The 72,089-nt window shown below is 38.8% G+C and overlaps 2 protein-coding genes and 1 non-coding gene across 3 annotated transcripts in view; 2 read left to right on the forward strand and 1 right to left on the reverse strand.

The window, feature by feature from the left end:
* The first annotated feature begins 2,518 nt into the window (after positions 1 to 2,518).
* LOC124994456 (broad substrate specificity ATP-binding cassette transporter ABCG2-like) lies at positions 2,519 to 29,444 on the forward strand. Its single transcript, XM_047566378.1, is given in 13 exon segments — positions 2,519 to 2,665; positions 3,491 to 3,627; positions 8,110 to 8,261; positions 9,556 to 9,660; positions 10,248 to 10,455; positions 10,458 to 10,491; positions 15,262 to 15,344; positions 20,289 to 20,378; positions 21,578 to 21,702; positions 23,308 to 23,462; positions 25,642 to 25,731; positions 26,733 to 26,818; positions 28,609 to 29,444. Coding segments are annotated over 13 exon segments (1,551 nt in total). The 5' UTR covers positions 2,519 to 2,527; the 3' UTR covers positions 28,757 to 29,444.
* Positions 29,445 to 47,119: 17,675 nt separating this feature from the next.
* Trnat-cgu (transfer RNA threonine (anticodon CGU)) lies at positions 47,120 to 47,193 on the reverse strand. Its single transcript has one exon. It is a non-coding gene; the product is annotated as a tRNA-Thr (tRNA).
* A 15,111-nt stretch (positions 47,194 to 62,304) lies between these two features.
* Positions 62,305 to 72,089, forward strand: part of LOC124994215 (broad substrate specificity ATP-binding cassette transporter ABCG2-like) — a 42,043-nt gene continuing 32,258 nt past the window's right edge. Inside the window, 1 exon segment of the mRNA XM_047566006.1 lies at positions 62,305 to 62,532. The gene's annotated coding sequence lies outside the window, so the exon portion shown is untranslated.

The following is a 72,089-nucleotide window of genomic DNA, read 5'->3' on the forward strand; positions in this document are numbered from 1 at the left end:
GGTCCTCTTGAATGTTGGCACTGTGGGGCAGCTGAGCTGCACTGGGAAGTTCATCATCGGTGATAGTTGTGAAATTCGAGGATTGACCTCTGTGGGAATCCTTACCTGAGAACGAAGTAACTGTCAGCTTGGATCTTGCACTGATGCTGTTTTTCTGTGTGGAATACATGTTGACCTACTTACAGTTTCTCAATGGCTAAGCCAGGCTCTGTTTTATCATACTGTGTAACCCATGGTGACTCTGCTGTACTTTTTTCCTCTTTCCTGCTGTGTCTGAATATTCACTACCCCACTCATCCGGTTTGTTTGAAACACACCATTCAGGGCCTGGCATCGTTAAAGGATGTTCCCTAATGCAGCAATGGCTCCAAATTCAAAACTGAGCATTTTCTAGTCATTCTTGGTGTGTGTTTCGTTTTCTAATCAGTAAAACATTTTTCTTGAGTTGTAAGCACCTGTCATGCTTTCTTATCCTCTGGAATGCTTTATTCTAGCCTTTGGATTTCCACCTAAGATACCTGGTTCTTTGGTCTGGTTAAATTTTAGTAACAGACCACTACCATTGATATTCTGTGAATTAGTCATTAATTGTGTAGAAGTTGACTACATTGCATTGAAGCTATTGGAAAATACTGGTGTTGAAACATTTCTCAGAAGCTGTTATATACTTTACAGAGTGTTAAAGAGAAGTAAGTGGAACAGTGAGACTTCAAGAGAATATGTTGCTATTTCAAGTAACTTTTGCTACTGCTGCTGCTGGGAATGCAGTCCAGGGCTCCTTCGTGCTGAGCTGTGGGTCTACTGCCGAGCTGTGTCCTCAGGCTAATTTGAAGAAACTTTGATTATCAGATGTACCATTTTCCAAAAAGAATAAGGTTTAGAAAACAAGTGAAAGGCAATGAGAGATGCCTGAGTCATCTTCCTTATAGTGACTTCCTGACTAGTGACTGACATCTTTTGTATACTAGACTTTTATTAATCAATATATTTTTTCTTCTTTGACTTAGTTCTTGTTTTCCCTCTGCAGTTTCATCAACCTTCCTTGAGTGTATTCAGTGCTGACCTCAGTTGAGCTTTGTTTCAGGTGTGACAGTGTATTGACATGTTCTTGTGTTTCCAGTGGGATCATGAAACCTGGCCTCAATGCCATCATGGGACCCTCAGGGGCAGGCAAATCCTCGTGAGTATGATAGACAGTATGAGCAAGCCTTTTTTGTGCAGTTTCAGGAGGCTTTAAAAATCAGTTTCTGAAGCAGGTGTTGATTGAGTCTTTGCTAGCATGTCCACTCTTGTCCTAGGTGCTGGGGATAATATGTGGTTGGGCTACTTTGTAGTTTTATTCCAAGGACCCAGAAGTCTTCTTAGGTAAACTTTATGAACACAGCATGATAATGTAATTGACATTCTGCTGTTGGTCATATTGTGAGCTAATGAGGAGGAAAAGGAAGGGGATGATATAAAAAGCGGGGAGATGGAGCTGAAGGTGTAATTGAAGACATGAGTCTTAGAGAAAGGAGTATATTGTCTGGGTTGGACTCTCCAAGATTTGTCATTTGGGATGTCTGTGGTGGATAAGCCAAATTGGCCTTTCTTTTATATTTTTGGGTGTTCTCATAACTTCTAATGAAATGGAAAGTGAAAATTTAAATATATTCATATGTGTATACATATATATGTGCACATGTGTATATGCAAAATTTTAGTTGAACCCTAGACTTTCTGACTAGCTTGTTTTTCAACTTGCATAAAATTTCAATTCAGAGTAGCTGAGAGATATGGCTTGTGTTCAGGGAAAAAATGATCCACAAAATATTTGTTCTTTTATAGGTTGTTGGATGTCTTAGCTGCAAGGAAGGATCCACGTGGATTATCTGGAAAAGTCTTGATAAATGGGGCACCTCTACCAGCCAGTTTCCCACGTAATTCAGGTTATGTGGCACAAGTAAGTGTTGGTGTGTTTGCCTTTTAGGTTTCCTCTATTTCTGTATGACCAAGAAACTTGGCTTGTAGTTTACCATGCTTCCAGCTGAACACAGGACATGATCCAGGAACCACCTCTCTTTTACCAGCTTTTCATAATCTCTCATAAGATCAAGGATGGAATTAATTGAAAAGAGGGAGAGGACCTGGAATATGACCCTGTAGGGTAGTGGTGTCAATTCTGGCTGTTGTATTATTTCCGAAAGTGTCTGCTCTTCTTCCTTTTTACCCTCGCTGCACCTTTCTCCTTCCCCTACAAGATGCATTTGTTACATCCTCATACAAAATGATCTGGAAGTGTCTAGTTTAGTCAGCATACTTATGCTCCATCTGAGTGTGCGGGTGGAGAACGAAGGGCTTCCTTTAGGCTCTGCAGTTGTCTGTAGGTGGAAGCTTTGCAATTTGTGGAGCTGAAAGTTTACCATGAGCTATAATTTACCTTGGCTCTGTTACTTTCATGGATTAAGTTACATTTATTGGAGGGATGGTTTTAGAAAAACTCAGTATGTCTCATTGAAATATCGTTTGCCTTCAGGGTGATGCTGTGATGGGCACTTTGACGGTGAGAGAAAACTTAGAGTTCTCAGCAGCTCTTCGACTTCCAACTGTGACGGATCATGAAAGAAAGGAACGGATTAACAAGGTCATTCAAGAGTTAGGTCTGAGTACAGTGGCTGATTCCAAGGTAATGTGGAAAAGATCCTACAGAATCAGTCAGGAAAGAGGACCTCCCTGGGTGGACAGTGTAACCTCCGTTAAAAGTTTCCTAGAATGAAGGTGGACATGAAGCTGCATAAACCATCCTGACTGGTCTAATGTCAGTGTAGAGAGAGCCCCTCACACGACCTTGCCCACAGTCCTCCCACCCTCGTTAAGTCAAGGCAAATTTGATGTCTTTGCACCAACTGTTCTTCCCATTTTTCCTCAGCCCTTTTAACTGTTCTTCTCCCTTTCTTCCTCTGGGGAATTTTGTTCCATTGTTTTTTGAGATATATTTCTGGAAATGATAAATGATGGGAACCAGTGATTCTTACTATGTTTCACTCTGGGGTAATGTGGCTTCCATAACTATATTCAGTGTATTTATTAGTATTTACTTCTAATTTGTGTAGCAATCAAGCTAGTTTTCTATAGTTTTTCTTTGGCAGTTTTTTCTCACATCCCTTCCCTCCCTTTCTCCATTCTTCCTTTATTCTACTAATATTTATTTCTCAGTTCTTGTATGTCAGGATATTTTAGGACTGGGAAGCACAGTTGTGGGTAAGTGTAACAAAAAGTGTAGAGAGAAACTCCATGCCAAGTCCAGCCATGTGGCAGCTCTGCCCTGAGCTTCATTTATTCTTTTGGTAAAAGAGAAAACTCCTCTTTCTCCCAGAGTTCCATTTACTTACTGTTCAGAAAAGTGAGGATAACAAGATGAAGTGTCTCTAGTAGGGCTGGCACAGGCTGGTTCACCAAATGGTAATTACCACGACCATTCTTGTTGATAATGTAATGATCTGCGTTTTAGGTTAGCTCTAGTGGAGAAAGAAAAAGGACCAGTATAGCAATGGAGCTAATCACGGATCCTTCCATCCTGTTCCTGGATGAGCCCACAACTGGTTTAGATTCAAGCATAGCAAGTGCTATCATTTTGTTCTTGAAAAGGTAAATGCAATGGGAACAATGTTCTTCATTTACTTAATATCTGATCACTTCTATGTACCAGGTATTTCTGGTGCAGGGGATTCTGAAGTGAACAGTAAAATGTCTTCATTCTTTGTTAGAGGGAAACAGTCAGTTAACAAAGAAGTATTATCAAGAAAGAAGAAACAAAATCTTAGGGAAGGCATGTCTTGGTGGTGGGTGGGGAGCTGTTTTAAAGAGTAGGAGGGTCAGGGTGATCTGCAAATATGTGACATGTGAGTTGGGAGAGAGTGAGCAAGATCTGAGGTATACACACGAGTCCTGATTGGAAGGAGCAGCCAGTGGCCCTGAGGCAGACCATGCCTGATGACTGTGGCCCAGCAGAGAGGTGAGAGGGACAGAAACCAGTGACAAAGGGGAGTGGAGTTGGCTGCTGTACAGCTATAGCAAGACTACAGGCTAGGGACTGAGCAACAGAAATTATCTTTCTTTCAACTCTGGAGGTTGAAAGTTGGGATCAAGGTATCCATTGCATTGATTCCTCTGAGGCCTCTCTCATTGGCTTGTAGGTGACCATCTTCTGTCTGTGTGTCTCTGCCCTAATCTCTTCTTAACTAGACACAGTAAGATAAGGACACTCAGTGACCTCATTTGATCTTAATGACCTCTGAGAAGACTTTATCTCTAAATGTAGCTACCTTCTGAGGTAATGGGGGTTAGAACTTTAACATATGGGTTTTGGGAAGCCACAGTTCAGCCCATCACAGTTAGAATATAATGAGAGGTATAGGTGGGCTGGTGGTAGGTTGTATAGACCTCACTGTTCACTGCGAGACACGTGGCTTTTCCTGTCACTGGAGAACTTAGGAGCATTTCATGAGTGTCGGAGCAGAGCAGTGGCAATGGGAAAGGCTATAAGGTCAGTCCAGGGTGAGTAAAGGACACCAGAGAGGAGCTGAGACAGGATGGGACCAGGATGCTTATGGTAAGATGGTGAGAAGAACGTGGGTTCTGGATCCGTTTTGAAGATAGAACCAACAGGATCAGCTCAGGAAGTAGACCTGGGGTGTGAGGATTGGGAGAATGAATCTGCAATTTTGGCATGAACAAATGGAAGAATGAAGTACAAAGAGATAAATAAAATGACATTTTCTTTAATCCAGAAAGGAGACTGTGGCATTAATGTTTATGGGAAACATTCAAAAGTTAATTTTTAACATCTTTAAAATGAATAAAAAATTAATTGAAAACTGACAAAAAGTTTCAAGAATAGTACAGAGGAATCTCGTCTCCATCACCTAAACTCCCCAGCTGTTACATTTTACTTCATTTCCTGTTTCTTCCTCCATCTCTGCTCTCTCCTTCTATAACTTTTCGGACATCATGTCCTATCACCCTAAGCACCTCCAAGGGCAACTCAAGGTGCAAGCACATGCCACAGTGCCATCTTCCACTGAGGGAGTCAACAGTCATGGCTTTACCACTGTGCAGTTCCTGGACTTCACTCAGATGTCACCAGGTCCCCCTGAAGTCTGTTTCCTTTTTCGCCTCTGGATCCTTTGTAGAAATATGCCTTTCCCCCACCCTTTTCTGTAATCTGGAGAAGTTCCTCAGTCTTTCCCTGTCTTTTGGACCCTTATAATTCTTAGGTCATTGCATGGGGTGATCCTTGCGTGGGTCATGTGTTTCCCCAGACCATGAAGTGCTGCAGTGTCCTCTGCAAAATGTACTTGAGGCTTCACCTACCTCTGGTGGTGAGAATCGCCATCATTTGATCATGATGGTGGCTGCTGGATTTTTCTGCTGGGAAATTATTCCTCCCCTTTGCAATTGATTACGGTTCTGTTGGGAAGGATATTTGGCTATTATGCTGATATTCTGTTTCTTATCAAATCTCTTCCCACCAGTTTTAGCAGACACCAATTATGCCTGCTCTTGTCCCAGTTGCCTAACATGTGAGAGTTGACATTCTGTAGAAGGAAGAGATTTCTCTCCTTCCCTATTCATTTCCCATTGGATACAGTGGGTTAAAATCTGGGATTCACTGTGTTAATGATCAAATTCATCCTGATTTGGCCAGTGGAAGCCACTCAATATGGCTTTGCTTTACTTTTGACATCTTCTGAGTCATTCTAGCAGTTCTTTACTTCATGGTCACTTTGGTGTTCTAGGCTCATCATGTACTTTTCCTGTGTGAACTGGTTTTTCCAGGGTCCCTGGTTCAGCTGTAGTTAATATGTAGAAACTGAGATGTGGTTTCTTAGTGACCTCACTACTACTTATGTGGCATTGCCTCTAGAACCTTAATATACAGACCTAGGAAATACACAATATGAATGTATGAATGTGTGTATGTGTTTGTGTGTGTATAGATATGTATGTATATAGATATAAATATCCTATATTTTATTTGAAAATATAATTATTATAAATATATTTTATGATTTTATGGGTGTTTTTGGTGTATGAGTGTGCGTATGTGTAGATAGACAGGTAGGTAGATAGTTTTTTGTGTGGGGTGCTGGGAAATCCAACCTGTGATTTCACATTCACTAAGCACCTACTCTATCACTGAGCTACTCTTTAGTCCCTAGGTATATATTTCCAATAGAAAAACTTGTAAATATGTATATGTAACTATCGCTGTTTCTGTTAAGAGTAGGTATATTCAAAAGCCAATGAGTTCCTAATAGTATTCTAATCTAGCACCTCTGTGTTATCTTGAGTCTAAGCCATTTCCATTTTGTAAGTGACTTCAGTGAGAGAGTTTGCTGCCATCATCTCAATATATTCACTTACTTGCTCAAACAAGTCATTTTATTGTTTAATGCAAACAGTCTCCCAATGGCTCTGGCCGCTCCTTTTGTCTACCATCTTTGAATCCCCTCTGCCCCATTTTTAAGCTTCCAGACACACCCCCTTCACGGCTTCCCCTCTTTATCTGTACCTTCCCCTTTGTCTGTTGCCCATGCCCCTATAACAAGTTTCTATGCTAGAAGAAAAGAAACAGAAGACTGGAAGTATGTGTAAAGGTTTAAACATCTTAAGTTTAAGACTTCATTTGCACATGCAAGTGGAGATGCCGAGTTATAGTGTGCTGTTCAGGTCCCTTTGAGGAACATGTCCATGATATTTTTATTATCTATGTTAATGACTATGTTAATAGTACTCATTAGAGAATGATGGATTTATACAGAATACTGTAACTATTTTCTTTTAATGAGGGGCTGGGAGAGCACTTCACCACGGAGTCACACCCCAGCCTGTTTTCTTGCTTTGCACTGTGTAGTGCACAGGCTCATTGCTCACACAGAGAGCTGGCTCTACCCAGTCCTTCTCAAGCACACACTGTACTCACACCAGGGTTTCATTAAATATGCAGGTTCTGTTTCTCTAGAAGTGAGGTAAAAATCCAGTTTCTCCCCAGGAGATTCTAAGAGGAGGTACTCATCCTCATGTTGCTGGTCCTCAGATCACCCATTGAGTATCAGGGCTCTCAGGTGATCCCAGATCCTGTTCTGAGTTCTTCACCAGCTCCTGATTACCTAGGAGCAAAGTTCCAGTTTCTGGGTGAGGGCTCTTCATGGGCCTGTTCTACTCTTTTATGGTTACTTTAGTTATCTTCCTTGTCTAATACCAGCTTACATTCACATACACACACACACACACACACACACACACACACACCACACACATAACACTTAGCCCTTAACACTGAGCTTCTTACTATATTTTTTCAATGAGATCTTTTTATTTCACACTTTATTCACCTTGTTCTCCACCAACGAGTGCTTTTCTCTTCTTAGCTCACCATTCCTGTTGGGCCTTTCGATATTCTACTGATATCATCTTTAGGCTGGGTTCTAAGTCTCCTATTTTGATCACAAGAAACATTAGTTAATTCTATTTCACATTGTATTCAGATTATTGATCTTATGTTTTTATTCTCTCTGAAGCAGACAGAACACACTCTGCTAAGCATATGCTAGGTGGTTATCAAATGCATAAAGTGATTCTTCTTATAAAAAATTTACTAACAATTTTGAACAGTGATTTTGGCTTTTGTTTTCTGTGCCCATCAGTAATAACTCCTATGAAAAGGTAGTTTAGCATGGGATTGAACCAGAGATTAAATCCCAACCTTGGTAACTGTGACCTCTTGACCAGTTGCTTAATTTTTAAGCCTTATTTTACAAAAAAAAGTATAAAAATTGAAACAAATTATCTCTAAAGCACTTAACAAATATAAACAGTAAGATTTTAGGAACATTAATTATACTATCAGAGCAGAAGAATGAAAACCTATCTTAAAGAGATAGAAGACAAGCCATCAGTGAGAATTGGGAAACAACCATTGTTTGAATATTTAGTCCAAAATTAGTTCTCAAATGTGGGCGCTTTTAAAAAATATGAGCTCCCTCAACCCATCCCCAGAGATTCCACTTCAGTGTAGTGCAAGGTCCAGATGTGTTATGATTCATTTTCTTCCCTCTTCTAACTTAGGATGTCTCAGCAGGGACGAACAATCATCTTCACCATTCATCAGCCTCGGTATTTCATCTTCAAGCTGTTCGACAGCCTCACCTTATTGGCCTCAGGAAAACTAATGTTCCACGGTCCTGCACAGGAGGCCTTGGGGTACTTTGAATCAGCAGGTGTGATTGACCTTGTCATGCACTAGATCCTTCATTTGTAGCCTCCTGGGGAGAGTAGAGGGGTCAACAGAAGTGCTGCTTGATCTCTGTGCAGGCGCACCTTGGGTTCCCCACTGTAAAACATCTTTGGTCAGTTCGATGCTAATTTTTGCTTCATTTTGCAGCACTTGCTTGTTCTGTAGGTTTCCTTCCTTTTTGTATTTAGAGTGTGCATGTGTGCATGTGAGTGTTTCTACTGGGCCTTTGTTCTGCTTCACAGTTGTGGTGATTTTTCCCTGAAAGTTATATGATTAACTGGTTGAACCAACAGTCAGTTATTCCACCAATTGAATTTTTATGGAAAGGTCTAACATTATCTTCTTCTTCACCATATAGCAGATTGTGGTTTTTCATCTTTCCTTCTGACATGTGATCTTGCTCTGCCTTCTTGAGGGTTCATGGAGAAGATACTGTATTTTCTAGAAAGATTAGATTGCAGATTTAGGCCTTGAATGGATTTGAGTGATCTGTTAGTCATTAGAATGACTAGTTCTAAATCTGAACTAGATGTGCCAAAATTTCTGAGTTACCTGATTCTTTGTATTTTGGGTTGAATTATATGATTTCTTTTAATGGCTTATGTGATCTGCTTTATTTTAGAAATTTGGGTATAATTGTAGATGCTTTTCTGTGATCTCAAATGCAGTTTAAATAGCTATCTTTCTTAATTTTATGTTATGTCGGTTATTTAAAAATGATCAAGCATTTATGGATCTGAGGAATCCAGGGTAGATGAACTTAAGAGTCAGACCTCAGGCCAAATTCAGATGATTGTGCCACAAGAAGTTGAGGTAAGAGCCCAGGTGTGCTGTGCTGGTCACCTTTTCTTGATAATGCTGCTTTGGGGAACTGTTGTCTATTTGGAATTATGGCAGCTTGAGAGGTGATCATTTGGACCTCTGTATTTAAGTGGCAGAGAAGCAATCATTGCTGACATGAATATTGCCATCACAGAATTTTCCAGGTGAACTTAGCACAGTGTACCCAGGCATTTAATACTTTTTTCATTGGACCTAGCTGTAGATTTATGAAGAAGTCCTGATAAACACCAGAGCATTTTAATAGTTCTTTGGGTTTCATGATTTATGATCAGTAATATAAAATGTTCTGAAGAGACAAATTAGGGGAGAAAAGAGCAAGAAGATGAGGGAGAATTTTTATGTTCTTTATCCATTTTCACCTCCATCATCCTTTGGAGGTGATTCGCTTTTTTTGTTGAGACCATCAGGTTGCGTTCTTTGGTTTTCTTTCCCAGGTTACCAGTGTGAGCCCTACAACAACCCTGCATACTTCTTTCTGGACAACATTAAGAGAGACTCCTCTACTGTAGTATTAAATAGAAAGGAAGACGACTGTGAAGGTATGCTAGTCTCTTAGACTCACAGGTTTTTGCCTAATTGATTTGGCTGAAGTTTAGAAATATGCTGGTTCATTAAAACATTGCTTTTGAAATTATCCTAATGTCATATTCTGACACCAGTCAACAGATAGACCTTGTTGTTCATGAGTGCTGTATTTTTATTTAATTTATTAATGTACATTTATATGGTACTGTGAGTTGTAAATTGAGTTTCCATTAAAAATAAATATGCTTATGGTTTATATTACTTTCAAAATAAGAAACTTGGCACTTCATGCATTTGTACATAGTAGAAAGCAAGGACCAGATTTTATATTATGAATTATAATTGTGGTAAGATGCCTATTTTAAGAACAAAAGTCCCCATAGTTAGGAAAATGTCAGTTTTCTGTATTCATAAGATTATGGCAGAAGTCTTGTCAATTAGCTGTGTTTACTAACATGTAAAGCAATGACAACACTCATGATTTTCTATATTGAAGCTTTAGAATTAAGGTGCTATCCAAGAAATGACTCACAGAAAAACAGGTTAAATTCATTGTTATCTATTAACAATGCTTCCCTTCTTTATCCCTTTTATTCCAAAGCCAACAGGGCTGAACAGTTTTCCAAGACAGAGGAGTCGGTCATAGGCACCTTAGCTGAGTTTTATGCCAACTCCTCCTTCTACAGAGACACAGAAGCTAGATTACAGGAGCTCTCAGATGGTCAGAAGAGGAGCTTCGCCTTTGAGGAGGTCGCTGATGTCACCTCCTTCTGCCATCAATTCAGATGGAATCTCTGGCGTGCATTCAAAACTCTCTCGGTTTTCCCTTCATCACTCTTCTTCAGGTAACCTAGCAGACTCTTGTGCTCTTTTATACTGAAGTGGGAGCGATCTGGTTCTGATGTAGTCTCCGTCAGGATTATGGATCTTTAACCCACCCTTCCATTTACTTGTTATCCCCATTCTATTTTGGATATAGAAACAGTCAATAGAACAAGTAAAACAGTTTTTACACATGGAAAGATTTTTTTTGTTGTTTTGTTTGGTTTTGTTTTTGCTGAACTGCGGATTGGACCCATGGGTGCTCTACCACTGAGCTATAGTCCCAGTCCTTTTAAAAATTTTTTTATTTTGATACAAAATCTCACTAAGGTACCAAGTCTGGCCTCAAACTTGGGCTCCTCCAGCCTCAGCTTCCCTAGTTACTGGGACTACAGGTGTGCACCACCAGACCTCACAAGGCCATTTACTGTCTCACTATCTCTCTTAACTAAGATGAGGTAATATTTTACTTTTTTCTATTGGTTGGCTCTGGGGTGGTTGTTGATTATCACTCTTTAAGGTTTTGTTGTTGTTGTTTTTATTCTTACTCCCTGTGTCACACAAAATACTAGTTCTTCCAGACACTAGTCCATCACATATGTAAGGAAATCAGTTTCAATAGTTGTTTGGGGTTACTATTTCTATCATTAGTCACTGAGTCTCTGCTGAGTACTGGAAGATGTCATGTGATTGGTTCTAATGACATACTGCTGGCTACTTGTGCACCATAATATTCACATGTAAGTAATGTCACCTTTCAAATATATCTGAGGGTCTACATGCCTTTGAATTATAATATCAATTTTTTCAAACATTTTGATCTTTGGGATTTGGCATTTGTGTTGGAACATGAACACTTTTCTGTCCTGTCAATCATAGGGTAAAGTTTTCTTCTTTGAGAATAGATTTGATGTCATTTGGAGCATGTTAGTTCTATCAACCCAGGATACCCATTTTCAAACAGTGGTGTGATATAATGAGTGGATTCTTCTTTGTGATTTGGGCTTTACTTTGAATTACTTGACTCTAAATTGGTTTATGAATGTCTTATCCGAAACACAGACACATGTATGGTAGTCAGTTGTGGGCAGACATGATAGTTATTTGCAGTGCACCTGAATTGTGTAAATTGTGTTTTGTTTTGGTTCTAGGTTTCCTTTTTTTTTTTTTTTTGTGACTGAGCCACATCCTCAGCTCTTTTTATTTTTAAAATTTCAAGACAGGGTCTCACTAAGCTGTAGGGCCTTGCTAAGTTGCTGAGGCTGGCTTCGAATTTGTGATCCTCTTGCCTCCGCCTGCTGAGTCACTGGGATCACAGGTGTGCACCACCAGGATGCCCTGGTCCTAGGCTTCCTTAAGGCGCACACAGCAGGCCGAGAGCCTTCAGGTGGCATGTTTAGCCTATTTGCCTCATCAGTGACCTCAGTTCCATAAAAGCCATTTTGGCAATGTTCAGAGAATGGCACTTTCTGGAATAAGGGCAGAACCTGGTAGCTCCCTGAGCTTAGTGGGACAAGTTTTGTTAAGGTTTTTAAATACTGGAGTGTTAGTGTAAGAGTAGGAAAATCCTTTTTGATCAAGAACCAGATGGTAAATATTTTAGGCTTTGCAGGCCAACATGGTCTTTGTCTCAGATAGTCAGCCTGCCATTTTAATGTGAAAGCAGCCATAAGCAAATGAACTGGACTGTGTTCTGATAAAACTTCATTCATGGACACTGAATATGTAGTAAATTTAATATCACAAGAAATATTATTCTTTACCTTTTTTTTTTTTTTCCCAACTCTTTAGCAACCTAAAAACCATTCTAACTTTAGAGCAGAGCAAAAATAGGTGGCAGACCCAATTATGGCTCCTGGCCCCCAGACCACAGTTTACTGACCCCTTCGTCGTCATGAGGTTTTTTTTGGGGGTGGGGGTTCCAGGGATTGAACTCAGGGGCACTCGACCACTGAGCCACATCCCCAGCCCTATTTTGTATTTTATTTAGATACAGGGTCTCACTGAACTGCTTAGTGCCTCGCCAATGCTGAGACTGGCTTTGAACTCTTGATCCTCCTGCCTGAGACTCCTGAGCTGCTGGGATTACAGGCATAGACCACTGTGCCCAGTTGGCCTGGTGTTTTTAACCTTCTATGTTTCTTTTATACTTCTCTAAGTTTCCAACGTGGAGTTGTAAAAATGTTTTCTGACTCTCTGCTAATAATATCTTGTATGTGTTCTCCCAGAGTCCTAGTTTGATTTGAACTAGTTACATACATGATTCAGACTTGGCTTCTAACCAGAGGTTGCATTTATTTGGAACATCTTAGAATGTACTGATATCTGTATAAGAAAATTTAGAGTTCATTAAATGTGTCAAGGATTTTCTAATCTAATCAATTTGGAGGACTTTATCATTAATCTCTGAGAATAAATTTTCTATTAGCATATTAAGTATTTGATTCATTTGTTTTTTAGTGGAAAGCAACAAACATCCCTCAGAACACTCTTTGTGAAAAGTTGGTTAAACATATTTGATCAAAGAGTAACCTTTTGCAATAATTTATTTTTTAATCCTTCTGTTAAAAACAGAGGCCACATGTACAGAGCTCATGGAGTGTCATTTGCCCCATTGTACAATATTTAGTTTGCCTAGCGGTTTTTTTCTTCATGCTAGAAAAATTACACATGTAGACCTCATGAAAGTATGACATGATTTCAGAATTCATGATTTTGTCAGTGTGTTTGAAAACTGACTAAAAATAGTTTAAAAACTTTGAAACTTGTAAGAAACATTCTAATGATAATATTCAGTATAAACTGTCATGTTTGAGTGCACAAGAAACAAAGAATGCAGAGTCTAGTTTGAAAGATTGACTATTCTAACGTACACCATAAGAAAATATAGGCTCGTATACATGTTCGTGCTGCATGTTGGCAGAGACATTGACATTTATTTTGGAAGCTTGATCTGATGACATGAAATAGAGTATATTCTGAGAGTAGTGAGGATATGCAGAATGGAGTTTTCCCCTAAATTTCTCTCTTATTAGCAAAGGTATGTTAAAGGACATGTCTCAAAGAAAACATTTAAATAATACTCTTTCTAGGCTATGGTCTTCACAAACCAGTCTTTTTTAATTATGAGTCCATTTTTCTACTTTGGCTTCTTCTTGCTTAAAATGTCCTTTACAGATTACTTTGTCTTGATACTATTGTATTGAGATTTTCTTTTCAGCTTTGAGGTTTTCAAGATATATAGTAAAAGATTTTGCTTTCTTTAGACTAACATTTCCTATGTTTTTATAATTTTCCCATGAATAATTAGAGTTAGCATTACTTGAATAAATTATATTATAATGTAACTGTATTTGTCAGCTTTTCATCACTGTGACCCAAAATACCAGACAAGAATAACTTAGAGGAGGAAAGGTTATTGTGGGCTTAGTTTCAGAGGTTCAGTATATTTTCAGCCAGTTCTAGTACTTTGGGTCCAAGATGAGGCAGCATATCACGGTGGGAGGGCACGGTGGAAGAAAGCTACTCAGCTGTTGGCCATTGGGAAGCGGGTGGCAGGGGTGGAGCCAGGGATAAGATATAGTCCCAAGGGCAGGTCTCTAGTGACCTACTTCCTCTAGTCACTCCCACTTGCCTTAAGTTATTAATCCATCAAATGGATCAGGCCACTGCTCAAGTTATAGCTTTCATAATTTAATCATTTACCTCTGACCATTGCTGCACTGAGTAATATGTGAGCCTTTGAGAAAACACCACATATCCAAATTTTAACAGTTACCCTTAAGCCTTTGCTAATTGAGGCATCCTTTTGAGACTTTTTATTCTAAAAACAAAAGTGATGTATGTCAGGTCTCCTTGGGAGCCGTTCACACAAACTGAGTAGGTGAAGGTAGGTGAGGATGGGGAATGGGCCACTCAGGTGGGACAGGTTGACTCTAGGCCTCACTGCTGAGGTTGAAGGACAAGCAGTGATGGAGGAGATGGTGATGGAAGCACTTGGGTGCCCCCAGAGAGAGCCAGCTGAGGGTACTGGTGACAGTGACAATGCACTTTCTTATACAAATGGGGTCTTACCAGAGGTGAAGTGGAAGGATCCTGTTCATCCCTACTTCCGTTTTTGTACAAAATTCCGTTGTTAGAAATTGTGAATATATAGTTTTAAATTTTTATTATTTATTAATTTTGTGATACTGGGGATCAAATCCGTTGTCTTACACATGCTAGGCAAGCACCGTACTTGCGAGCTGCATTCCCAGCCCTGACATTTTGTTTATTTGTAATCAGACTAAGACATCCTCTCATCTGAACCTCTTAAAGCATGAAATGATACATGTTCATGGGCACAAAAGTTGAGAGTTCAGTTAAGTCTAAAACTTTGGCCACTCGGACTTTAGTTTTTGCCTAAAAATGACTTCACCTAGCGCATGCTTGACTCCGTTACGCTGTAAGGTGTGGTGGGTCCAGAACCTCAACTGGCCCTATACCAGGAGAACCTTTTGGACCCTGACAGGAATCTTAGTTTGCCTAATCATCTGCTCTGATTTCTCGTCAGTTCCCCAAACAACAGATACCTTAATTTTCAATTTGAAATATAGAAAATATATAGAAAGCAGTCTAATAATGTACGTTGCTTTATATTCTCCCAGGGATTCTGGCCATGCCATTTAAAGTGTTGATCTCAATGGAGAGATTTGATTATGTAGCCATATATCTTGTAAGAATAAACTATATGCAAATATTTTACCTCTAATTGAAATTCTCTCCTTTTTTTTTTCATTTTTCTTTTTGATAAGCTGTTTGCCACAGTCATTCTGGGACTGATTGTAGGTGCCACCTTTCTTGTGCTAAAAAATGATTGTACTGAAATCCAGAATAGGTAAGTAAATTTGGATATCAATTTGAGAAAATGCTCTTACTTTTTTCAAGCTTATGAACATGCTTTAAGTATTTGAATTTATGGTCAGTGAATGTCACTGTTTTATTTTGGGCAGGATGAGTTAGTGCACTGAAGAATGAGTGGAACGATTAATTTTTTTACAGATGTATGTGTGTACATATGTAGTAGTAAGCTGTGCAACTCAAATTTTATCCTTTTTACTGTTCTTAAGTGGACAGTTGGGTGGTATCTAATATATTCACATGCGCAACTACCACCACCACCCAGTTCCAAACCGTTGTTTTCATCTTCCCAAATGGAATCTCCATGAATCAGTAACTCCCTAAACTCACTAACACCATTCTACTCTACATTTGGGAATTTGACTACTCTAGGAACCTTATAAACGTGGACTCCTGCAGTATTTGTCTTTTGGTGATTGACCTATTTCTCTTAGCATACTATCTTCAAGATTCCTCCAAGTTGTAGCATGTATTGGAATTTCTTTCCTTTTTAAGGCTCAGTAATAGCCCATTGTATCTGTCTATATATTCCATTTTATCTATTCAGCAGTCCATGTAAATTTGGGTTGCTTCTACCTTTTAGCTATTATGAATAATGTTGCTATGGGTTTATAAATATCTCTTTGAGTCCCTGCTTTCAGTTCTTTGGAGTAGATACTCAGAAATAGAACAGCTGGGCCATATGGTAATTCTGTTAATTTTTTGAGGATCTGAATCCTGACTTCCACTGCGGTTACTCCATTTTACATTTTTGCCAGTAGCAAACAAGAGTTCCAGTTTCCCCATATCCTTACCAAAAGTTGTTAATTTTTCCTTTTCTAAATAATAGACATCCACTGAATCTTTGGTAAAATGTCCTTTGTCCATTTTAAAATTGAATTAATTCCCTTTTTGGGTATGCAATTTGCAAATATTTTCTCCCACTGTGTAGGCTGTCTTTCACTCTCTTGATAGTGCATTTGGTACATAAACATTTGGAATTTGATATAGTCAAGTTTGTTTATTTTTCTTTTGTTACTTGTGAACCAGTTTCCTTTCTGGTTTTTAATTCATTTGACTTAAGGGTGTAAGTTTGGCTGGTAGCAATCAGTTTTTCCTATTTTATGGATAACACTTATCTTAATGTTGTGGTCATTACCTAGTTTAACAATGTGCCCTTAAAAATCTCATTTCAGGATGAGAGTTTTTAATGACCGTTGTGTTCATAACATAGGTGCTTAGCAACATCATAGACTTCAGGGTTCTCATCATAATTCATGTATGAAAACCACTCCTTGCTAGTCGCTGGACTCCATGCTTGACATCCATGGCCTCAGTACCTCCCAACAGCCAGAGGGGTGGATGGTCATATCCCCATTTTACTACTGAGGACGGTTGAGGAAGGTTATATCAAATCTTTAACTGTCTGTTAGAGGCTGATTATTTTTTAAAGAATAAGTGTCAAAGACAATTTTTTTTCTTTTCTGTTTCCTCTCCCCTCCCCCGTCACCCTCCTCCTCCTCCTCCTCCTCCTCCTCCTCCTCCTCCTTCTTCTTCTTCTTCTTCTTCTTCTTCTTCTCTCTCTCTCTCTCTCTCTCTCTCTCTCTCTCTCTCTCTCTCTTGCTGGCTCTAGTGCTAGGGCCTAAATCCACATGCACTCTACTATTGAGCTACATCCCTGGCACTTTTTCTTTTTTTATTTTGAGAAAGTTTCACTGTGTTACCCAGACTGGCCTTAAACTTGTAATCCTCCAGCCTTGACCTCCTCAGTAGCTGTGATTACAGGTGTGTATCACAGTACCTAGCTAAATATTGATTCCTTGAATAAAACCAACTTTTCTTCTGTGTGGAATCAGATAGTGTTACACTATGATATGGAGATTTTCCTGAGTTATGCCATACTTTTACCATCCCTAAAGGCTTAGATCTCTGGGTTATTTCCAAACATAGTAGTACTTGGTTTGTGCCCTGTGTAGACTCCATTTCTTAATCCAACAGGACCTAAAGACTGTGCTCCTATTATATGCCTGGAAGCATTTGAAAAAAATATTGAGAATCTATCCTTAATAGGAAATTTAAAGACAAACTAAAAAGCCAAGCATTAAAGGTCTTAGTAGAAAACTATAGAGAATATAGGAGAGCTTTAGTAATTTCTTCAGGTTTTTTTGGAGAAATTGGACCTTTTTCTTGTTTTAATTTGTATTTTTGCCTTATATCTACTACCATTTTTTTTTTTATAAAAAGTTGGACTATGTGAAAATGGCCTCTGTGTATAGCTTATATAATCTGTCCTGGGGTGATCATTAGTTGATTCTTTTGGTTTGAAAATAATATTTCAGGGCTGGGGCTGTAGCTCAGTGGTAGAGCGCTTACCTAGCCCTGGGTTCGATCCTCTGTACCATATAAAAATAAACTGATAAAATAAAGATATTGTGTTCATTTATAACACAAAAATTTTTTTAAAAGAAAACAATGTTTCAGTTTCATTTCTGGAAGCAAATTCTTAAAGCTTTCTTCAGGGGTGACTATCAGTGCTTCATCTTTTGAAATTGCTGGGGAGGCCAGTGGTTTAGTTCTTCTGTGGGATGGAGCACTGTCTTTGCATTTTCTCTAACCTGTGTAGCAGAGGAACTGGGTTTCAATCTTGTGTGGAGTGTGAACTCCTCTGACTCCATAGCCTTACAGAACTGTGGTGACAGCTAAATGAATTAGGAAAAAGGTGTTTTAAAATAATTGGATCCAGTGATCCCACTTCTGGGAATTAACGTGAAATATTTAAGATTAGTTCATTGAGGAGCTATCTGCACGCTTATGTTCATTGAAGTACACTTCACAATAACCAAGTTGAGGATTGAATCTAAGTGTCCATCCTCAGATAAATGAATAAGGAAAGTGAGGCAGAGTCCTGCTCAGCTCTAAGAAAGGAATTTTTTCAATAGTGACAACAGGGATGGAAGTGGACAACATTATGCTAAATAGGTTGAACTCTTAGAAGCAAAGAGTAAAATGGAGATTGCCGGGGGCTGAGGGGCAGGAAAAACAAGGGAAAGATGGTCAAGCATACAAAGTCTCAGGAGGAATAAGGGTATTTTTTTCTTTGAGATATATTACAAAATGTGAATATAGTAAATATTAATATATGTATATATTTTAAAATTGCTGAGAATTCATTTCAAATGCTCTTACCATACATATTTAAAGTGGTAGATATTACCTTATCTTGATTTAGTTCATAAACCATAACTTCACTTTGTACTCATAAACATGTAAATATAATTTGTCAACTTATTAAAATAAATCAGATAAATAAGTAGATAATACAGATGTGACTTGCCACATTGGAAAGAATCTGAATGCATTAAATAACCCTAAATATAAAAAATCTTTAATATAAAATAAATTATCCTGTTTTAGAAGGAATTTCATTGTCTCTTTTTTCAGAATCATGAACACCACTGTACTGTTAGATGTAACACAACATATTGAACTGAATCTTTGTCATTTCCCATGTTCCTCAAGTTAGCTTTTGACTTGATGTTAGGTTTATTCCTGGCTCAAAAGTTGTGCAGCTGCTTTTCTATTAGGCCTGACTGATTTCCATTCAGTTTAATCATTGTATAAACATTTATATTTTAAATAGCCTGTACATTTACTTCTTCATTCTGTGGGTACTATTGAAAATTCTTGTATGTGTATTTTGCCCTTAAAGTATCTGGGGTTCTTCACAATTTTTAAATATGTTCTCTGGCTTTTGATATTTCAATGATGTGTCACATCATCTCTGTTTTCAAAAAGTTACAACTAACATCCTCCATATTGATTAAACTGTTTGGTTGTGTGGTGAAGCCCATACAAGTATGAAGTATGTGGGGTTTCTTTCATAACATCTGTGTATCTATCCAAGTGTGGACTAACTAAACATTTTCCTTTTTAAACCTCAATTATTTTGCTAAACAAAGAAGCATTGTCTTCCTTTTCACACAGGTGCACAAATTGTTTTTTTTTTTTTTTTATCAATCAGGATCAGTTTGATTTATTTTCTGAGCACTCTGGGAACCTGGGCAGGGTGGTTGTTCCATGCCAAGGCTAGCTGTCAAGGCTTTGCTGATGGTCAGGTACAGGGTGTCTGTAGTATAGAGCTGAGTGCAGGTTCCTTCCACTGACTGGCATGTTCCTTCCACGTCTCACTTTTTTCTTTACTCCACCTGAAAACCAAATTGGGTAAGTGAATGTTTTAATACTTTGGGACTTTATTTATCTTCCAAATATACATTAGTAGTGATAATGATAATTTTTTTTAAAAATTGAAGTTGGTAGTATTTTTGTGACCCATGAATTAGCTCAGGCTGCCATGACTAAATGCTGTAGACTTGGTGGCTTTAAAAAACAGAAATTCATTTTCTCTCAGTTCTAGAGAGTGGAAATTTGAGTTCAGAGTTCCATTCCAGAGGGTTAGTCTCCTGCGAAGGTCTCTTCCTGGCTAACAGGTAGCAACCTTCACTCTGTACCTCTCATGGCAGAGCAGCCTGGACATTTCTTCTTCTTATAAGGACACTAATCACATCTTGGGGTTTCTACTCTGATGATCTCATCTAACATTATTTACTGAGTTACCTACTTCTAAATACCCTCATATTTGGGGTTATTGCCTCCACATTTCATTTTTTGGTAACAGAAGTCATTTCACCTGTGCTAAGACCATGAATTTCAAATAGGGCTATAATATGGAATTACAGGGGCACCATTGTGGAGAAACAGAGAGAGGGAGAGACCTCATGGGTTCTTGCTTCCCTCTCAGTTTTAACAAGAACAGTTCTGCACCTTTTAAAGGAAAAAAAATCTATTCATGTTATGTCATTTGTGGAAAGAGTTTGTGGGTAGAAAACTGAGCTAATGGCAATGACTTGACTGTAATACTTTTGTTCCTGTTCTGTCCTGGCAGAGCCTGGGCACTGTATGTGCTGATTGCCTTCCAGTGTTTCAGCAGTGTGACAGCTGGGGAGATCTTTGAGCTCCAGAAGAAACTGTTTAAGTGAGTAGGTCTCTGTTTCAAAGTAGGCATTGGTAGCTTTTGGTCAAACAGGTCACCTCCAGAATTGGGACAAGGATGTCATCTTGAAGAGTGCCACAAACTGTGTATACTCACCATGCACAGTGTGAACTTCTGAGGTATAGCTTGGGATTACCAATATTAACTGAGAAAACACGGTCACGGGAGGATAAAAAAATCAAGAGTATGTGGAACCTACCACTAAGGGAAAAGAGAGTTTTGTAGTTAGATATGACCAGCCAATTCCAATGCTGCAGGGAAGCCAGCAGTAATAGTGTGGAAAGTATCTTTGTGATTTTAGGAAATGACAGGTCATTGTGACCCTTGCAAGAAAAGTTTGAGGTGCTTGGTAGAAAGTAAATGTTGGCATCAGCAGCAAATTGGAGACGGGTAATAAAATTGACAAAGGATATGATTTAGTTGCTTAGCCCTCAGTGGATAGAGGATTGGAAAGAGCCAGAGGGCAGCCTTACAGTAAAGAGCAAGCTGGTTTTGTTTCTTCTGCTTTTCAAAACTGGAAGAGATTAACCGATAAGTACATGCCAAGGTTAGGAATACTCAGAGAGCAAAGGAGTAAGGACACTGGTGGAAGAATTTGAAATTATGGAAGGGATGTCAGGAAGAGGGAAGATGAGGATTTGGTATCTGAAAGGATGTATTGTTGAAAGACATGATCATTGAAGGAAGAAGTCTTTTTTTTTTTTTAACATGAGAGCAGCAGAAATAAAAAGAGTTTATGAAACTGCACCTGCATTTGGGGGCCTTGGAGAATAACAAGTTTACCTTTTTCACAATCAGGAGTGGGGAGAAGAAAATCCTGTTACCACTGAGATTAGCCCTTGAAGTGCTGCTTTTCAGACAGAGCCAGCCTCAGAGGAGGAGCAGAGTCTCTGAGGAGAGTAAGGAGATGCAGACTGTGTGTCTCTGGAGGGGTGAGGTAGGCTAGAGTGGGCAGCAGCAGGATGGATGCTGTCATGAGAGAGGGTCACAGTATGAGCCTCTTGGGGCAGATCCCTAGGGAGGCTGCCCTGAGATAAAGAAGGACTTTGGGGTCAGCCTGAAGCCTGTAGGCAGCTGCGGTGTCAGACCTGGTGTCTGCAGGAGTCTGCGCAGCAGCATCTCACCCGCGCTGTGCCTTCTTGGACTCATCTGGATGTGTGATTTGTGTTTTTGTTCTGTAGACACGAGTACGTCAGTGGATACTACAGAGTGTTGCCTTATTTCTTTGGAGAACTCTTATCTGAATTACTACCCAGGAGGTTTTTGCCAAGTGTCCTATTTAATTTTATACTATACTTCATGTTAAGTAAGTAGCAAGAGGAAGAAGATGTGTCTTTAGTTTGAATGTGAGGTGATGCCAATTTCTGTGAGCACTTTTATGGTTATTAAAACTACAAACCAAGTTGTATGTAAGCTATGGAAGTACATATACCCATTGTGCACTCTCTGAAATAACTGTTCACTGTTGTTGTCAAGACTTTTTCCAGCTGAACATTTTTTTTTTTTAACTGGTATTAGGAACTCAACCAAGTGTGAGCATGATAGGCAATTTTATTTTTATTTTGTCTTGAGATGGAGTCTTGATAAGTTACACAGACCTGCTTTGAATTTGGGATCCTTCTGCCTCAGCTTCCCAGATACCTGGAATTGCCAGTGTGCACCCCTGTAATTGGGCCAATCAAACTTTAAAACAATTTATAAACTGCATTTACCAAGAGATGCTGTGTGTCATATACAAACATGGAAGAAATTATAAAACTACTTGATATTTATGGCTTATCTCTCTATCTACTCTCTATATCTACATATGTTTCTATGTAGAGATAAAATACAGATAGGTAATTCCTGTACTATGTATAGGGATGTATTGTGAGGGATAAGAAAGTCGATATACACATATATTCTTTCCGTCTAATCAGAGAAAGAAAGATGATAAATTTGGTGTTTATTTATTTAATAAAATACCTATTTGATGGCTGTAGATGAATTCCTTTGTGCATTAGACTCAGGCTTCACTTCAGGTACTACATCAGGATTTCCACATCTTCCCCCACCCTCTCATTAACACACACACAAGAAATATCTGTTTTTGACAACATACTGCAAAATAAGAACCACTGATAGAGCTTAAACTTTCTGTTTTACAAATCAGATATATCATAAAGAATTATGAAATTTAGACCCCCAGGCTGCTGATCAGTGTTCTTCAAATGTTCCAAAACCCTTAGATAGTATGACTCAGAGCATTAGCTTGTTATGGTTTACAGAGTACTTAATTTAACCCATTTTCAATCACAGCCATGTGGTGGTTTGTTCATGGGGACCTAGGTTATGGGGATACCTTTCCTTCCCCCAGGTATTTTTAAAAATATTGTATTAGTGCATTATAGTTATACATAATAATGGGGTTCTTGTTGACATAATTATACAAGCATGGAATTTAATTTGCTCCAGTTCAGTCCCTAGTACTTCCCCCCTTTCCTCCCACTGTGGGACCTTAAAATTTGAATCCCAATTTCTTCACTAATACATTCACAGAAAACCTTGAACAATGTGGAGCTGTCTGGATACGTGAATGTGTTGTTGAGAAGTTTCCTGTGACAGTAGAATTTTGGCTGTTTGTGTTGCCCCTGTCTCTCCATCTCAGCAACTTAGAAGTTGTTCATCTTTACACATAAAGGAGCATAGATGTTACGTGGAAAGTACTTTTGCAGCAAATGTAAAAAAGAAAACCGTGTGATAACTTTATGTGGCTACATGGAAGGAAACAATAATGACAGTTGGATAGCGGGTGACTTTTTTTCATGCTGATATTAGTTGATGAGAATGTTGTAGTGTTATTTGCAAAATAAACAATCTCAAATACGAGGTGACCTGGGCAGCTGGACTGACTCTTTCTTTTCCCTCCAAGGGTTGAAACTAGATGTGGAGGCTTTCTTCATGCTGATGTTTATTGTCTTACTGGTGGCTTATGCCACCAGTTCCATGGCCCTGGTGCTGGGAGCAGGGGAGAAGGCAATGGACATGAAGACATTTCTTGTGAACCTCTATTTTGTGTTTATGATGGTGAGTGTGAACTGTATTGCTTTGGGGGGAATCTGTCCCCTTGTTCTTCCTGCTCCTTCGCCTGTCCTATAAAACCTGCTTTTAGGATTCTGTATGGGACGCTAATGCTTTCAGGAGGCCATACAGTTGATATTACAGAATGTACCTCGTTCCTCCTGGCCCGTTTCCAGTCTTTTCTGCTAATGTCCTAATTTTGTCACTGTAACTTAACCATATCCTCACTAATGAGCTTTTAAAAATACTTCTGGGTGACATATTATGAAACCTTGATAAAGTGGAAACTCAAAACCCAGAATTATTTTGATTGGCTAATTGCCTCATGAAAACAACAGGTTCTCTGTCTGACCTTCGTGCTGGTGTTAGAGAATTGCCAGCTCTTTAACCAGCAGAGATGGTTTGGTTGGATTGTGTAACTTCAAGGTAAAAGTGAAGATCCATTGGAAGTTCAACAGTTGTGGCATGGAAAGTCTAACTGGCATGCCTCTTATATTTTGAAAAGAAGTATTAAAAGCACTGGAAAATCCAAAGTCCACAGTACTAGGTTTCCTCCCTTGTGGATTCCTGATGTTCTCTTATATCAATATATTTCTACACATCTTTTGATTGTTTTTAATGTTTACTTAGTTTAATCTTATATGCTTTAAATTTTGTACTCAAAATGATGAATCAGCAGATAACTAGTTACCAGTCTTCCCCCTGGGACATGAATTAAACAGGAGTGCTTCTCCTATTAATCCACACATCCATTCTGCCACAGTAGGAGATGTCTTTCAATGATACAGATTTATTATAAGTTCTTGCCAAAGTTTAATTCTTCTGTTGGTGAACTTGGCAACTACAATGTGTATCGTGAAGGGATAAATCTTGTTATAGTTCCTACGCTGTCGTACAACAAATAAAATGCAGTTTCAATAAATGCAGTTTTGTTTGATTTGATGCTTTGCCTAATTCTTATGTAAAGAATTCCAAATGGAATTTTAAAAACCAATTATGAAACCACATTTCACCCAGAGTTGCTGTTATATACTAAGCACTTGGTTAGGTCCAGTCTAAACATATGCACACACACCCCAACACTGTCGTTGTTCTGCATATCCTAGTGCATCTCACACCACTTAGGACAAGTGTTATATGAACCTTGTAGCTATCTCTCGTTCGTCTCTAGCAGTCCTTCCTGGCATCTCTACTGCGATACTGCTTTCTGGTAGCTTAAAATGGAGGTATTGACTATGTGTTCTGCTACACTTCACTATGTTATTCTTTTTTGAGTTTTAGAGCTTTTGGGCATTGAAGCCAGCATTCAGAATCCCAAATTATTCCTAGACATGGGTACAAAAAGTAAACTCGTATAAATAACAAATCTTATTATTGTGTAGAAGAGAGAAGCATGTGATGCTCAGGATTCTTCTGGTGTATGTTCTAGATGTCCAGGTTCATGAGGGGGACAGATAGTGGTGGTATAATTCAAGTAGTCAGCCATGACTACTTGAAGGAACATGAACATCAGTCCTTCATGTTCCACATCCAAAGAGTCAACCAACCATGGAAAAAAAAAAAAAAAACTTCTCAAAACAAAACTTGCATCTGTACTGAAAATGTACACTTTTTTTTTTCTTGTCATTAGTCCCAAAACTATACAGCATAATTTTTTTTACTTGGTGGTTACTTGTGGTATGTTTCAAAAGAAATATGGAATTGATTTAAAACATACAGTATATGTATATTTAAAGTATACAGGATATATAGGGTCATATGCAAATATTATTTCATTTTAGAAATAAGGGATATAAGCATTGTCAGATTTTGGTATCTATGAGTGCGAGTTGCTGAAGGCTCCCTAACTAATCCCTGTCAGATACTAAGGGATGACCTTACTTCTTAATCTTCCATTGTGTACAGTTACAGACCAATTTAAACACAGAATCTTAATAATAAAGAATCTTCCTAAATAAGTAGAATATATAATGTAGATTACAGGTATATTGCTCTTCTTTTAGTACCATAAACTGCCTTAGCCATACAGAGGTATATACATGAATAGGACCAAAATTAGTATTTAGAAGTAAGTGGAAGAAATTTTAAGGAAGAGTGGTGCTAGTAGAAATGTTTAGAAGGCTGTAGAGTTCCTGTAGAGGGTCTTGTTTAGAGTCCTCATGACACTTGGTCTTGCTTTTTGTAGGTTTTCTTGGGTATGTCACTGAATTTTGGAACCACAATACCGTGGCTCTCATGGTTTGAGTACTTCAGTATTCCTCATTATGGCTACATGGTAAGATGTCCTTATTTGCCATTGTGACAGAGTTCTCAAAGTGGGAACAACCAAAATAAATCCTAATTGTCTAATTTCCATGGGCATGAACTATGAACTTCTTCCTTCCAGGAATTGTCTTTCAGGAAGGTATGTGGGGTTTTTCAGTCGCATCATCATTTGAGGAAGAGGAAGTCTGGGGAGAAATCTAGAAAACAGGAAAAGTTAGCTTGGCTAATTAATAAAAAACATATTTTGTGTTTTAGTTTAATCAGGGAATCAATGGGAGGAAGGGAGACTGGAACACATTGTTTATATTGAAAGTGAATTTAAGAGAGCGTCAGAAGACCATCTAATACCCAGAGCCATGTTGGCAAGTGAATCAACTCCAAATAAAGCTGTGTCTTAGCATAGTGTAACCAAATTTCTAACTCCCAGAATTATAACTGCTTTTTGATGAAAACAAGCAAGAAAACATTGTTATTATACATTGACAATGTTCACTGAGCACTGTTGTATCATTTTAATTATAGTTTTTATGGGATTATAAGATTGAGTGAGAAGAAGGACATTTGGGTTACCTAGCCAGAGGTCTCCCTTTTTTGCCAATGAGAGGCAACATCTCAAACCTACGCCTCTTGATTATTAGGGAAAATATACCAGCTGCTGTGCTGTGACAAAGGCTATGAATGTGAGACTTGGTATATTTTTAGAAGCAACAATGAAGATTAAACAAGGACATAATTGTGATAATTCTTTGGCAACTGTAAAATTTTCAGTAATGGGGAGTTAATCTAGGGACCTGTGCATGCTAGTCAAGCACTCTATCCTTGAACTACTTCCCCAGCCCTTTTCATTTTTTAAAACAGGGTCTCCTTATCTTGAGTTGCCCAGGCTGGCCTTGAACTTGCCGTCCTCCTGCCTGAGTCTCCCCATCAGCTGGATTACCAGTGTGTACTTCTGTACCTGGCATCTGGAAACTTTTTGAAATTTAAAACTATTTATCTTCCCTTATGATATAGGCTTTGCAGCATAATGAATTTTTGGGACGAAACTTCTGTCCAGGACTCAGTACAACAGAAAGCAGTGGCTGTACCAGCTATGTGATGTAAGTTTCCATTCAATGTCAAAATGAGATTCCTCACCACTGTGGTGAGATATAGAAAGTCCCCTGGGTTTAGAGCCCAAGCACAATGAATCTTTCTGAACATGAGTTTTCTCACTCATAAAGTGACTTGTTATACGCAGATGCATGTGAACATGCTGTACTTGTATTCCACTATAGTCAATATTGTATTAAATGTGGAGAAATGTTTGTTTTCTCCCTTTGGAAAAATTATTTTGATGTTTTGATTGTGAGTTCAAGTTCTTATTTTTCAGAACGTTTGAATTTGAAATGGATGCTTTGATAGTTTAGCACGGGTTTATGGTCTCTGAACTGAACAGATTATATGGTGCCTGTGAGCCCAGCCCACAGACAGTAATAAGAACTAAGAGGGCAGTGATTGCCTCAGGGAAGTGAACGCTGGCCCCAAGGTCCTGGGATGGGAGACATCGTGAAGTCAAAGGCTGCTCAGTTGTGTGTATGTGTGTGGAAACTGACTTGGAATACTTCCTGTCATAGAATGACCTTTAGAGAAAAAAAAATATGTATTTCAGTAAATTTAAAAGACATCTTATTTTCATATAATATCATTAAAACACAAATGCAGATTTTAATAAAATTAGAAGATCTTGCTTTAAAATTTTGATAATGCTTTTTACCTTTTCAATGATTGTTGTCAATGGTTTGACTTCGATGCTTATATTAATAAGAAAAAAGAGAATGCTGGAATATCCTGCATTTTTCATATAGTAGAGAAATAATTCTATACCAATCAGAAAATCTGTGAAGAGATGTTTTCTTCACTTTCCCACTCTTTTTGATCTGAGTGTGGCACAAAATCAGTGCCAAGTTGCTGTCAGAATAAAGTAGATGGAAAAAATGGGACCAGATAAAGAGGAGCAGCCACAGGCTTCATGCTCACAGGGGTTAACCTCAGAAAAGGAAGGACAAAGCTCTTATTACAGCAGAGAGAGGCCACAGATGTTTTTATTACACTAAATTCCAAGAGATGGAACAATAGGCACAAGAATGGCAGCTGTCAGTTATTGTGGCTGCATCAGGTGTTTCTAGTATGAGGTGCTTTTCCACCTGTGGCAGGAATGCTCTATCGTGTTGTGCTGCAGCTGGTACTTCGGTTCTGGTTCTGATTCCTGGGCCGCAGGTGAAATCCTGTGGCTCAGTATCTGTGATGCTCTTCACTGTCTTGGTGCAAGAGCTGATAGACAGCACTCTGGCTGGAAGCCTGCTCCCTTTTGGTCCTATTTCAGATTCTTAGCCTGAGTTTTTAGGACGGCTGTCTTGTGGGTGAGCAGAACTACCGGGAGCTTTGATCGTCTTAGCAAGGACATCGGTGTTGTCTGTTAGAACTGAGGGTCACCCATTGGGAGTTAGCCCTCAGGGGGAAGTCTCAGTGAAAGTTTACCATACGCATCTTTCCTTCGAAGAGAGCAGCATTATAGATTTGTGAATGAAAGAATCTAAGAGGCTAGAAACTTGCTCTGCAGTATGTTTCTGTAGGCTTGGCCAAGTTTTTAAGTCTACTTCCTCTCCTCTTTTAAATGTGTATATCTCTATCCCCTTGGATTGTTTTTCGATATAACTAAACAAGTTGCTCAGCACAGGATTCCGCAAAATGGTAAGCACTCAATGACTTTTAGCTATTATATATGAAGGACTAACTCCTAATGATTTGGATAACTTAGAGGTTTCTTTAACAAAAGACTAGTGAATATATTCAGTAAAATTTGACAGATGCTAGGAATTTAGATGTGTTTTTTTGAATTGAATTTCAGATGTACCGGTGAAGAATTCTTGACCATCCAGGGCATTGATCTCTCGCCTTGGGGCTTGTGGAAGAATCTCCTGAGTCTGACTTGTATGATTCTTGTGTTCCTCACAGTTACCTATCTAAAACTGGTATTTCTCAAAAAATATTCTTAAATTCTCCTTTAATTTACCATGAATTACCCTCACATTCAAAAGGAGCACCTGGATTTATTTTAAGTATCCGATGAAGACATTTTGTGGTCTTGGGTTCAGCTGCCATCACACTGTTGTATAGTAACAATTATTATCAATAGAAACATTCAGAAAAATCACAACAAACTGTATTATACATGAAAGAACCCAAGCTAAACACTAACAAGATTATGCATTACATATTAGTTCATCTCTACAGACAGTAACCAAGAAGGAAAAAAAAATATTTTATTGACCTAAAATGGAATTCTAGAAATGCTTGTCAAGTGAATAATATCTCTAGTATCAGTATTCTCATCTTCAAAATGAATAAGCCAGTTGATAGTCCTCCAGTTTTAATTGTCTGTGAATCTCTGATCTGCCATTGTTGAATAAGTAATACATATATGAAAGCTTTATGAAATAACTAAATCTAAAATATGTTAGAAAAATCAGTATTATTTCTAGGATAAGAAAAGTCATGATGACTGAAAAACATGTCTTTGATAAGCTTTTTGAGGTTGGTGGAATTCACTGATACTTTCCTTGTGGAATTGTAAGAGCTCAGGAGTCTTGGCTGGGGGCTTAGGGCTACAGGAGCAGTAGAGAGCCAGGGGTCTGGAGACATGGTTTTTGTGCCATTTCTGGAACATTCTGCCCTGAAGTCACTTCACTTCCTGGCATGATTCAGTGGTATATACTCTGGCTGCACCTTATCTCCTGCAGAGCCTTGCTATGCTACATGGCTGGCCCTGCCTGTCCCACCACGCAGCTCCTGAAGAGCCATCTCTGTGATGAACTTGCCAGAGCTGGATTTTACCTTTTCCAAGATCCTCTCACCTCTGAAAATGTTGCAGTCGTGGTTTAATAACTTGTGTATCTCTGCTTACACAGAGTCCTCCCACCTCTTGTAACACCTCATTTATTTCCACAGGCCGCCTTTGCTAGGAATGGGAAGTATTTACCAGTGCTATGAAAGTGTTTTTATACAGGAAAATTATTGATTTTTGTATGCTGATTTTGTAATCTGCTATTTTACCAAATTTGTTTTTAGCTCTAACAATTTTTTAGTGGAGTTTTGGGATCTTCTAGGTATAGGATCATACCATCTACAAACTGGTATTTTGACTTCTTCCTTTCCTATTTTTATTCCTTTTATTTCCTTCTCTTGCCAAATTGCTCTGCCTTGAATGTCTAGAGCTGTATTAAATAGGAATGGTGAGAGTGAATAACCTTGTCTTGTCCCAAATTTTAAAGGAAATGCTTTCAATTTTTCCCCATTTACTAATGAGGTTGCATTTGGAATTTTTTTAAACTTTATTTTATTTGTTTATTTTTTATGTGATGTTGAGGATTGAACCCAGTGCCTCACACATGCTAGGCAAGCACTTTACCACTGAACCACAACCCCAGGCTAGGGGTTTTTCATATATAGCCTTATGATGTTGACATAGGTTCTTTCTATCCCTAGTTTTTTCTGTATTTTTATCATGAATGGGTGCCAAATTTTGTCAAGGGCCTTCTCTGCATCTACTGAGATTATGAAGTGATTTTGGTCCTTAATTTTCTTTATTTTATGAATTTTATTTATTCATTTACATATATTAAATCATTCTTTTATCTCTGGAATAAAACCAACTTGTTCATGGTATACAATCTTACTAGGTTGAACACAATTTGCTGACATTTTATTAAGTATTTTTGCATCTAAGTTCATCAGGGATATTGGTCTGTAGTTTTCTTTGCTTGACATTTCCTTATCTGGCTTTGGTATAACTGTGATATTACAGAGGATGAATTTGGAAATGTTCTTCCTCTTTCTAATACATAGAATAATTTGAGGAGTATTGGCTTTAGTTCTTCTTTAAAGGTTTGGTAAAATTCAGCTGAGAAACCATGTGGTCCTGGGCTTTTCTTTGTTGGAAGACTTATTAGTACTGGTATCTTATTACAAGTTACTGGTCTTTTTAGGTTTTCTGTGTCCTCTTGATTCAGTTTTGGCAGATTGTATTTGTCTAGAAATGTATACATTTCCTTTAGCCTTTCCAATTAGAGTATAAGTTTTCAAAATAATATGTAATGATCTGTTGCATCTGAGATGTCTGTGGTGATTTCTCCTTTTTCATCTCTAATTTTATTAATTTTGGTTTTCCTTCTTTTCCTTTTGGTTAGTTTGGCTAAGGGTTTATCAATCTTGTTTAACTTTTCACAGATCCAACTCTTTGTTTCATTGATCCTTTTTATTTTATGTTTTTCAAATTTGTAATACACATCCATCAATTAGTTTTGATTCCAATCTTTAAATATATAACCACTCCTCACTCAGAGTTCCCTATGTTCACACTTCTTCAGTCCATAGAAACATTTATATCTATATTTAGTCACAAAGTATGCCTACCAAAACAACCAAAATTATTGATACCTACTTTTTCAGTTAATAAGGATGTAGATATATTCTTTTATATTTGTCCTCCCTTTTATTGTAATAATGCCTTTTTATATTTTTTATTGTATTAAGAAACACATAATAAAAATTCATTACAGGAATAGTTTTGAAAGTGTGAATTTATTTTTCATAAGTTGAAGAACAAAATGTTACTTCTTTAAAATTAACTTAAGGGTATGTATATATTCTTATGAATTTTGTTGATATTTTATGAGACGTCAGATTTAATATATAATGGAGGGACCAGTTAATTTGGTTTAAAATAAAAGAAACCACATGAATAAGTGAATGCTAGTTGCTACTGATACTCCAGATACTCTTGTCAGGCTGTCAAGCAAGACTGCAAGAAGACTGCTGCTGTGGAAGTTTCCTTGGTATGTTGCGGGTAGGAGGGAGGAAGGGGAGAAATAGCTGGAAAGAGATGTTTGGAGAGAGATGTTAAAGAGGAAGTGCACGTATCTCTTTCCCTATCTTTGAAACCACCCTCCATGATCTTTAGAATTTTATTAACATTTATAGCATCTACAGACTTGAAAAGTAGCATCACTCATTTATGAGATGTCTTTGGTCTACTCTAGTGCTTGTTCAATGGGCTTCAGGACAGAACATCAAGGTGTCAGGAATGGAACTTTCATTGGGTCCCATGACAGCTGGGGCTCTCACCAAGGCTGCTATACTGATGACCTCTGCTGGGGCTTGAGCCCTCAGCAGCAGGACCTGACACTGAATTCTCAGTATGGTCCTGCTATTTTAGACACCCAGACTATCTGGAAACTTGGTGGCAAAATGATTACATGCAATAACTGAATGATTTTTCCTGACATATGCATGGACTACTATCTTGGGCAATAGATCCTTACAAAGGCATTGCCTTTCCAGAAATGTTTTTGTTTCATGTATGTCTACTTTTGCCCCTTGATGACAAAGCATTTTGATAAAGACCATTATAATATACGAAGCCTAAAATATTTACTCCTTTCATTTATATATAAGCTTGCAGACCTCTACATTAAACCAATCGTGTTTGTTCCTAATAATTGGATACTCAGGTCCATGAATCAAGCAATATTGCCCTCTCACAATATTATTTTCATTAACTAAATTTTACAATTTATGCTTTCTGTCTCTGCAACTTTAGGCCCTGCTGGATTAGAAGTCCTGAATCCTAAAGATTCAGGGGACCGGGGCACCTGGAAATAAAGGAAAGGTTCTATGGAATCTGACAGTGTCTGTCACTTAGTCACTTTGGGATTTCCACACTACTAGATCAGCAGCAAAGAAAGACCTTAAAATGTTGGTCATCCCTGTCACCTGGAAGGCTCTGGTTTTTGCTACATAATCGGCTGAGAATTCATAGAGGAAATTTGGAGTTTCCATGTCCCACATGGTGGTAGGGACATGAGAGCCAAGAGTCTGAGCCCTTAGGTTTGAAGATGTGGATCACTGTGCCAGACAGGCAGCTTAGTAGAGCTGAAGTACTGGCAAAGAATGAGGACCTTCCAGAAAGGATGGTATAGGAGAGAAGTAAAGAGTTATGGTCAAAGCCTGTAACTGGCAGCAGCAGTGGAAACCAGCTCGTTCCATGAACCCTCTGGATTGTTTTCTAAAGATTACAACTAGTTGCTCAAATAGTCAGAAGGACTGAAAGCAATCACGAGTGGATCTGCGTGGTGTGAGGGGAGACTGCAGCGGGTGCTGCTGGTGCTGTCATGTCTCCTCTGTGCTCCCACACTTTTGGTTGCATCTCTGGTGGACAGTTCCATGTGAGTTGGGCTCATTCTGACAGCATTCCTCTTCAAGCCTGTACCATGCCCTTCTCCAAATCTGAAATAATTTCAGCTCTTGTGTAAGTGTAGCTGGAAATTGCAGTCATTAACACCCCAGGAGCACCTCAACCAACAGGGTTCATGCCAGGAAGAAATGCCTCAACCTCATATATTTCAGATGGAATTATGGGAGGCACTACTTCCTGCTCAGAGAGAAGGAATTCAGCCCCTTTTGCCTACAGAGAAGACTTCAGCAGCACACCTCTGTATTGGCATTCCTCTTTTCCTGTCTCACTATGTTTCCTACTCCATTTACCCAATATTACCTTCTAAATAAACTATTTGAACCAAGTCCTTGGCTGGGCTCTTGCTTCTGGGGAATGTAAACTAAAGCATTTTCCCAGTAAGGCAGAAACGAGTTTTTCTTCTGTGACTGCTGTTCACCCATACAATGCTGTCTTTGTTTACAGAGGAGAAGTTCTATAGGTAATCTAAAGAATCCTCACACATTCAGAGCTAATGAAGAAATTCAACAGATGTGCTGGATGTAAGATTCTGTTATAAAAGAGTAAGTGATTTTCCTTTGTAATAGCAATAGACAACTGGAAATCTAATGGAAGACAAGATTATGTTCATCATAGTAACAAACCATTAAATAATAGTGAAATCATTGTGGTGAAAAACACACTGATATGAATGTGTTCATGAGATTGTTAAGAAAGTTTAAGAAACAGTAAAAGGACATAAATGAATATCTGAATAAATGGAGACTCTGTTTTTGACATAAAGATATCAGTTTTTCCCAAACCAATAAAGCCGACATAATTCAAGTTGAATTTCAGTGGAGTTTGTCTCCCTTTTTTACTTCAGGAACCCATGAGCCTTTTTCTAATGTGTATATAGAACAACAAAGGTTCACAAGCATACCTTGGTTGATTTAGCAAACAAAAACAAAATGAAGAGAAACATTGCCTTCTTACAAATGCACATATATTGCTTAGACCTAGTATTAAAAATTGTCATGCAGGAGTAATTATATATATGTCAGAAGAATTCAAAACCAGACATACATATGTGTGAATCTGAACTATATCAGTGATACCATGACCTAATAAAGAAAAATGTCTTAATAGAGAATTCTGACAATACTGGCTCATTGTATGGTGGAAAATACTGACAGACATTATATCATACAACCTGCATTAAATGTGAATGATAAAAATCAAGTTTAATGAATAAGAATTTGGGGATCTTAGGGATGTCACTTTCAACTCCCCAAACCCAATAAGGCAAAAACATTAGTGGATTTTTACTTTGTGGCAATGAAGGAAACATTGACAATTTATCAAATGGATGAGACATATTGTGTCCAAAACTTACATGGAATTAATGCCAACACCATGCAAGAAACTTATAAATACAGATGACCTTGATCCAGTTGATAAACAGGCAGTGAACAAAAACATGCTTGTGTTCCATTAGCCCAAAATATATGATTCTAAAGGTTTGAGTAGGCAGTTTTCAAAAAGGCAAACTCGGGTGCTTAAGAACCATATGAGGGACTGTTCAACTTTTTTAGGAATCATAAATGCAGAATAAAATGAAGTTTCACTTTGGCACTATTCCTTTAACAGATGAGGAAGCTGGAAAGCACCGGTCTGCTGAGGATGTGGCTAAATCTGGAGTCTGTGTGTGTGTTGGGATTGCAGACAGGAAAGTCACTCTGGAGGCAGCCTCACAGTTCTGGGAAAAAGTATACAGTGGGGTTCCGGCACTCCAACACCTATTACATAGCCACAGAGGAAGTCATAAAGAGTCAACAAGAGAATCATGTATGTACAAAGAGTTTTAAATGGAGGCATCAGAGACCACTATTCACTACAAACTTCCTGTCAAATTTCCTATCAAAAATAATGCAAGCAAAGGGCTGGGGAGATAGTTCAGTTGGTAGAGTGCTTGCCTTGCAAGCATAAGGCCCTGGGTTCAATCCCCAGCACCGCAAAAAAAAAAAAAAAAAAAAAAAAAAAAAAAAAAAAAGATGCAAGCGAGAAGGCAGCAGATCACATTTTTCAAAGCACAGTCATTAGTTGCTTAACCAAAGGGTACCTCCTGAGAGCCGCATCATTAGGTGCTTTCATGGTGGTGTGAACATCACAGAGTGCACTTTTTCAAACCGAGATGCTATAGCCTATCACACACCTAGGCTATATGGCTATACCTAGGTTACATGCCCTAGAGCATGCTACAGAATATGGTAGGCATTTTTAGCACAATGATGTTTTTGTATCTAAGCATGTTTAAACAGAAAAGATACAGGAAAAATAAAGGCATAAAGGATAAAAATGGTATACCTATAGAGGGCACTTCCCATAAATGGAGCTCACAGGACCAGGAATTGTTCTGGGCAAATCAGTGAGTGGGTGAGCAGATGTGAAAAGAAGCCCACGACCTCAGTGAACACTACTGTAGGCTTTGTGAACACTCTGTGCTTAGGCTATACAGGATCTGTAAGGAAAGATATTTTTCTTTCTTCAATAATAAATTGATAGCTTACTGTAGCATTTTTACTTTATAAACTTCAAAATTTTTGGTTTCTTCACACTTAAAAACACTTCAAGCCCAAACTTACTGTATAGCTGTGTAAAAGTTTTCTTTCTTTATATCTCTGAACCTTGCTGGTAAGTGAGATTAGGCTACCATATCACTTTGTTTTGCTGCGTCTGCCACCCAAGATGCTTTTTGTATAGCATAAACCTCTTTTTTGACTTTTTTGAAATTTCTTTGCTTTGGGAGTTCAACTGTGTGGCGAGCCGCCTCGCCGCCATGATAAGATGGCGCTGGTTTCCTGAAGTGCTTTCTAGGTAAACAAGCCCATATTTGGTTGAGCCAACTGTTGCAAATGGGAGCACCTATGAACATAGGCCAAGTGGCAGGAGTAGATTGGTTATTGCAAGAGTATAAAAGTGTATGAATTCGGCTCAAGGATAGAAGAAGAAAAACCATGGTTATATAATAATAAGGTCCTGATTAAACTGCTGAAGGAAGATTCCTGTGTCATGCTTTTTTGCGGGCGAGGCGACAAGTGGTGCCGAAACCCGGGAATCAGAACTTTCAGTGGTCAGGGGGTGCACCAGTAAGTACCACAGGTAAGTGGGGTCCACACATAGTGGGACGCTCCTCTGTAGATAAAGAGAGAGCGGGGACTAGCGAAAGGCAGTCCGGAGACAGAGCCAAGTGAAATGCAACTCGGAGTGGACTAGTGAAAGGCAGTCCAGAGACAGAGCTAAGCGAAACGCGACTCGGAGTGGACTAGCGAAAGGCAGTCCGGAGACAGAGCTAAGCGAAACGCGGCTCGGGGTGGACCAAGCGGAAAGCGGTCCACCTTAAAAGTATTAAAGTGAAAGTAGCACACGAAAGGCGGCTACACCCTGGACTAAGCGAAAAGCGGTCCACATTAAAAGTATTAAAGTGAAAGTGGCACTCGAAAGGGGGCAAATTAATCATGGGTTCTGAGGTGTCTAGAGTTCGCATGGAAGGACTATTAAAGGCTTTATTAAAGGCTAATGGAGCACCTTTAAAGGTTTCCTCAGCTAGGAAGTTTTTAAAAACTGTAGAAGACAAAGCCCCTTGGTTTTTAGATAAGGGCTTGTTGGATCAAGAGAAACTATCACAAGAGACAGAAAAAGGCCCCCCTCCTGATCCCTTCCACGCAGCTCCATGGCCACCTAGGGAGGGAACACCCGTGTCCTTGAAGCAGTCCTCCCCCTAGGCAGAGAGCTCAGCAGCTCCATTCCTCAAAAGTAGTAAGAAATAATGTTTTGTGATTTTCTGCATTCAAACCTAACCTGATTTCTCAACCAGGAAGAAAAAGGGTTAAAAGGTCCTGGGTGATCCTCCCTCCCCCCTGCCTGGCCTTGCTGAAGCCTGCATTGGAATGTAAACTGCAACAGTCTCAGCGGGAAAGGGGGGTAACCTGAAGATAAGAAAAAAAAAAAAAAAAGGTGTCTGTTTTAAACTCCTGGGCTGCTACACAGAACTAACTCATTTTCCAGGATTCTTGTTTTGTTTTGTTTTTCTTTAATGCTGTATTTTTGAGCTCATAATTTTCATCCTGCATACCTAGGTTAATGATTTTTTTTTCTTTTTGATCAGTTCTATTTTTTATTCAACTAGAGTTTTTGAACATCTGTTACATTGCAATGGAGATTCACCTATAAAGTTACAAGGCCTTTGATTTTGTGTTATGTGTATGTTGTGCTGTCTAATGTCATGTTTTGTCTGTATCAAAACTGAGCGCTCCTAAAATTAAAATTTAAAAATGGATCCAAATACTTTTATTCACGTGATTTAAAAAGGTTCAATTTAAATTGAGTAAACTAATAAAAGTGAAATGTCTTTAAAAATAACTTGCAAGTCTCTAGGTGGTCAAACTAATGGAATGTTGATGTTAAACAATGTCTAATATCAATTGTTTCTAGGACTTTTCTTCAACAGGAAAGAGACAGCAAATACTGTTCAGGACACTTGTCTAATATCTTGACTAAAAACAAGGTTACTAAGAGTTATGTCTTAACAAGTACAATTCTATATACAAAGGGTTCTAAAGGTTTCAACTGTGTTTCAGTTAGAGTACTATAAACAACAAAGTATTTTATCTTGTTAAAATGGTGTAATTTATCTAAATTCAAAAATTTCATAAAAGTTGTTTCAGAATGTGAACAAAAAGGGGTCAACAGATAGGAAAGAGAGAATAAAAGGTTCTAGGTTTGGAAATATATTTAATAAAAAGGAAAAGAAAATGTTTCTGGGTAAGAAAGTGCCTGTGTGATGGAATACATGAGGGTCTAAGTAAGTGCTAAGAAAGTCTGTGTGTAAGTAAAGGGCAAGTTTCAACAAGTCTGTGTGTAACTAAGTTGGTTGTGTGTATGTGAAACAGCTAAAGCTATTTAAGGTTTTTCCTAAGGTGAAATACTAATGTTCTGATATAAGCCAAAGTTTAATCTATATGGTAAAATGACATGGTAAAATAACAAGGATTTCTTAGAAACACTAATTTACTCTTAACTTTGTGTCTATTAAGTTTTATTCTTTAAAACAATTAGTCTTAAAAATTGGGGTTTATACAATTATGGTTAAACAACTGTTAAGAGTATTGTACTATGTTACAGAGTCTAAATTTTTCTTTAAAAACTAAATTTAGTAAGATTAAAGTGTCAAGGTAATTGTGAAATGGTCACTCCTTGTATATTAAATGTATTCCTATTTTCCAAGTATACAAGTTTTAAAGCAGGGTATTTATCAAGCTGCTATTCTCCAAACTTCTCTCTCAATGTTGGAATGCTTCTAGGTTCTCACGAGCAGTCTTAATGCCTATTCCTACCTTCCTACCAGTCCCAGTCTCTGTTACAGATACAGAACTACCAGTACTATTATCAAGAAACAAAAGAGATTTTGGCATCACAACAGCTGTGATCACTGCCATTGCAGCCTCTGCAGCAGCAGCCACAACCGCAGCAGCCGCGTTGACAACTACAATACAGACAACAACTACAGTTAATCATTTGGCAGAAAACACTGCCACTGCCTTACAGACTCAAGAGACCTTAAATCAACATTTAAGAACAGGCATCCTCCTAGTAAATCAAAGAGTGGACTTATTACAAGAACAAGTGGACTTGTTACAAGAACTTATGGGTCTGGGATGTGTTCTTTCTTTAAGAGCAGTTTGTGTTGCCCCTATCACTTTTTATAATGATAGCCATGCAGCTATGTTGTCTAGAAATCTTTCTCACTATCTTACTTGTACTTGGTCATATGGGTTTGACAATTTAACCCCTCAACTAAGAGCTGAAATTATGAGAGTCAATACCACCAGGGTAAATGTGGCACCTGTATCTGAAATGGTCAAATGGTTCTCTACTGCTCTAGGTTTTGTAAAACAATGGGCAGGCCTTGGCTCCCTAGGACTAATATTTTAGGTGTTTTATATCTCATTTGCTTAATTTATCAATTACGAGCACCCAACAGAGAGATCGAATCATCCTTCAACAAGTCATGACAGCCTTAGAGGCCGGCAGTTCCCCTCAAGTATGGCTGAGTATGCTGGACCGGTAGTCAAAGACGGGTAATGTAGGAGGTGGCCGTATACCAACCTAAGACAGAAGCTGTAGCATGATCTACAGTCTTTGATGACGGGTAAGGATACGGGCTGACCCCTCAACCTAAGACAGGCACGGTCCCAAGCCACTTATAAGGCCCGGAGAAGGCGCCACTCTGGGACTGACGTTCACTATCTGCCACTTTTACACAGTAGGATAGGGCCTCTACCTTCACCTGTGTTCATAAAATAAAGAAGGGGGAGCTGTGGCGAGCCGCCTCACCGCCATGATAAGATGGCGCTGGTTTCCTGAAGTGCTTTCTAGGTAAACAAGCCCATATTTGGTTGAGCCAACTGTTGCAAATGGGAGCACCTATGAACATAGGCCAAGTGGCAGGAGTAGATTGGTTATTGCAAGAGTATAAAAGTGTATGAATTCGGCTCAAGAGATAGAAGAAGAAAAACCATGGTTATATAATAATAAGGTCCTGATTAAACTGCTGAAGGAAGATTCCTGTGTCGTGCTTTCTTGTGGGCGAGGGACACGACACAACTGTACTTTCATATGTGTGATAGGAACATTTTGCCCTACTTGGAATTTGTTGACCTTTAAAATTTGTGAACAGTCACTTTTTGAGGATTTGGGGAAAACATTTTTGTCATTTAATGAATTATAACTTTATAAATAATCTTATATGTAGACATCACATGTTCTAACATTATATAATATATATTAATGTACTCTGTAGCACTTGGCAAAACTAAGATCTCGTGGCAGATTTATGATATAATATGAAGTAAAAGGCAGTAAAAAGTGTACATGTGTTTGAAGTGTATATATATGTATACACACATATATATGTTTGTGTATGCTTAAGACTGTTAGAAGATTTTAAGTAAATATTTAATTTTCATTTGGCAATGTCAGTACCTTTTATTTTCCTTTCAAATTTGAAATTGTTCAGAAATGCATTCCTTGTGGTCATTCAACAGACTTATTTGTTGAGCAAGTCCCTGTGCCAGGTACCATACTATCTTCTTCTATTTGTAAGGGAAATTTCAGCTTTAATATGTCTTTGTTCATACATCTTCTTGTTTTGTCCACAGAATCCTGTGAGGTAGACAAGGTAATATTCATTTTCTCAACTTGCAAATGAGAAAAGAGAGTGTTCAGAAAAGTGGGCTTATGCACTTGTCAAGGTCACTTGGCTAGTAAGTGTAGAGTGAAGACTGGAATCTCAGCCAGAAGACAGAAGATAGCGTACTGCTATTTTCTCTATACTTTCAGCTTCTTTTTGTGTTATCTTCTTTTTGTGTGATCTATAAAGAAGGTCATTTGGGACATCTCCTTATGTATCATTTTCCTTGTATTATATGGGAATAGAATCCCTTGGAGTTAAAATTTGTGTGTGATTACACCTAGTGGACACTGTAGGCACCTTGTCTAGATCCTTTGTGCCATAGCACTTTCGTGTATACCTACTAAGTTCCAGCTACCTGTGCCTACAGCTCTTTCCTTGATCGAAGCCAGCAAGAGCTATCCTGCCTACTAGAAGGACTAGGAAATTGCTTCCATTTGCCCAGAATAACTTTCCACTTGAAGTCCTATTCCTTAGGGGGGTTAAGTCTGGATTGTGTGTTCCATACTGTTTGCCAGTATCACCAAATATTTACAGCTTCAGCAGCCAAGAGTTCAGCCAGCTCGGTAGCATGTCCTTTACTGACACTTAAATGTTCCTGGCCTCCCCACTATACTGTTCCCATGGTCCCCACCTCCCCAATCGGCCACCTGCCCTGCCTGGAATCCTTGTCTGGGGCTGTACTTCTGAGGGACCTAAAAAGAAGACACCAGGCATGGCAGCCCTGTGTATAAAGGTTAAATAACTACCCAAGATGTTTATGTGGTTCTCATAAACATGGAAATGTGTCAATTGTGTTGTGTTTGGATATAGAAAGGGAAGGTGTCTTTTTCAAAATCTAAGCCTTTACTAAAAGTGACAAATGACTCAACAGTTTCTAGTTAGAAAACAGACAATTCTTACATCAGCTATTCTATCATCTTCATTAAATAGTAAGGTGCTCAGTTCTACACAATTATGAAATTCTTGATTGTTGATGCAGACTCAGAAATGTAACATCTTAATTACTTCTGTCATATAGATGAAAAGATGCTGGGAAAAGATGGAGACTGATTTCTCCATGACTAAAGAAGAAAAATGTATTGAACTCATGGGTAAAAAGAAAGAATCTGGCAAAATTTTGCAAGTGAAATAAAAAACAGTATAGCAAGTATCATAAAGACTTTCTAGAGACCTTAATCATCATATGGCACATGATCAATACACATAGATGCCACAAAAAGGCTGCACTTCAAATCGAAGTTTGTTTACTTTTAATAATGTGGTACACATACTAAATAAGTATACTCTATACCAATGGAATGCAAATTTCACTGTCCAGGGATCAAAAACTTTGGGTAACATGTTCATAGGAAGCTCAGTTGGTAGAGTGCTTGCCTCACAAGCACAAGGCCCTGGGTTCATTCCCAGCACCGCAAAAAAAAAAAAAAAAAAGAGAGAGAGGGAGAGAGTAAGCCATGAGGAAAGATGTCAAAGAAATCTAGTATATTTCACTTCTCTATAAGCTAAGTTAGAAAGGCTCCTCCTTACAGAAGGGATTGTTGTTGACATATGTTACCAATTAAATGAGCCCCTTGTGAATTTAAGCACAGCATTTGAAAAAGGAAGCTTTCTTCTGCTAGTTATTCATCAACACTGTGAGTTCTCTTGCTTGTCACTTTAATGAACAGTTTTTAAAAATAACGTTTTATTTTTATTGAGAAATAGATTTCCCTCAGAAACTTAGGGAGACCCTCTACTAACGAAAACAACTGCTACTAACTCATATTTGGATGATATTTTCCAAGAATGGGTGAATTTCCAATGGGTGAACTTTTTTTTTATTGTAAACAAATGAGATACATGTTGTTTCTCTGTTTGTACATGGAGTAAAGGCATACCATTTGTGTAATCATACATTTACATAGGGTAGTGTTGTTTGATTCATTCTGTTATTTTTGCCTTCCCCCCATCCCTCCCACCCCTCTTTTTCCTCTGTACAGTCCTTCCTCCATTCTTGCCCCCCTCCCTAACGCTAACTCTAACCCTAACACTAACCCCTCCCACCCCCCATTATGTGCCATCATCCACTTATCAGCGAGATCATTGGTCCTTTGATTTTTTGAGATTGGCTTATCTCACTCAGCATGATATTCTCCAATTTCATCCATTTGCCTGCAAATGCCATAATTTTATCATTCTTTATGGCTGAGTAATATTCCATTGTATATATATGCCACAGTTTCCTTATCCATTCATCAACTTGAAGGGCATCTAGGTTGGTTCCACAGTCTGGCTATGGTGAATTGAGCAGCTATGAACATTGATGTGGCTGTATCTCTGTAATATGCTGATTTTAAGTCCTTTGGGTATAGGCCAAGGAGTGGGATAGCTGGGTCAAATGGTGGTTCCATTCCAAGTTTTCTGAGGAATCTCCACACTGATTTCCAGAGTGGCTGCACTAATTTGCAGCCCCACCAGCAATGTATGAGTGTACGTTTCTCCCCACATCCTCGCCAACACCTGTTGTTGCTTGTATTCTTGATAATCGCCATTCTAATTGGGTTGAGATAGAATCTTAGGGTAGTTTTGATTTGCATTTCTCTTATTACTAGAGATGGTGAACATTTTTCCATATGTTTGTTGATTGCTTGTAGATCTTCTTCTGTGAAATGTCTGTTCATTTCCTTATCTCATTTGTCGATTGGGTTATTTGCATTCTCGGTGTAGAGTTTTTTGAGTTCTTTATAGATTCTGGAGATTAGTGCTCTATCTGACGTATGATTGGCAAAGATTTTCTTCCACTCTGTAGGCTCTTTCTTTGCATTGCTGATAGTTTCCTTTGCTGAGAGAAAGCTTTTTAGTTTGAATCTATCCCAGTTGTTGATTCTTGCTTTTATTTCTTGTGCTATTGGGAGTCCTGTTGAGGAAGTCTGGTCCTAAGCCGACATGTTGAAGATCTGGACCTAGTTTTTCTTCTATAATCTGCAGGGTCTCTGGTCTGATTCTGAGGTTCTTAATCCATTTTGAGTTGAGTTTGGTGCACGGTGAGAGATATGGGTTTAGTTTCATTCTGTTGCATATGGATTTCCAATTCTCCCAGCACCATTTGTTGAAGAGGCTATCTTTTCTCCATTGCATATTTTTGGCCCCTTTGTCTAGTATGAGAAAATTGTATTTATTTGGGTTTGTGTCTGTGTCCTCTATTCTGTACTATTGATCTACCTTTCTATTTTGGTACCAATACCATGCCGTTTTTGTTACTATTCCTTTGTAGTAGAGTTGAAGATCTGGTACTGCAATACCCCCTGCTTCACTCTTTCTGCTAAGGATTGCTTTAGCTATTCTGGGTTTCTTATTCTTCCAGATTAATTTCATAATTTCTTGCTCTATTACTGTAAGGTATGTCATTGGGATTTTAATTGGAATTGCATTGAATCTGTATAGCACTTTTGGTAGTATGGCCATTTTGACAATATTAATTCTGCCTATCCAAGAACATGGGAGATCTTTCCATCTTCTAAGGTTTTCTTTAATTTCTTTCTTTAGTGTTCTGTAGTTCTCATTGTAGAGGTCTTTCACCTCTTTTGTGAGACTGATTCTCAAGTATTTTACTTTTTTTTGATGCTATTGTGAATGGCGTACTTTTCCTAACTTCTCTTTCTGAAGATTCATCACTAATGTATAAAAATGCATTGGATTTATGAGCATTGATCTTGTAACCTGCTACTTTACTGAATTCACTTATGAGATCTAAAAGTTTTCTGGTGGAATTTCCTGGTTTCCTCTAAGTATATAATCATATCATCAGCAAATAGGGATAGTTTGAGTTCTTCTTTTCCTATTTGTATCCCTTTAATTTCTTTGGTCTGTCTAATTGCTCTGGCTAGAGTCTCAAGGACAATATTGAATAGAAGTGGTGAAAGAGGGCATCCCTGCCTTCTTCCAGCTTTTAGAGGGAATGCTTTCAGTTTTTCACCATTTAGAATGATATTAGCCACGGGCTTAGCATAGATGGGCTTTACAATGTTAAGGAATGTTCCCACTATCCCTATTTTTTCTAGTGTTTTGAGCATGAAGGGGTGCTGTATTTTATCAAATGCTTTTTCTGCATCTATTGAAATAATCATGTGATTCTTGACTTTAAGTCTGCTGATATGGTGAATTACATTTATTGATTTCCTGATGTTGAACCAACATTGCATCCCTGGGATGAAACCCACTTGATCATGGTGCACTATCTTTTTAATATGTTTTTGTATGCGATTTGATAAAATTTTGTTGAGAATTTTTGCATCGATGTTCATTAAGGATATTGGTCTGAAAATTTCTTTCCTCGATGTGTCTCTGTCTGGTTTAGGTATCAGGGTAATATTGACTTCATAGAATGAGTTTGGGAGGGTTCCCTCCTCTTCTATTTCATGGAATACTTAGAGGAGTATTGGAATGAGCTCTTCTTTAAAGGTTTTGTAGAACTCGGCTGAGAACCCATCTGGTCCCGGACTTTTCTTTGTTGGTAGGCTTTTGATGACTTCTTCTATTTCATTACTTGAAATTGGTCTATTTAAATTGTGTATGTCCTCCTTGTTCAGTTTAGGCAATTCATATGTCTCTAGAAACCTGTTGATGTCTTCAAAATTTTCTATTTTTTTGGAGTATAGATTTTCAAAATAGCTTCTAATTATGTTTTGTATTTCAATCGTGTCTGTTGTGATATTTCCTTGTTCATTCCGAATTTTAGTGATTTGGGTTTTTTCTCATCTTCTCTTTGTTAGTGTGGCTAAAAGTTTATCAATTTTGTTTATTTTTTCGAAGAACCAACTATTTATTTTTTCAATTTTTTGTGTTGTTTCTTTTGTTTCAATTTCGTTGATTTCAGGTCTGAGTTTAACTATTTCCTGTCTTCTACTACTTTTGGTGTTGGTGTGTTCTTCTTTTTCTAGGGCTTTGAGCTGTAGTGTTAGGTCATTTATTTGTTGAGTTTAATGGGTGAACTTTCTGATACAAAAACCTCCTTTTCATTAAGTTGAACTTCATTTGAAATGTAAAGTGTAGTTTTGAAGTACCTGATCAGAATTTCTGAGAACTATATTCTTTAAGTGGCACAAAACCCAAACATTTTAATTTTATAATGCTTTAATTTCAAAACTTTCTTAATATCTTTCTTAATATGAATATATTTGCTGAGATAAAACATTTGAGTGCATATTAATAAAAGTAGTGGGCCCTACTAGATAAGTTGTAACATTAAAATTAGATGCAAATAATTGAGATAATGGGAGAGAGAAAATAAAGAATTATTTTCTAAGCAAATTACTGAAAAAGGAATACAACAACAATGTAAAATCCTGATTTCTCATCTATGGTTAGAAACACCATTTTATCTTATAACTGATCTTTGGTTGCTTTCTTAGCTCATTTCAAACAAATATTAATATAATGTAAAATTAAGGTATATAGTTAGTCCTGCAAGACTAACAAATATAGCACCTAACACTAATCTGAATAATTCATACAATTCTAGAATAATGACTACATACACATCGTGTGGTTTTGAGCTCTTTTCTACTAGATTTTTGTGAAACATTCACCCTAGGAAAGTAGTTGAAATAAAAATAGCCCTTTCTTAAAAGAAAACCATGTATTGTGCTTCTGAGTTCCTCCTGAAGGGAAAGGAATGCTCTAGTCCCTTCACACGCTGGAAAACGTCAATACTGGTTTTGTGGTTGGAAGTGAAACTCGGAAGCCCTCTGACTGTCCTCATCTAGCTTGTAAATGCTACTTCATCCTCCACTGAGAGGGCACAGGCAAAATGGCAACTGGGCATATCACTCAGTATATTTTTTAAGGTTTTTTTTTGTTTTGTTTTGTTTTGTTGTTGTTTGTTTGTTCTGTTTTTTCCCTGAACTCAATATTCACATCTAGATTTCCATATGAGAAAAAAAGAAAAAAAAAAAAAAAAAAAAAAACACCATCAAGCTTTGATCCCCTGGTTAAGTTTATATAAAATAACGTTTATACAAAATAAATAATGTTCAGAAGATAACAATGAGTCACATCACAGGAGCACCATCTATTAATCAGGGGTTATAAATAGTGTATTCGTCATGGTGATTGGAACAGCCACCTTCTCGCCTCTCAGGAACCCACACCAACACAACATTCAGTAGTAGGAAATGAGGGTCAGGACACAAAGACCTGGAAGCAATACTTTATTAGTAGCCATAGCCCTCAGGGATAATTCCCAAAGTCTGAGCCCCAAGCACAGCAGGGCTTTTACTTTTATACAAAAGCAAGTTTGGGGTCCATCCAGGCAAGGGAGTTGGCACGATTCTATTGGAGGGTGCATTTTACATTACTTCTACAGGTATAAGTTTGTCAACAGCCTAGAGACTCTTAGCTCATTCAGCTTGGGGACTTTTACTGCACTAAGTGTAAAGGGGGATTTTTCTGTCCCTGCTGCTTTGTTTCCTTCTTCTCCTACTGTGGTCATCTGTTACAGGTACCTGTGAGAAGATTGTTTGATAAGTTATTGTATACTTTTATTTTATTCAAAATAGTGGATAATAAGAGAGTATAGTGTTTTCTAGCAGTGTTATTTACTTAATATATTATGAACATAATTCTATTTCATTATTCTGTCACAAAATACTTTCTGATATTATCTTAGAACTCCATTGTATAGATGAAAAGATGCTGGGAAAAGATGGAGCCATATAGCCTAGGTGTGTGATAGGCTATAGCATCTCTGTTTGAAAAAGTGCACTCTGTGATGTTCACACCACCATGAAAGCACCTAATGATGTGTCTTTCAGGAGGTACCCTTTTTGTTAAGCAACAAATGACTGTGCTTTGAAAAATGTGATCTGCTATCTTCTCGCTTGTGGTTTTTTTTTTTTTTTTTTTTTTTTTTTTTTTTTGCGATGCTGGGGATTGAACCCAGGGCCTTGTGCTTACGAGGCAAGCACTCTACCAACTGAGCTACATCCCCAGCCCCTAGATTATGTATTTTCAGTGCATGATTTGTATTTCTTTATGTTCTTCATGTTACCTAGTAAAATTATGTGCATCTAATAAAAGTCTTAGGCTTGTTGGTTGATTGACATTCCATTTAAAATTAGACAGAATTTTAAGTGGTATAATATGAGAGGAGTAGAGGGAAACATGAAGGGCAAGAAATCCTTTGGGATAGGAGGCCTTGGAAAGTTCTTCCTTCATATCCAAGTTATTGAAGGTATGAATTCCGAAGGGCACAAAAATCCCCACCAATACACACATGTATTAATATAAACTTAAAAATCATAAACATGCATTTGAGAAGGACTTCAAACCAGACAGAAAACTTCAAATAATTACATGGAGATTCTCTAAAGCAACAAAAATTGAACTCCTAGATGGGCCAGCATTCTCATTACTAGGAATATATACCAAAAAAAAAAAAAAAAAAAAGGGAATCAGGACATTAAAGAGACCTCCGCCCTCCTGTGGTCATTGCAGCCCTTTTTCACAGTGGCTAAGATATGGAATCAACCAGTGTCCATGGGCTGACGCTCCTTACTGCCACATCAGTGGAGCAGGTGGTTTAAACAGCATGATCTTCAGTGTTCTTCCCTGTAAGATGGGATATTTAACTACACCACAGTGTTTGGTGTGTAAATAATAATAACCAAATTTCATGTAACACAAAGTGGATGCTTAACAGATATCTAATAACAGTGCTTCTTCTTTCCTAACTGGGCTGCTGCAGCACATCTGTTAGAAACATCAGCACTTTAACATGTACCGTCTTAGCCTGGAATCCAATGGTCATAGGTGCCATATACTATAATCACATAATTAAATAATTATATAATTATAAGCTGATAAAAGGCTTCAAGAGCTATCTCTTCTCTAATGAATGTTTTTGGCACTTTTGTCTAGAATGAGATAACTGTATTTATGTGGGTTTTTCTCTGGTCTTCTATTCTGTACCATTGGTCTACAAGTCTGTTTTAGTACCATGCCATTTTTGTTACTATGACTCTGTAGTATAGTTTAAGGTCTGGTATTGTGATGTCTCCTGCTTCACTCTTCTTGCTAAGGATTGCTTTGGCTATTCCGGGTCTCTTATTTTTCCAAATGAATTTCATAATTGCTTTTGCTAGATCTATGAAGAATGTCATTGGGATTTTAATTGGAATTGCATTAAATCTGTGTAACACTGTTGGTAGTATGGCCATTTTGACAATATTAATTCTGCCTATCCAAGAGCATGGGAAATCTTTCCATCTTCTAGGATCTTCTACAATTTCTTTTCCTTGGTGTTCTGTAGTTTTCATGGTAGAGGTCTTTCATCTCTTTGTTAGATTGATTCCCAAGTTCATTATTATTTTTTTGAGGTTTCTATGAATGGGGTAGTTTTCCTAATTTCTCTTTCTGTGGATTCATCACTGATGTATATGAATACATGTGATTCATGAGTGTTTATTTTATAGTCTGCTACTTTGCTGAATTCAACAAATGATGCTGGGAAAACTGGAAATCCATATGTAGAAAAATGAAATTAAATCCCTCTCTTCCTGCAAGAAACTCAACTGAAAATGGATCAAAGACTTAAGCACTAGAACTGAGACCCTTCACCTAACAGAATAAAAAGTAGGCCCAAATCTTCACCATGTCAGATTAGGATCTGACTTCCTTAACAAGACTTCTAAAGCAAAAGAAGTAAAATCAAGAATCAATACATATGATGGATTCAAACTAAACAGCTTCTTTTCAGTAAAAGAAACAATCAAGAACGTGAAGAGAGAGCCTACAGAATAGGAGAAAATCTTTACCACACACACATCAGATAGAGCATTAATCTCCAGAATCTATAAATAATTAAAAAAACTTAACAAAAACCAAATAACCCAATCAATAAATGGGTTAAGGAACTGAGCAGACACTTCAAGGAAGAAGAAATACAATCAATCAACAAATACATGAAAAAGAGTTTAATATCTCTAGCAATTAGGGGAATGCAAATCAAAACTACTCTAAGATTTCATCTCACTCCAGTCAGAATGGCAATTATCAAGAATACAAGCAACACTACATGTTGGCAAGGATGTGGGGAAATAGGTACACTTAAACATTGCCGGTGGGACTGCAAATTGGTGCAAACATTATGGAGTCAGAATGGAGATTCCTCAGAAAACTTGGAATGGAACCACAACTTGACTCAGCTATCCCACTCCTCTGTTTATATCCAAAGGACTTAAATTCAGCATAGTACAGTGACACAGACACATCAATGTTTATTGTAGCTCAATTCACAATAGCTAAACTGTGGAACCAACCTAGATGCCCTTCAATGATGAATGGATAAAGAAAATGTAGTATATGTACACAATAGAATATTACTCAGCCTTAAAGAAGAATGAAATTATGGCATTTACAGGTAAATGGATGGAGTTGGAGAATATCATGCTAAGTGAAATAAGTCAATCCCCAAAAACCAAAGGACGAATATTTTCTCTGATATTTGGATGCTAATTCACAATAAAGGGGTGGAGGCTTGGGATGAATAGAGACAGATTAGGCAGAGGGAAGTGAAGGGAGGGGAGGGTTATGGGGATAGGAAGGATAGTAGAATGAATCAGACATTATTACTCTATGTGCATATATGATCACATGACCAGTGTAACTCTACATTATGTACAACCAGAAGAATGAGAAATTATACTTCATTTATGTATGATGTGTCAAAGTCCATTCTACTTTCATTTATAACTAATTAGACAAATTGAAAAAAAAGAAAAAAACTTCAAGGGGAAAAATATATCTTCCATTTCTTTTGCCACACTGCTTAAATCTCACCTGATTCCAAAATATTATTTAGGAATCATAAAATTCATACTAAATCCTATATTAAACTATTTGGGTATTAAATACAATTTAATAAATATGTGTATAATATGTGGATAATTAAGATTTCTAAAATATATGAATTGGCAATAGTCATCTACACTTGTGTGTGTTTAGCAGTTCATTTTAAGCCAACAATTAATGTACACAATACACACTACACATGTACTGTATCAGGAGATATAGGAATGGCTTCCATTTCCCATAGTTAGGCTCTCCTGCCAGTTGTCCTTGACCCAAAGTAGTTAGGACAAGAACAGTCTTCTTCAAGTGTTACATGACCTGCCACCTCTCAAACTATATTTGACTTGAGTTAAAGATTTAAAATTCGAATCCATTCATGTTCATGGAACAGGTAGTAGACATGAAGGTGAAGGTGAATAAAATGTGATCTCTCTCTACAAAAGAGAAACTCATAATGTTCCCAGGGAGCTTGCTGCCTGCCCAACTCCACCAAGGGGTGGATACTGATACATTGCAGAGTCCTTGGATCCAGAGCCAATTGAGTGGACAAAGTTGGGATGAAGTGTGGAACTGAAGGCTCCAAAGCCAACTAAACAATTCAGTTGATTCCTTTCAATTAACATGAAATTAGAAGATACTTGGGTGGATTTATTACTATATACCACTCTGGGATTTCACCTGTTGTAGTTTTTAAGGGAAATTTTGATAAATTATTTAAAAATTTTTACTTATAAATGTGGTATAGTTACAGATAAATATGTAAATACAAGTGCTTTGGGCACTGATTTAAAAATGGAATTTTCTTTTTTTCCTAGTGTGCTTAAGAACCAATATACTGACTTTTGGTTTTGAAATTCTCAGAATCTGGCTTTCATTGTTTCAGGGAAAGGGAAGCAACAGATTCCCTTGGTGTGCAGCAGATTCTCTAGCATTCTTCCAGCTTTCAAGAGTGATTATTGTAACAGACCTTTTATCAGCAAACACGAGCTCAGTCCTCTCTTGTACCATGCTGGGCTATCCCAGATGCCTTTGAGCGACAGTTCTGCACACTCTAGGAGTCAGTTACATCCTTAGTTCATGGGGATGGCAATTCAACTGCCCCTCAACGACCCTTGGATTTGGAATCCGATGATTTGATTCAGTTTCAGTTTACCCCAACCTGAATATCTGCTCAGGGGTTCATGATTGTGGTTCTTGGTGCCTTGGGATCTTGGACCGCTATTAACTCTCCTAAGACTGAATTCTGTTTTCTATCCACCTCGGTTTCACTTTTCCTATCTGTAAAAACTAGTGTTGCTGGTTGGTCCCCGTATGCTCTGCGAGTCTTCCCTGTGACCTGGGTCCTCAGGCCCTGGTGTTTACTGTGCTGTCCAGGCTGCATCCGTCTTCTTCCCTCAGCCCACCCAGGATGGGCAGAAGGCTGGGAAGCAGAGCAGTCGGGTGGACCCCACCTACGACCTGACCCGGCAGCCGCGAGCCCTGCGCCCGGCGGGTAGCCTGACGCACGCCGGACCCACGACTGCGCGCAGGCTCCCCGCGCCTGCGCAGCCGCCGCCCGCGGTGAGGGCTGGGGGCGGGCGAGGGGGCGCGGCGTGTGTGCAAGGCTGTGTGTGCGATGGGGTTGTCCGGGTCCCGGGAAGCTGTACGGTGGCTGCAGCGGAGTCCTGGGTCTGCAGACCGCGTCCCCAGAGAAGGAGGGAAGGGAAAGAGTGTCCTCTCCGCTGGGTGGCATGATGTCAGAGCCGGAAAGTGAAGGTAACCGGCGCTGATAGGCAGGGAGGCTGTTGAGGCCTCTGCTAGAGCCAAAAGGGAGGGACAACTCTAGGCTGGCTCTTGGGACAGCAGCAACAACAAAAAGGGTAAAGTCTTTTTATTTTTATTTATTTTAAAATTTTTTAGATTTTTTACAGACTGCATTTTGATTCATTGAACACAACGGGATTAGGTTGGGGGTGAGAGAAGAATAAAGGGTAGTTTTTATTCATGTGTCGGGGTTGCAGGGGTGGGCTTTATAGAGTCTAAAAATTCTCCCTTATTTCGGGCACATTTTTTTGTTGTTGTAAACAAATGGGATACATGTTGTTTCTCTATTTGTACGTGGAGTCAAGGCATACCATTTGTGTAATCATAAATTTACATAGGGCAATGTTGTTTGATTCATTCTGTTATATTTTGGGGGGGGCACATTTTTAAAAGGCGTTTTCATGTACACGCGCTTAGGCCCTTGGGACAGGCGTGTTTGCAGTCCTCCTACTGGACTCACTTCATGTATAAACATCCTTGCCTATGGTACGAGTGATCTGCTGCAGCTGCTAAGACAGGACAGATAGAAGAAAGCATACATATGGAGAATACCAAGGTAAAGATCCTAGAAATTTGCCTTTGGCCACTTGTAGGATGTCCCAACAGTGTTAATATTGCAAGCTCAGTCCTTGTCTCTGTTGCCATTCTAATAAAGAGGAAAAGGTTTTGAGACAAAGGTAAAAAAGTCTTATTAATCTTCTAGCAAAGGGGAAACCCATGACTGCTGTCCCAGAGGCTGGGATTCTCCCTGCTAGGGTTAAAACAGGGTCTTTAAAAAAGGAACAAGGCCTGGGATCCAAATATTACCAGTAGATAAAATGAATGTTCAGTGCAGTCCTCGAGAGAGTCATTGCTCCATTTTTACAGTTTATTTATGTTTCCAGTTCCCATTCTTACAGTTTATTCATGTGGAAAGTGATATTTTTTCAGGCAGAGAAGGACAAGATAGCTTTTTAGGGAATTGGAGCAGTCTTAGTCCCTGCTTAGTCTCTGCTTTTAGGGAAGGAGAGGTGGGGGAAGAAGAAGAGAAGGAAGGAAGGGAGGGAGGGAGGAAGGAAGGGAGGGAGAGAGAGAGAGAGAGAGAGAGAGAGGGGCGGGGGGGGGGGAAGGAAGAAAGATGTGTCTTTTTTAAAACAAGCCACCTGAGGATGGGCAGCAAAGTTTGTTCTCAAGGCATAAAATGGACTCCTGTTATATTCTGCCACTGTCAATTTCTACCCTCCATTTCTATGAAAAAATGGGTGACAACCTCTCCTAATGGATGATGAAGGGGGTCCTGAAAATGGAGGGTTTTTGTCTGTTATTGTCATTTTTCTTTCTGGGCAGTTACCAGAAGGGATGGAGCTGTGTTCCCTCCCTTGGTGGGGACCAAGAGGAAGCATACTCATGTCGAGCAGTTAATATTTGTCTGCTTTGTTGTACATACTGTTCTAATCTAGCTTTTTTTCTGTGATAGCCACACTTGCCCTTCTCCCCTTGGAGTACTAGGAAGGATCTCCCATACACTATTTTATAGGGGCTCATTTTAAGCCTGCTTCTGGGGACCACCTGTATTCGAAGAAGAGCAATTGGTAACACATTATCCCATTGCAAATGAGTCCTAGATGTAATTTAGCCACCATTTCTTTAGGGTATGATTCATCTTTTCTGTTTTTCCTGTAGATTGGGGTCTTCAGGATGCCAGCAGCTTCTATTAGATATCCTTCATTTTGCTCACTTATTCGGTTACTTTGTAATGAATGATAGTCGTTTATCAGTCTGCACCCAGGAGGGGAATCCATGTCTTGGGTTTAGCTCCTTTAAGACATAGTTATTTCCATAGCTTTTTCTTTTCTGGTGGGATAAGCCTCAACCCACCCTGAGAAGATGTCTACCAGTATCAGCAAATATCTGAAGTTCCCCATGGCATGGGACATTTGGATTAAATCTTTTTACCAATCATCAAAAGCCTGTATTTCTACAGCATTCTGTTTCTTTTGCAGTTGGCTGCCTTTCAGATTGTTTTGTGTGCCTAGGACATAGTTTTGAGTCGTCTGTGAATAGTCTGTTGGAAGCAAGGCCTTTGCATGTGGGCTTGATGAAATCTAACAAGGCATCCCTCCCAAAGCGAGTTCTTTCTTGAAGGTGTTTTACCAAAGGCAAGACCAGTGCTTCAGGCAAGAGGATGAGCCTGTGGGCATTCTCTCTTCACTTGATACTATTATCCCAGAAGTCAGCTGCGCTCTAGGACGCATTTCTCATCTTTGTCTAAGGAGGTTTGTATTGGTCTAATTCAAACTGAGGTATTAGGGTCTGGTAAACTTTTTTTTTTGGTATGGTCCTTTTGGCTACCCTATCAGCAACCTGATTTTCCCTGACCATATAAATGTCTGTCTTCTTATGACAGACTTCTGTATGACTGTCAACTCCTCTGGTTTGGTCATAGCCTGTGCCAGTGTCAATATTTTAAGGGCATGTTTAATGCACGTACTATCATGAAAATAATTTTGAGTTAGCATAACATTTACCTTTTTTCCTTTGGACAATCTGAGAGCTCTTATCAGAGTAGTTTGGCTTTATGGGCTGATATTTCCAGTGACAGTCTTAGATTCCTGTACCTATTGTTTTGTGACCACCCTTTATCCAGTTATCTGCTGATCATTATCCAGGAAGTTGCTCCTGTCAGTGAAAAGGTCCGGGTTCATCCAGCTCTTGATAGGCTAGACACCAGAACTTGGTGAGGAACTAATACAGTAATGGGTTTTCCTAGAATGAATTTGTCACCTTTATAGTAAATCACAAGTGGCAGTCACCCCCTGAAGGCAGCCATCTTTTTGCTGTGTGGTCAAGCTGTTTTGACAAACAGGTTGCTGGTCATAGTATGTCTCCTAATGTCTGTAAGAGAACTTCGAGGGCTGTCCCATGTTTCTGTAGTCCAAATTCCTTTTGTAAGTTGGGCAGGCCCAGGGCAGAGGCTGTCATGAGGCTTTGTTTTAACTTTTCAAAGGCAGCTTCACATTCTGAAATTATAATTAAAGGCCTTTTATCAGATTCTTAAGACTCATTGAGGGATTTCGCTGTTAAAATTAGGGATCAAACTATGTCAGAATTCTGCCATTCCCAGGAGCCCATGTAACTCTCTCTAGTTCCTGGGTTCTCTAAGGCTTAAGATAGCCTGCTGCTGATCTAACATCAACCTTTGGGTTCCTTGGCTAAACTGGAATACCAGAATGTTTATACATCTGACTCTTTTCAGTGGACATCTTATATTCACATGAGGCAAGGCAGTCTAATACAGTCATAGTGTTAGAAACGCAGTGTTCACAGTCAGGGTTGGCTATAAACAGATGACCCACGTTTTGTGAAAGGATTCCTTGATCTAGCCATAACCCTCACACGTCTTTTGCTATACTCTCATTAAATGGAGTGTGAGAGTTTTTAAATCTCTGAGGTAGGAAGTCCAGCAATACTGTGTGGTTACTTTGGTTTTGGGGTCCTACCACTTAAAAGCAAATGGTAATTGGGATTTGCTTTCCAGTGAAATGGAGAAGAACGCACCCCTATAAGTCCAGCACTGAATCAGTCCTGTGGCAGTCCTGTTAGCAGGGTGTAGGCATTTGGTACCATGGGGTGAATATCCTGGCCATTATTATTTATAGCTCCTAAGTCTTATACATTGCAGTACTCATCAGTGTGAGGTTTATTAACAACCAGGGTTGGAGTATTATAGGGGATCTGGCAAAGCTGATTCATTTTAAAAAATTTGTCTTAGAAGAGGCTGGGTCCTGTTAAGGGGGGATGGTGGTTTTATTTCTTGCTGTGGTGGGTTACTCCCTCCATCTATATTGAGATTGTGTTGATCTGTCTTCCTGGGGTCCTGTTAGCCTATATGACTTTACTCAGTTTTTTGTTTCTGGTTGGCAAATGAAAGCTGGAACTGGAGTGTGTTAGCCAGTGGCACTTGCAAATAAAGTACTGTTTTTGGATGAGGTTTTAAGCACAACAAATCTCATTCCAGGAGAGGAATTGGACAGTCTGGCATGTGTAGAAAGCTGTGCCTCAAATTCTGTTCTCCCAGCTTGTATTCAGAGGGTTGGAGCAGTGGATGCTCGTGAGCCTGAGCCGTCACTTATAACATGACCGTAATGAAGTGTGTACTTCAGTTGAGTCCCTGCTGTCGATTGTACGCAGGGCTCCTTTGGGGCTCCTTCGGCTCATCTCACAGCCATTGCCTTTTGCTCTCTGGTTTGCACCAGGCTTCTCAGCACCCAGGCTCACCTCCAAGGGTGCCTGGTCACTTGTCTTAACCCGGACTTGCAAAGCCTGACGAAAGACACTGCAGTTCTTGAGCTCTACCCTCCGTTTTATTCTCCTCTTGTTGCACATGCACATCCTGCTGGTCTCCCTGTGCAGTCATGCCAATGTGTGCTCATTGCAAGAATTGCTTTGCCTCAGTAATGGGTGTTCATGGCCAAATGGGATATCCTGTCAGATTTTAAAAGGAAGATCATTTTTGTCCCTGGGTTATAATTTAGTAGTATGAAGAGCAGGGGACTCACTACCTTTGAGTTCTTTTCAAACTGTGGGCCCTCCTCTATGTGCAAAGAGTGCACAAAAATTGAAAGCAGTACCAGACCAGGCAGCACAGGATTAAAATTAAGATAAAAAGGATTTAAAACATTCTCAACTTTTTCCTCTGTTCTTCTAACCTAACACACCAGAGGTGGTGACTTTTTTGCACCATTAACTTTGTTTCTGGCTGTTCAGACTTCTTATCATGTAACTGCATTTTAAAAAAAATCTTCCATTTATCTGTCCTCTGACATAGCAACTCCAGTTGTGAGATTGTGATTCAGAATGTCAACCAATGGTCAGACTGTATTACAGTGAATCACCATCTTTTTCTTAATCATAGACTGGTGATTATATAGGACCCATTCAACCAGGATCTACTGGCAAAGATTGATGCAATATAGCCCTGTTGAAGGGCCAGCAAGAGATAAAACCAAAACAAAACACACACACACACACACACATACACCTAGAGGAAATTCCCAAAACCAAGACTGATGGACAGATGGGAACAGATACACCAGGCTGGGGAAAATCTCTTAGGTTCAGAACCTATGCCATCAGCCTGGGTTCCCTTGTCTGCCTTCCATGGTAACTGTCTGAACTCAGGAACTGCAGGATTTGAGAGCCACACTGAAAATTGCAGCTAAAAATGAACAAGTCGTCTGGGTGTCCCACTGTTTAGTCTCTTTCTTCCATATAAACTGAGCCTAATACCTATCTTAGAGGTGTTCTGTGAGGGAGAGATGAGAGAATGCATGTATTAACAGGGGCCAGCTCAGAGAAGCCACTAAGTAAACTTCTCTTACTAATGACATCAGATGAAGTAAAATATTGGAAATGATAACCCAATTAAGGCATGCTTATGCTGTGCAGGAAGTAAAAAAAGGACAAGAAAGGATAATGACTCTCACAATCTGCAACAAATACCTTTTATGATTTTCAGTTTCTTTCCTCTTAGTTTCCTGAGTTCTATTAATTTTGTATCTTATAGGACTTCATATTAAATGAAGTGTACACTCGAGGTAGAAAAGAATTTGGTCACTGAAAAGCTGTTTTTTCCCTTGCAGATTAACAAATGTGTGTTCTGGGTGACTCAGTCTCCAGTAAAAGGATCTAGATGACCTGACAGAATCAGCTCAGCAGAGCTTAGAAGGCAGCTCCGCCACAGTGACTTACCTAGAGGCAGCTCTCCCACCTGACCCACTCCGAGACAGCCTGAAAGGGTGACCTGTGTCTTTATAGTAATTACAATAATTCTCAAAGTATTCTTTCTTAATACACAAGTTTTTGAAGGTATGGATACCCGATGTTCACAAAAATCTGTAAATATGCACATGCATAAATATAAACCTAAAAATTATAACCATGCATTTGAGAAGGATGAGCTTTAAACCAGACAGAAATCTGCCTCATCGGCTCATGCTTTAGTTACACTTTATGTGGAGGTTCTCTGAAATACTGAAAATAGAACTGCTGGATGAGCAAGTAATCTCACTGCTAGGCATATATACAAAGAAAATGAAATCAGAACATTAAAGAGAGCTCTGCACTCTTATGCCTATTGTAGCATTATTTACAGTAGCCAAGATATGGAACCATCTAGTGTCCATCAGCTGATGCATGAATAAAGAAAACATGATATATAGTTGACCAGTTCTGTTAGTTGGGGACTGTTTTGGTCAGCTATTTTGCTGCTGTGACTAAAAGATCTGACCAGAACAACTGTAAAGGAGGAAAGGTTTATTTGAGGGCTCACAGTTTTAAAGGTCTCAGTCTGTAGAAGGCCGGCTCCATTCCTCAGGACTTGAGGTGAGACTGAACATCATGGCGGGAGAGGGTGGCATAAGGAAGCAGCTCATATCACAGTGATCAGGAAGCAGAGAGAATCTCCACTCTCCAGATACAAAAAATATACCCCATAGCCATGCCCCCAACGAACCACTCCCTCCAGCCACACCCCACCTGCCTCCAGTTACCACTCGGTTAATCCCATCAGGGACCAATTCACTGATTAGGTTAAGACTCTCACAACCCAATCATTTCTCTTCTGAACCTTTTTGCATTGTCTCACATATGAGCTTTTGAGGGGCAGCTCACATCCAAACCATAACAGGGACCAACCCTTAACATGTGAGCTTTTTGAGGACATTTAAGATCCAAACCATTATAGTAAGTAAAAGGAAATCAGGCTTTGACTCTTGGTCATGCTCCTTACTGCCCATGTCACCTGGGTAGGTGGCTTAAACATTATGATTTTCAATTTTCTCCTCTGTAAGATGGAATAATTAGCTACACCACAGGATTGTTTGGTGCATAAACAAAAAGAACTAAAATTCATATAGTACAAGGCACCCCCAAACATGAATGTCCACTAATGGTGCTTCTTCCTCCTTAACTGGGCTGCTATAACACATCTACTACAAAGTTCAGCACTTTATCAAGTATGGTCTTATGCTGGAATCTAATGATCATAGGAGTAATATGGGTGCGATTCTTATAATTAGCTGATAAAAAGTTGCAAGGAGAAAAAAATACGCTTTATATTTCTTTTAACCCCAATGCTGAAAACTCAGCAGATTATTAATATTTACCTGATTCTATAAAAATATTCAGGCATCAAAAATGCATACTATACCATGTATTAAATTATTTTGATGTTCAACATCTCTAGCAATTAGAGAAATACAAATTAAAACTACACTGAGATCTCATCTCACTTTAGTCAGAATGGTAATTATCAAGAATACAAGTAACAACAAACGTTGGTGAGGATATAGAGAAAAGGGTACTTAAACATTGTTGGTGGGGCTGCAACTTGGTGCAACCACTCTGGAGAACAGTATGAAGATTCCTCAATAAACTAGGAATGGAACCACCATTTGACCCAGCTCTACCACTCTCCTCAGTTTATACCCAAAGGACTTAAAGTCAGCATACTACAGTGACACAGCCACATCAATGTTTATAGCAACACAATTAGCAATAGCTAAGCTATGGAGCCAACCTAGGTGCCTTTCAACAGAAGAATCAATAAATAAAATGTGATATATATATATATACATATATATATATATATAAACACACACACACACACACACACACAAGGGAATACTACTCAGCCATTAAGAAGACTTTATAACTTTGCCTGTAAATGGATGGAACTGGAGACTATCATGCTAAGTGAAATAAGACAATCCCCAAAATCCAAAGGTTGACTGTGTTCACTGATATGTGAAAGATAACTCACAATAAGGGGTAGGGGAAGAATAGGACTTCAGTAGATTAGACAAAGAGGAATGAAGGGAAGGGAGGGGAGGATAGGGAAAGGAAAGATAGTGGAATGAATCTGACAGAATTTTCCTACATACATATATGAATGCACCACAGTGAACATCACCAGCGTATGCATCCATGGTTGTATAATTGTATCAAAGTGGATTCTATTGTCATGTACAATTGAAAAGAACCAATAAAATTACTTGGGGATTAAATGCTAATTCTTAAAGCTCTCTTCATATAGTTCTCTTCCCTCTTTAACTATATGGAAAATTTTCAAAGCATATGAGCAGGTAATAGTCATCTAAACTTATGTATGTTTAGCAGCTTCATCACAAGCTAACAATTAAGCAATAAACATACACAATTCACACAACAGGTGTAATGTATCAGGAGAGGTAAGAATGATTTTTCTTTTCCCCTAGTTAGGTTCCCTCACCTATTTTCCTATGATCCAAAGAAGTTAGGACAAGAACAGTCTTCTTCAGCAGTTAATTGACCTGCCAGCTCTCAAAGTATATCATACTTGAGTTCAAAGTTTTGAACTCTAACTCATTCACATTCATTGAACTGGTCCTGGCCAGGAAGATAAGCAAGAGGTGACCTCTCCCTTCCAGAGAGAAATTCAGAGTGTCCCCAAGTGGTACTGAAAGATTGGTCCTGATTCAATAATGAGAAAAGGGTTAGACAAAAAGGAAAAACAAGTTGTATTGCTTTGCTAGCAAAGGAGAAAGACAATGGAATCATGTCTCTCAGGCTGCCATTCTAGCTACTGAGGGGAAACAGAGGGCTTTAAAGGGGAAATACAAGGATATTACCAGGAGATGTAACCAATGTTCAGCTTTATCCTTCAGAGAGCAGTTTTCCCATTTTCAGGTCTGGAGTTTCTTTGTTCAGGTGGGCAGAAAAAGAATGGACAGATAACTCAGCTTAGGAGGGGAAGAATGTAAGTCTTGTTTTCTAAGCAGTTTGGGAAGGAGAGAGAGATGAAGAAAAAAAAAAAAAAGTCTGTTAACACATACACTCACTATCCCAGCAGTAAGGTTTACATCCAGAACATCAAGTGGAGCTCTGATACGTGAAAGGGACCCCTGTGAAACACAAGGAGTATACCTCCTGCCCAGCTCCCACCGAAGGTGGGATGCAGGTACAGTGTACAAAGGTACAATGCCTTCTGCAGAGTCCTGTGATTCCAGAGTTGATTGATGGGACATGGCTGACATGAAAGGGTAAGGAGTGAAGGCACCTGAAACCAACTAAGTGATTAAGTTGAATGCTTTCAACTATTGTGAGTTAGGATGCACTTTGGATTTAAAAATTTCTGACTTCTAAATATGGCATAATTATATATAAATACAAGTACTTTAGCCACTGATTTATTAAAAAAGTATTTTCCTATTATTTTTAAGACCCAATGTTGACTTTTGATTTTGAAATTCTCGGGATCTATATCGGCTTCCATGGCTTCGCTCAAAGTGAAGCAGCAGCTTCTTTGGGTATGCATCACCACCAGCTACAGTCAGAAACAATACTGACTTTTAATCAGTCATTCCTTTGCCAGGCCCTGCATCTGTCCCAGATGTCTTTAGTGACAGTTCTGGTATGGAGTAGAGATGTCCCGAGGGAAGGATCTGAGGAGTTCCCAGAGGAGAGGCAGAACTCAACTCAGGACCAGCCATATTCTTGACATATGTCAGAAAAGAATTTCAACAGGAACCAAAGGCATAGGCAGAGGTTTAGTAGGAAGGTAGACACCCATTCAAAGGAGAATATTGCCTATCTCCAGAGTGAGAAGCCCTGAATTGGGCTAGGAGTCAAATATTTATAGAAGTGCTGTATCAAGTCACCAGATTGGAGGTGGATCCAGGGTGGAGCTGAACAATTTGCACCAGTTTTCCCTGCTCTGGGGCCTTTCCCTCATTTTACAAGGGTATGGGCCAAAGCAATGTTGCTCAAGATCTATGCCTGTGTTTTCTGCATCTCAATGGTTTGTGGGCATTTCCTTTAAGATTCACTATTTTCCTCTCTTTATCCTAAATCCCTAGCTCAGTTCTACATATTCCAGTAGACGTAACTCCATGAGTCCATGTAGGTGGCAACTCAGCGTCCCTAATTTGGAATCAGATGATTTGCATCAGAGTTTCATCTTTGTTCCATGCTGAATTATTGCCTCTGTGGTTCATAATTGTGAGTCTTGGTGTCTTGGGATCTTGACTAGCTATTAACTCTCCTGAGCTTGAATTCTGTTTTCTAGAAAAGGAGCATAATAAGATTTAGGGTTTTCATGAAGCCCAACTAAAGAAATGTAAGTGAAGACATGCACACTGTAAAATGCAAGGGAAATGTGACTGTTAGATCAGTTGTACTCACGCTGTGCTGCCCTTCCTTGCTTCAATCATGTATCCACTTTTTTTTTTTTTCACTTTTCCTCTGTAAAAACGGGGTTTTTGTATTATCCCTGTGTGCTCTGCGACATTCTCCATGATCCAGGCTCTCAGGCCCGCTTACTGCCGCCTGGCAGGCTGTGCAACCTATTCTGATTCCCTTATCCCGCCTACCAAAGGAAGCCGGTCCTCCAGGGAGTGGCCTCCGTCCACGCCTTGGCCCGGAAACCTGGGTGAAGCCGCCTCCCCCGCGCCCAACTCGCAGCCCACACATCATCTTTGCGGGCAGCCCGGAGCCTGCCTGGGTGCCCCGGGCGGTGAATTCCCGGCCTGGAGGCCGCGGCGCGGCAGGGTCCTCCCGGGCAGGGCTCTGCCGCGGCTGCGGGCGGTGTTCTGGGTGCGCACAGACCGCGTTCCCAGAGCGCAGGAAGGTAGGAGAGGCGCTCAGCCCTCTCCACTGAGGTAGGCATGACACCGGAGAGTTCTGTCAGTAAAACCGAAAGCGAATCAAGTGAGCGCTGATGCTCAGGGAGGCTGTACTGGGGTTTCTGCTGGAGCCAGAAAGGAGAAACAGCTCCGACCAAGAGTGCAGACTGACTCTTGGAACAAGGAAAGGGGCCAGTTTTTATCACGTGTAGGGGTTGCAGGGATGGGCTTTGTGCAGTCCAGGAATTTTCTGGTTCATGCACATTTTCAAAGGATGTTTTCTTGTCCTGTGCAAATAGGCCTTGAGTGAGGAGCGTTTGCAGCCCTACTATTGGACCCCATTGCGGTATAACGAATCTTGCTTGTGGTTAAAATGAGCAGCTGCAGCTATTAAGAGAACAGATGGGGTGGAGGAAAGCAGAAATCATACTGAACAAGTAAAGGCCCTGGGAGTTTGCCTGTAGCAGAGAGCCCCCAACAGTTTCATTCTTCGTTCTTTTATGTAATTTATCCTTAGAGTTATTATGGAGAAGGCATGAAGGCATCCTGGGCTTAATCGTTTTTGATTTTGTTTTTGGTGATGGTGGTGGTGTTGCCTTACTAAGGATTGAATCAAGGATCTCCTGCTTGCTAGGCAAGTGCTCTACCACTGAATGACACTCTCAGCCCTGCCTCTGGTTTTTGATGTCTGCAAGATGGTTCGAAAAGGTTAGGGGGTATCAAAGAACCCAAATGATGTTTTCAGTAGCTGACAGACTCAGTTAAGATTCTTGGAGTACATCTCCCCTTCTTTTTTTTGGGGGAGGGGTTGCTGAATAGCTCATTGTCCCCTTCAGATCTTCTATTCCCATGCTCTTAAGGGGTGCTGTTTTTCATGGGGGTCTCTGATGGTGTTAGGGAGATTGAGGAAAGAGGCAGTCTGGAAAGGAGCCAGGGGTGTTTGGGTAGAGCTGTTCAGGAATTGTACAGCACAGATGGTTGACATCATGGTCAGGAGGAAGCTGCTTGTTGCAGCTGTTTGAAAGGTTCAGGTGACTCCTCTCAACACATATGTCAAGGACTGTATTGTTAATGATCTGCCTTTGAGCACTTGTGTCTTGAGACCACAGCCTTGGTCACCTAAACTACAGTTAAGACCAGTGAGTAAATTTTGTGTGGCAGGAAAGGTGGGTGTGTATTGTGTGTATATTTTCTTAGAAAAGAGCACACTAGTCAAATGCAATGACTTGATTTTGCATTTCTGGAGTCCCAGGCCAGAGGCCATACTCTTGGGGTTCCAACAAAGCATAGTCTTGCCCCATCAACCAAATGGAAAGAGTAATGGTGTAAAGCAGGAAAGGAACTTTAATTAGTAGACTTATACTTGGAAGACACAGGGGACTAATATTTCCAACCCTGTCTTTGGGGATAATGATATGAGCCTGTGGCTTATATAGACTTGGGGAACCATAATCAACGCTTGGTCAAACTGTGGTCAGATCAATCATTATCTCAGGATTGGTCAGACTGGTCTTATCTGAGATAAGAAAGTTGCTGTTGCCCAGGGGTAATTTCCGCAAATCACAAGAATTTTATTGATCAGATTTGTTGTTAATGGAATCCAGGGTGGTGGGTCTAGAGCAGAGAATACAGGTGCAAAATGGAGGCAGAGATGCAAAACTTTTTATTCTGCTTTTAGTTGCCTCTTGGTCACTTGCAGGCACAAGTGAAGAGTCTAAGAAGTTCTTATTACATTTGTAGCCTCTGACATTTGCTGGTAAGTGGATAGAAGTGGAGAACATCATGCTAAGTTAAATAAGACAAATTCATGCACCGTAAGATTTTGTCCATACTACATTAATTGATTATCTTCACAGAGTGGAGATAATCACCAAGTTGACCTTAACTTACCTGCCCACAACACACTACAGTTGCACCATCAAATTGTTTTCTGAAAATATTCTGAATTATCAGTTTGCATCTCACACTCATTTTCAAATGAAACTGCCAGAGGCTACAAATGTAATAAGAACTTCTTAGACTCTTCACTTGTGCCTGCAAGTGACCAAGAGACAACTAGAAGCAGAATAAAAAGCTTTGCATCTCTGCCTCCATTTTGCACCTGTATTCTCTGCTCTAGACCCACCACCCTGGATTCCATTAACAACAAATCTGATCAATAAAATTCTTGTGATTTGCGGAAATTACCCCTGGGCAACAGCAACTTTCTTATCTCAGATAAGACCAGTCTGACCAATCCTGAGATAATGATTGATCTGACCACAGATGATGGGCATCTCGGCTGTTTCCATAACTTGACTACTATGAACTGTGCTAATGTAAATGTGACTGTATTACTAGAGTATTCTGATTTTAGTTCTTTTTAATAAATACCAATGAGTAGGATAGCTGGATCCTATGGTGTTTTCATTCCTAGTTTTTTGAGGAATCTCCATACTACTTTCCAGAGTGGTTGTACTCATTTGCAATTCCATCAGCAACATGTGAATGTGCCTTTCCCCTGCGTATCCTTGCCAGCATTTATTATTGTTTGAGTTTTTGATAACTGCTATTCTGACTGGAGTGAGATGAAATCTAGTGTGGTTTTGATTTGCATTTTTCTGATTGCTAGATATGTCAAACATTTTTTCAAATATTTGTTGGCTATTTGTGTTTCTTCGTTGGAGAAGGTCTGTTTAGTTCTTTTGCAGATTTATTGATTGGGTTACTTGGTATTTTGGTGTTCAGTGTTTTGAGTTTTTTATGTATTTTAGATATTAATCCCCTCTGAGAGGAATAGCTGACAAATATTTTCTCCCACTCTGTAGGTTGTCTCTTCACACTTGTAATCATTTCCTCTGTTGTGCAGAAGCTTTTGAGTTTAATGGCACCCCACTTATTGATTCTTAGTTTTCTTTTTTTCTTTTTTAAAAAATAACTTTATTATTTTTATGTGGTGCTGAGGATTGAACCCAGTGTCTCCCATGTGCTAGGTAAGCACTATAGCACTGAGCCACAACCCAGCCCTGTTTCTTGAGCTCTAGGTGCCTTGTTAAGGAAGTTGGTGCCTGCACCTATGTGATGGAGTGTTGACTCCGTGTTTTCTTCTGGCAGTTGCAAAGTTTCTGGTCTAATTCCTAAATCTTTGATTCATTTGATTTGACTTTCATGCAAGGTAAGAGATAGGGATCTATTCTATTCTTCTACACATGGATATCCAGTTTTCCCATTTGATTAAAAAAGCTGTCTTTTTTCCCATATGTATTTTTGGCACCTTTGTCCAGTATCAGATGTCTGTAAGCACGTACGTTTGTCAGTGTCTTCCATTCTATTCCATTGGTCTTCATGTTGTTTTGGTACCAATACCATGCAGTTTTTGTTACTATAGCTCTGTAGTATAATTTGAGATCAGGTATTGTGATCCCTCCTGCATTGCTTCCCTTGCTCAGTATTGCTTTGGCTATTGTGGGTCTCTTACTCTTTCAAATGAACTTTAGGATCTTTTTTCTAGTTCTGTGAAGAATATCATTGGTATTTTGGTGGGGACTGCATTGAAACTTTATAATCTTTTGGTAACATGACTATTTTAACAATGTTAATTCTGCTTATCCAAGAACATGGGAGTTCTTTCCATTTTCTAAGGTGATTTTCATTTTTTTTTCTTCAGTGTTCTATCATTTTAACTGTAGAGGTCTTTCACCTCCTTGGTTAGAATAATTCATAAGTATTTTTTTTCAGGTTATTGTGAGATATCACGATTTCTTTCTCAGTATAATCAATGTTGTAGCATAGAGAAATCCTGATGTGTGAATGTTGCTCTTGCATCCTACTACCTTGCTGAATTCATTATCATCTTTAGAAGTCTTCTGGTGGAGTGTTTTTGGGTCTTCCTGATATAGAATCATGTCATCAACAAACAAATAATTTGACTTCTTCTTTTCCTATTTGTATTCCTTTAATTTCCCTCTTGCCTGATGGCTTTGACTAGAGTTTCAAGGGCTATAGTGAATAGGATTTGGACAGTGGACATCCTTGTCTTGTTCCTGATTTTAGAGGAAATGTTTCAGTCTTTCTCTGTTCAATATGAAGTAAGCTTTGGGTTTGCCATATAGCCTTTAGAATACCACACTAGGTGCTTTCTGTCCCTAGGTTCCCCAGTGTTTTTAACATGAATACCTGCTGAATTTTATCAGAGGCCTTTTGTGCATCTATTAAGAAGATCATATGGTTCTTGTCCTTAATTTTATAGAAGTGGTGAATTACACTTATTAATTTGTGTATGTTGAACCAGACTTGTATCCCTGGGATGAAACCCACTTGACCATGTTGTACTATTTTCTTGATACATTTGAATGTAGTTTGTTAATATTTTATTAAGGATTTTTGCATCTATGTTCATTGGGGGTATTGGTCTGTATTTTGTTTTCTTTTAAATTTTTTAAAAATTTGTTCTTTTTAGTTGTACATGAGAGTAGAATATATTTTGAAATATTATATATACATGGAGTGTAATTTCCCATTCTTCTGGTTGTACATGATGTGGAGTTACACAGGTCATGTTTTCATATATGAACATAGGAATGTTATGTCTGATTCATTCTAGTGTATTTCCTATTCTCACCCCCTCACCGCCCCCTGCCCTACATTCCCCTTTGTCTAATTTAATGAACTTCTATCCCCCCTCCTTATTATGTGTTAACATGTGAATATCAGGGAGAACATTTAGCCTTTGGTTTTCTGGGACTGGCTTATTTCACTTAGCATGTTAGTTTGCAGTTCCATCCACTTATTGGCAAATGCCATAATTTCATTCTTCTTTAAGGCTAAATAATATTCCATTGTATATATGTAGCACATTTTCTTTATCCATTCATTTATTGAAGGACACCTAAGTTGGTTCCATAGCTTAGCAATTGTGAATTAAGTGAAGTGGACACATCACTATAGCATGCTGATTTTAGGTCCTTTGGGTATATGCCAAGGAGTGGGATATCTGCGTCAAATGGTGGTTCCATTCCAAGTTTTCTGAGGAATCTCCACACTGCTTTCCAGAGTGGTTGCACCAGTTTGCAATGCCACCAGCAACGTATGAAGGTACATTTTTCTCCACATCCTCGCCAGTTTTTATTGTTACTTGTATTCTTGTTAATTGCCATTTTGACCGAAGTGAGATGAAATCTCAGTGTAGTTTTAATCTTCATTTCTTTAATTACTAGAGATGTTCAACATATTTTTATGTTTGTTGACTGATTATATTTCTTCTTTTGTGAATGCTTGTTCGGTTCCTTTACCCATTTATTGATTGGGTTATTTAACTTTTTTGGTGTTAAGATTTTTGAGTTCTTTGTATATCCTGGAGATTACTGCTCTTTCTGAGGTGCAGATGGCAAAGATTTTCTTCCATTCTGTAGCTCTCTCTTCACATTCTTCATGGTTTCCTTTGCCATGAAGATTTTTGGTTCAGCATGTTGAGTCTTGATTTTACTTTGTGTGCTTTAGGAGCCTTGTTGAGCAAGTCTGGTCCTAAGCCGACATGATGGAGATTTGGGCCTACTCTTTCTTCTGTGAGGTGCAGGGTCTCTGGTCTAATGTCTAGGTCCTTGATCCACTTTGAGTTGAATTTTGTGCAGGGTGAGAAATAGTGTTTGATTTCCTTTTGCTGTATATGGATTTCCAGATTTCCCAGCACCACTGGCTGAAGAGGCCATCATTTCTCCAATATATGTTTATGGCACTTTTGTCTAGTATGAGATCACTGTGTTTACATGGGTTTTTCTCTGGGTCTTCTGTTCTGAACCATTGGTCTGTTTGGTGCCATTTTTGTTACCATAGCTCAGTAGTACAACTTAAGGTCTGGTATTGTGATGCGTCTTAGAATTGCTCTAGCTATTCTGGGCCTCTTAGTTGTCCAAATGAATTTCATGACTGCTTTTTCTATTTCTCTGAAAAATGTCATTGGAATTTGAATGGGAGGTGCCTTGAGTCTCTATAGTACTTTTGGAGGATCATCGTGGAGGCAGTTATTTCATTTCTCTATACTGATTTCTGATCTTCTGGAAGTGGAAGTGGCTGACAAGTACAGGCCCAGAATCAATCAGAGAGAGATGATGACACACAGAGGCCACTTCCTTCCCTTGGGAGTTCACTCTGAGGTTGTCACCAGACTCTGCTTTCAGTGTTCCTCTCCTGAAATCTTAGTTCCCACAGCTACTCTCCAGCCTATCAAATGGGAAAGCTTTCCCTCTAAAACCTGGAACAAGACAGGGTTGCCCTCTCTCACCACTTCTGTTCAATGTGTTACTGATAGGCGAGGCAAGCATCAAACCTAAAAAAGCTTTCAAGGTAAAATTTTAACTTAAAAATAAAACTTGTTAATATTATGTCTTTAAATAATTAAAAATGAAGAAAATAAAAGACATTAAAATAATGCAAAACCTGAAGTGGAAAAAAGTTATGAATTATTTAAAAAGTATATATATATATATTTACTAACTAATCCTTTTAGTGAAACATGTATAGCATTTAATTGATGCATACTAGACTTTTGACAGAAGATACAACTTAAGATCCATTTGACAGTTTTTTTTTATTCATTGTACACAAATGGGGTACAATTGTTGTTTCTCTGGTTGTACATGAAGTAGAGTTGCACCATTTGCATAATCATACATGTATATAGGGTAACAATGTTTGTCTCATTCTATTATTTTTCCTTCCCCCATCTCCTCCTCACCCCTCATTTTCCTCTATACAATACATCTTTCCTCCATTCTTACCTCCCTCCCACCCCCCCATTATGTATCATCATCCACTTATCAGAGAAATCATTTGACCTTTGGTTTTCTGGGTATGACTTATCTCACTTAGCATGATATTCTCCAGCTCCATCCATTTACCTGCAAAGGTCATGATTTTATTCTTCTTTATGGCTGAATAATATTCCATTGTGCATATATACCACAGTTTCTTTATCCATCTACTGAAGGGCATCTGGGTTGGTTCCACAATCTAGCTATTGTGAATTGAGCTGCTATAAACGTTGATAAGGCTGCATCACTGTAGTATGCTGATTTTAAGTCCTTTGGCTATGGGCCAAGGAGTGGGATATCTGGGTCAAATGGTGGTTCCATTCCAAATTTTCTAAGGAATATCCATACTGCTTTCCAGAGTGGTTGCACCAATTTTCAATCCCACCAGCAATGTATGAGTGTACCTTTTACCCCACATCCTCACCAATAGCTATTGTTGCTTGTATTCTTGATAATAGATAGACATTCTAATTGGAATGAGGTGAAATCTTAGGGTAGTTTCAATTTCCATTTCTCTTATTACTAGAGATGTTGAACATTTTTTCATGTATCTGTTGATTGCTTGTAGATCTTCTTCTGTGAAGTATCTGCTCATTTTCTTATCCCATTTATTTATGATTGGGTTATTTGTATTCTTGGTGTAAAGTTTTTTGAGTTCTTTATATATTCTGGAAATTCGTGCTCTATCTGAAGTATGGTGTGGCAAAGATTTTCTCCCACTCTGTAGACTCTCTCTTCACATTGTTGATTGTTTCCTTTGCTGAGAGAAAGCTTTTTAGTTTGAATCTATCCAAAGTATTGATTCCTGCTTTTATTTCTTGTGCTGTGGGAGTCATGTTAAGGAAGTCTCGTCCTAAGCCAACACGATGAAGATTTAGACCTACTTTGTCTTCTATTCGGTGCAGGGTTTCTGGTCTAATTCTTAGGTCCTTGATCCATTGAGTTGAGTTTTGTGCAGGTGAGAGGTCGGGGTTTAATTTCATTTTGCTGCATATGGATTTCCAGTTTTCCTAGCACAATTTGTTGAAGAGGCTATATTTTCTCCATATGTCTTTGGCTCCTTTGTCTAGTATGAGAAAAATGTATTTATGTGGGTTTGTCTCTGTGTCCTCTATTCCGTACCACTGGTCAGCCTGTCTATTTTGGTGCCAATACCATGCCGTTTTTCTTACTATTGCTCTGTAGTATAGTTGAAGTTCTGGTATTGTGATACCTCCTGCTTTGCTCTTCTTGCTAAGGATTGCTTTAGCTATTCTGAATTCATTTGATCGTTCTTAGGGTCATCTTAAGGCAATGAAGCGTCTCTACTCTGCCATTACTTAGTACAGAATCTTAAGGCAATGAAGTGTCTCTACTCTGCCATTACTTAGTACAGAAGTATTTTAAATATTTAATAATTATTTTCTGTACTGTCGACTCTCCTGCTTCTTAAAGACTATAATTCTCTTGGATTTTGCTCATTATTAACACACTGGGAATGTGAGGACCGAGGAGTTTACTGTTTGGTGTCGAAGGCCATCGTGAACTGTGGGATGCAATTCCAACAGTGTCTGGGTCCAGTGGCTTTCACAAGGTATCTATTTATAGGACTTTTCATTTTAAGTGAATTCACTTTCTGAAGGGTACACGTACCTGCTTGAGAAGCAGGAGCAGCGTAGTTAAGTAGGATAAAGACTGAATAGACTTTCATATGTGAAAAACACTTGGAATGGGGCCCAACACAGTCGCTTCTAAAGTATGAGCCATTATGATGAAGATTGTTATTATTGCTGCTATTATTAGTTATTCTATGCAATATATGTCCTGTTTCTCCTTTTTTAAATTCCATGTCCTTCCACTCACAAATGAATAACATTTGTTCATAACTAATACTAATGAGAAATGATTTGATAATAATTCAAGTTAAATCCTTTACAAAGGCCAAATGATCTTTTGTGAGTGAGGCAAGAGAAAGAGCAATTGTCATGAGGACAGTCAGTGGAAGAGTGGATGCTCGTAGGTAACTGTCGTGCTGAGATGTCTATGGCAGCATGAAGGGAAGTAGGCACATAGAATAATAAGTGGCACAGCTAACCAAGCAAAACTCAATCATGTGACATGAGGCATGATGTTACATGCTTAGATGTACATCAAGGCTTAGCAAAGGATCCTGTTATTGCTGAAAGAAGATATACTTTTGAAAGTAATTTTTAAACTGAGACTTCTGGATGGAACTAATTAAGATGATGGTTATTGAAGTGATTCCGATACAGGAGAAGAAGTTGAATAAGGACTAGCAGTTAAAATAGCAGGCTTGACATACAAAAGGGACCATAATCTTGAGTATATGACTCTGCCTTATGATGTCCTGTACCTTAAGCAGAGAACTCTGATGGACACAACTTCAACTTAATTCTCTGGAAGGAATCTTTGGCTCTTAGAACTTTAGTTATAAATCTTATCAGAAGTATGGCAAAAGAACATAATGCATGTTTCGATAAGGCTAAAAACCACATTATGTGTTTTTATTTACTTTTAATATATATAGCACTTATAATAGAAGTAAATATAGTTTATCTGCTCTAACCTCTTGCCCCTTATACTTCATAAGAAATTCTGAACTGCATATTTTTAAGATGTTACCTCTTGCCACAACTTGACATGTGCAGGAAAACATAACTCTTACTAGCAGTTCAATATCATCAGCAAAATCCTGATTAAATACCTTACTTCTCCATATATCATATGACATGCCAAAGCCCAGTAAGAATTACTGAGTTATTTTCATGGTTTGTGTGGTTAATTGAGGACTTACTATAAAGGCCT

The sequence above is a fragment of the Sciurus carolinensis genome, chromosome 10 (assembly GCF_902686445.1).
Source record: "Sciurus carolinensis chromosome 10, mSciCar1.2, whole genome shotgun sequence".
Lineage (NCBI taxonomy): Eukaryota > Metazoa > Chordata > Mammalia > Rodentia > Sciuridae > Sciurus > Sciurus carolinensis.